At 42.4% G+C, this 70,105-nt stretch overlaps 7 protein-coding genes and 1 long non-coding RNA gene across 18 annotated transcripts; 5 read left to right on the top strand and 3 right to left on the bottom strand.

The window, feature by feature from the left end:
• The first annotated feature begins 1,628 nt into the window (after positions 1-1,628).
• On the top strand, positions 1,629-4,845 carry LOC115746400 (cytochrome P450 81Q32-like). Its single transcript, XM_030682147.2, has 2 exons — positions 1,629-2,566; positions 4,105-4,845. Exons 1-2 carry the CDS (start codon positions 1,658-1,660, stop codon positions 4,723-4,725), a joined length of 1,530 nt encoding a protein of 509 aa, XP_030538007.1. The 5' UTR covers positions 1,629-1,657; the 3' UTR covers positions 4,726-4,845.
• A 4,816-nt stretch (positions 4,846-9,661) lies between these two features.
• Positions 9,662-14,182, top strand: LOC115746367 (WPP domain-containing protein 1-like). Of its 10 annotated transcripts, XM_048274883.1 has the most exons (3): positions 10,236-10,977; positions 11,475-11,702; positions 12,756-13,136. In XM_048274883.1, the coding sequence occupies exons 1-3, from the start codon at positions 10,897-10,899 to the stop codon at positions 12,867-12,869; spliced, it is 423 nt and encodes a 140-aa protein (XP_048130840.1). In that variant the 5' UTR covers positions 10,236-10,896; the 3' UTR covers positions 12,870-13,136. The 10 variants fall into 10 exon arrangements, 8 of the variants coding, with proteins under 8 accessions (XP_030537960.1, XP_030537961.1, XP_030537959.1 ...); XR_007197579.1 differs by lacking the exon at positions 11,475-11,702 and having other exon boundaries at positions 9,662-10,287; XR_007197578.1 differs by lacking the exon at positions 11,475-11,702 and having other exon boundaries at positions 9,662-10,977.
• A 4,471-nt stretch (positions 14,183-18,653) lies between these two features.
• Positions 18,654-19,666, top strand: LOC115746385 (F-box protein GID2). Of its 2 annotated transcripts, XM_030682130.2 has the most exons (2): positions 18,654-19,190; positions 19,221-19,666. In XM_030682130.2, the coding sequence occupies exons 1-2, from the start codon at positions 18,830-18,832 to the stop codon at positions 19,364-19,366; spliced, it is 507 nt and encodes a 168-aa protein (XP_030537990.1). In that variant the 5' UTR covers positions 18,654-18,829; the 3' UTR covers positions 19,367-19,666. The 2 variants fall into 2 exon arrangements, with proteins under 2 accessions (XP_030537990.1, XP_030537989.1); XM_030682129.2 differs by having other exon boundaries at positions 18,654-19,666.
• Positions 19,667-26,473: 6,807 nt separating this feature from the next.
• Positions 26,474-27,909, bottom strand: LOC125313864. Its single transcript, XR_007197545.1, has 2 exons — positions 27,776-27,909; positions 26,474-26,985 (listed from the first exon to the last, which is right to left on the bottom strand). It is a non-coding gene; the product is annotated as an uncharacterized LOC125313864 (long non-coding RNA).
• A 6,951-nt stretch (positions 27,910-34,860) lies between these two features.
• On the top strand, positions 34,861-40,042 carry LOC115746341 (protein MRG2-like). The gene is made up of 10 exons (XM_030682062.2): positions 34,861-35,410; positions 36,290-36,343; positions 36,508-36,521; positions 36,924-37,069; positions 37,988-38,028; positions 38,183-38,287; positions 38,463-38,542; positions 39,250-39,419; positions 39,674-39,758; positions 39,891-40,042. The coding sequence occupies exons 1-10, from the start codon at positions 35,225-35,227 to the stop codon at positions 39,979-39,981; spliced, it is 972 nt and encodes a 323-aa protein (XP_030537922.2). The 5' UTR covers positions 34,861-35,224; the 3' UTR covers positions 39,982-40,042.
• Positions 40,043-41,879: 1,837 nt separating this feature from the next.
• Positions 41,880-43,548, bottom strand: LOC115746339 (transcription factor MYB44-like). The gene has a single exon (XM_030682060.2). It carries the CDS (start codon positions 43,411-43,413, stop codon positions 42,388-42,390), a length of 1,026 nt encoding a protein of 341 aa, XP_030537920.2. The 5' UTR covers positions 43,414-43,548; the 3' UTR covers positions 41,880-42,387.
• A 15,483-nt stretch (positions 43,549-59,031) lies between these two features.
• On the top strand, positions 59,032-61,655 carry LOC115746349 (putative receptor protein kinase ZmPK1). The gene has a single exon (XM_030682069.2). The coding sequence runs from the start codon at positions 59,109-59,111 to the stop codon at positions 61,530-61,532; it is 2,424 nt and encodes an 807-aa protein (XP_030537929.1). The 5' UTR covers positions 59,032-59,108; the 3' UTR covers positions 61,533-61,655.
• A 3,733-nt stretch (positions 61,656-65,388) lies between these two features.
• On the bottom strand, positions 65,389-67,355 carry LOC115746389 (cytochrome P450 81Q32-like). Its single transcript, XM_030682135.2, has 2 exons — positions 66,444-67,355; positions 65,389-66,132 (listed from the first exon to the last, which is right to left on the bottom strand). The coding sequence occupies exons 1-2, from the start codon at positions 67,338-67,340 to the stop codon at positions 65,512-65,514; spliced, it is 1,518 nt and encodes a 505-aa protein (XP_030537995.2). The 5' UTR covers positions 67,341-67,355; the 3' UTR covers positions 65,389-65,511.
• Between the last annotated feature and the right edge of the window lie 2,750 nt (positions 67,356-70,105).

Raw genomic sequence — 70,105 nt, 5'->3', positions numbered from 1 at the left:
CTTCGACTTTCAATTACTCCTTTGTCTTAAAATTGGACTGGTGCGATTTGTGGTGCATTTAGGATTGAATCATCTTGAATGTCATTATTGCAACAACAAAAAAAATTACAAATTTCTCGACATCTCAAGGCCTAACCCATGGTTGAAAGTTGCTAATATCTCGTAGGACTTTGGTAGCATAATAGTCTTTGGATGACTGTGAGAATAACAGTATCTTGTGAGTAACAAATTATTAAAAATGTTGACTCCATAGTAATTTTAAATTAATTATTATTTAATTTTTTTTGTGGTCCAAAAGAGACTGTTAGCCTAATTATATGAGCTGGCCAGCCTTAGGCAAGCTCGTCCCTCTCTTGTGGCCGGCCACTGGCCAGGCAGAGGAAGCAAGGAAAAAGAAACACAGGGAAAAAATAAAAAATCATTAAGAAATTCAAAAATATAATAGAAATAAAAATTAATTAAAAAGAAAAGGCATGTGAAGGGGTATAGAGAGGAAAGAAGAGGGAAAATTCTCTACTTTTGAAGGTGTTTTTTTCATTAGTGGAAAATATTTTCATCTACTAGTTTATTTTCTTTGACCGAACGCCGAAAGATATAGAAAACTTTTTCCTAGAGGTTGTGTTCCATAATACAAAAAAACTTAGGGTGTGCTTGTTTCACTAAAAATTGTAATCGACTAGTTTAAACTAGCGGTTCATATTTAATCTCCGACAAAATCATATTATATTGATTTTAATACACAACTTTCCTAAAGACCTAATTAAAAATTTCAGATAGTGCATTAACTTTTTGCTTATTCAAAAGGAAACCAATAATAACACGCGATAGGAACGGATTTTGAGAATAATGGAACAGGTCCGCGACAACATCAACCAACCCAAATTCATGATCATTGCCATCCTTGTTCATCAAGTGCACATGCTCGCGTGAGCTCAAGACATGACAGGCTTTGGTCGTCGTCAAAGAATAACGTCAAGAAAAAAATTTGTGTAGAAATTTATTAAGTCTCCTAGAAGGTACTGATACGTTGGATGGTCAATTATTGAAAAATGACTAAAGATAGGCTCACGTAAATTTATCAAACTTAATGTATCTAATCTATAGGTTTTTATAAATCTGTTGGCACCCTAGAAAAATCAACTTTGATCTCAAAAAGTTGATAAGACTCGATGCCATTCACGGTCAATCGGACATAGCTTTGAATAAGACATGCACTCCGGCAAATGTCGATGAGAAAGTGCTACGGCCATTGTGAGGGAAAATAATTCAATTGGTCCTAAATTTAATGTATAACAATTAATTTAGTAATAAGCTTTTCAATTTAGCGAATTTCGTCCTAAACTTTTGTACGGAGTTCCACGTTTTGCATTTCTTTAGTCACTGTTCATCTCCACGCAAATTTAAAAAGTTTTTCTCTCTCGATTTCTCCAAAATACTTTGCTAGCATAACGATCTTTGGGCTACTGTGAGAGCAATAACATCTTGTGAGTCACAAATTCTTATAAAAATAGACCCCACAATAATTTATAATTATTTTTTATTTAACTTTTTATGGCTCACGGTAGTTCAAAGACAGTCACATAAGCATTCCTCTTCTCCAAATATATAGTGTGATTAGGGCTCTCTCTCTCCAACGCGTGGTATCCATTTCATCTTCATGGATGACGTGTGGGTGTACATCATCTCAGCATCCTCCTGCCTCTTCCTCCTCTGCTTCTTCAAATTGCAGAGGAGCAACCGGAGGAATCTCCCACCGAGCCCACCTTCGCTCCCCATCATCGGCCACCTCCTCCTCATAAAAGAGCCTGTCCACCGGACCCTCCAGTCTCTCTCCCACCGCTACGGCCCGGTCCTCTCCCTCTCCTTCGGCTCCCGCCCCGTGGTCGTCGTATCCTCCCCGTCCGCAGCCGAAGAGTGCTTTACCAGGAATGACGCTGTCCTCGCCAACCGCCCCCACATGCTCTCCAGCGAGATTTTCGGCTACGGTCTCACCACCATCGGCACCGCCCCTTATGGCCCCCTCTGGCGCGACCTCCGCCGCCTCACGGTCCTCCAAATCCTTTCCCCGCACCGCCTCGCTGGCTCCCTCGCCATCCGGCTGGAGGAAGTGAGGCTCCTCGTGAAGAGCTTCTACAAAGAGGCAGCGATGGTGGCGGGTGGCGGTGGCTGCGCGAAGGTGGAGATGAGGTCGAGGCTGCAGGACCTGTCCTTCAATATCATCATGAGGATGATCTCTGGGAAGCGTTACTTTGGTGCCGCCATCGACGCGGATGACGCTGAGGTGGCCAGGCAGTTCAGGGAGGTGATAAAGGAGGCATTCGAGCTGAGTGGGACAGACCCGAGCGATTTCTTGCCGGCGCTGAGGAAGGTGGTGGACTTCAAGGGGAGAAAGCGTAGGATGGTGGACGTGGCGAAGAGGTCCGATGTGATCCTGCAGGGCATGATAGACGAGCTGAGGTCGAGAAGGAAGAGGAGCGACGGGGGCCGAGAGGTGGAGAGCAAGACGATGATCGATACCATGCTGTCGGAGGGCTACTCGGACGACAGCATCAAAGGCCAAATGCTGGTATGTATTAACACATGTTCTGCTTAATTGACTTGTGCATGATTTTGGGAACCCGCTAAGCTGACCGTCCCACCAAGTCCGACGGTGGGACGGTCATTTTTTACCAAAAATATTGTTTGTTGAAATCGGATCATCACTTGTTGATCCAGTGTCACTCCACATTCCTTTTTTTTTTTTTTTACTTTTATGTGTTTTTATTGCAAACTAAAAATTACAAGAGAAAATTATAAGAGAGCCCTACAATCAAGATTCTAATGAAACATCAGCATATTATGTGGATATGTGGTGTGTACATATTAGACGTGTACTTTTACCTATGTGGTGCGTTCATGTCAGACATGGACTTTTGGATGACAAACATATTACACGGATATGTAATGCGTATATGTCATTTGTAGAATTTTGGCCGACAAGCATATCATGCCGATATGTGTTACGTTTTGTTTTTTTACGTGGATTTTTGGATGACAAGCATGTCACGCGAATATGTTGTGCGTACATGTCGGATGTAGATTTTTGATCGACAAACATATCACATGGATATGTGGGTGCGTTCACTCGAATAGAAACATAATTATCTTATATACTTTTTTTTGTAATTTTAACTTACAATAAAAAAACACATAAAAGAAAAAAAAAAAAAAGTGAAGTGAACTGTTCCAGCAAACTATTTACCATAAATAATTGATCGTCCCATCGTCGAACTTGGTGGGACTGTCAGCTAAGCTTTTTCCTTGTTGGAAAGAAGGAAAACGATAGATGAGGGAACAAATGGACAAAAATATGACCTCCTTCACAAACAAAGCATCTTCTATGACCCTTAGGTTTGAATGGTGGTTTACAGACTCCTTCTACATGCACCTATATGGATATCTAGACCGTTAAAAACGACGTCTCTTGTTACGATATTACAAATCTTGACGATCAATATTAATTTAAAATATTTTGCTATGCCCTACAGAGTTCAAACCCGATTTTACGTTGGCTCCTCCTTTTCTATGGTAATATCCCGTAAGAGGTATTATTTTTGTTTTCCACTTCGAGTGCAGGGTTGTTTTCCTAAGTCTTTGTTGCATGATCCCCGTGAATGGGAACTCAATGTATATGCACCGTTGGATCATAGGGTCTCTCATGAGGAGCTCTTTTCATCCACCGGTTCTTGCGAGTTAGGCTCACATCCAAAGACTCCCATGCACAGAGATCATGCAATAACTTTCTTCAGTGGTGGTCGCTATTTTGGATTAAAACAGAGAAAGAAGAGAGAGGACGAAGTATGTCGTCTCAGAAACTGTCACCATGGACAAGCCACCATAGAAAATCACTTCTACATCTACATGATGCATCATTAAGACACTTACACATGAACAAGACCATAAGAGCGGACCAATTATTGATACTGACTTAAGCTGAACCTTTTCCTTTTACGTTTTCCTCTTTACGTCTGAAACTGTTTGTTCTTCGATCTCGAAAACAAGTTTCATCTCTCTTTGACACTAATGAGCATATTTTGCAAATTACTTGACCACAATCTGCTGCAGTCGATGTTAGCTGCGGGCACGGACACGTCCTCGGTGACAATGGAATGGGCCCTGTCCCTCCTACTCAACCATCCGGACGTCATGAAGAAAGCTCAAGCGGAACTAGATGATGTTGTTGGCCCAGACCGTCTACCTGACGAAGCAGACATTCAGAAGCTGCCTTGCCTTCAAAACATCATCAACGAAGCGCTCCGGTTGTTTCCGCCAGCGCCACTCCTAGTGCCTCACGAGTCCTTTGAGGACTGCACGATTGGCGGGTTTGACGTGCCCCAAGGCACGATGATCCTAGTAAATGCGTGGGCAATCCAGAGAGACTCAAAAGTGTGGGACGATCCAACAAGTTTTAAACCAGAAAGACACGAGGGATTGGAAGGGGATCATGCGTACCGGTTGTTGCCGTTTGGCATGGGGAGAAGGGGCTGTCCCGGTGCTGGCCTCGCCAACAGAGTGGTGGGTTTGGCTCTAGCGGCGCTTATTCAATGCTTCGAATGGGAACGAGTCGGCGAAGAGCCGGTGGACATGTCGGAAGGGACAGGACTCGTAATGCCCAAGAGACAGCCATTGGAGGCTATGTGCAAAGCGCGGGAATGCATGGTTGCTAATGTTCTTGGACAGCTTTGAGAAGGTCGTTCGCTAGTGAATTTATTTTGGTCAAGTTCAACCGCCGTAGTGCTTATGACACTAATATGTGGTAACAAAGCAAATTGGTATGAATGAAAGGAGGGGAGATAAAAACTCAAAGTAGAGTGCAATGGAATAAGAATTTTAGTGCTAGTGTCTCCTGATAATGTATTAAACGAAAAGAAAAATAAGACGGGATGTATAATGTATTAAAGAAAGGAAGATTTTTAAATAAGGGCTTGAAGTACCCTTATTTTATCAAATAAGGGTCTTAAGCTAGTGACTTTATTTATTTATTTATTTTTTCATATAAGGGCTTGAAGTTGCCATATAATCTCAAATAAGGATTAGCCCTTGCCCAGGTTTGGGAGAGCCCCTCCCGCCTGTATTTTTTCTTAATTTTTTAATTTTTAAATAAAATATAAAAAACCCAGGTCCAAGGAAGAGGCACGACGCTTGGCCAAGGCAAGGTCGTCGACCATCGCCAACGCCCCATCGGCCGTGGGGCGGCGACCACAGGCGAAGCGACCCTCCCGCTTGTATTTTTTTAATTTTTATCTTTTATAATCTTAAAATTTAGAAAAGGAAAAAAAAATAAAAAAACATATAACGAAAATGCCTTCAAGATTATATGGTCATTTCATACCCTTATTTGAAACCGCTATGCCATTTCGGGTCTTTATTCAAAATAAGGTTCATTTTATTTGAAACTATTATGCCACTTCAGGTCTTTATTCAAAATAAGATTCATTTCATGCCCTTATTTAAGAAAATGAGTGCACTTCGGAGTCGTATGTGAAATTTTCCCTTAAAAAAAATGCCCACTCATATGAACTTTCATTAGGTAGCTGAACGGTCTAAGAATACTGTGGTCTATATTTATTGCAAGATGATATGCATGTTCGAAGAAAGGACCTGCCATTTACTAAAGTTGCAACACGATCGTCATCTCCTTGGTATTCTCTGGATTTAGAGGTTTGATAGGCATCTCCTCTAGCCATTACATGATTCCCTAGACAAATCCACTGTCATAGGTTTAGAGGTTATTTTGTAAGTTCAAGATTTGGTAGTTGTAGAGAAAACACGTTGGTATAAGGGTGTCAATGGTTTGGTTCGATTTTTTTTTTATTCAGAACCATTAGGATGAGCGGTTGAATCGAACCGAATCACGAAGCGAACCGAAAATTTGGTTTTGTTCGATTTTTTTTTTATTTTTTTTTTCCTTTCCTTTTTTGGTTCGAGAGGGCTAGCGAAGGCCAAGTTGTACATATTGAAATCGATTTCGTCTTTGAATTTAATCTTGATAAATCACATTCAAATTCGAGACATTAATTTCAGTAATTTGTTCGAGACATGTATATATTGGTTTATATTTTGTTGACGCTTGCAAAGCTTAATTTTGTCCAAATAGGGCTTTTTTTCAAATTGCATACAAAAAAAATTTTATTTACCATTTTAGGGGAGAGAAAACATAATTGCCGTTTTGGGGTCTGCTCGGCGGTTAAACCGCCGAGCGGGGCCCCCCCCACCACCAGCCCCACCACCCCCCCCGCAGAGTAGAATTCTGCTCTCTCTCTCTCTCTGCACTAAAGCGTGCAGAAAAAAAAAAAAAGCGTGTAGAGAGAGCAAAACTGCTCTCTCTGTGCTTGCTGTCTTGCTCGGCACTGTAAGTGCCGAGCAAGACAGCGCTCGGCACCTATAATGCCAAGCGGGTCTGCCAAACACACAAACCGTCGAGCGGACCCCTAAACGGTAATTAAATTTTTTTTCCCCTTATTTGGTAAATAAAAATCTTTTTTTATGCAATTTGAAAAAAAGCCCGTCCAAATATATAGAGCAACATGGCAATCAAGCATCAAACACCTTTTGCCTACTCAATTCGAGACACCAGATAAAGGTGAAGATTTAGTGAACGAGTGTTTGGCAGGAATTGTTCAGTTGTGAATCATATCTATCAAGCTTAACTTTTCGTTGTGTTTTCTAAAATTTTCTCATTGAAATGTGGAAGCTAAACCTTGGAGGACATATGAAGTAGAGGCCAAAGTCGCCCCAAAGTTTATTTTCACAATTTTTTTCTACATTGGGCTGGTGGGTTAGGTGCACCTCTCACCCTGTGGGAAGTATTTCCATCTTCCACGTCATGCAACAACCGTTTGACGTGTCATGCGCGCGGCCGAAACCGAGAGAGAGAGAGAGGCGGCAGGGAAGCTTTGATACTTAATTTTCAAATAGATTAATACCAAGAAAAATCTCAAACGGGTACATGTGCAATAAATTTATTTCAAATCATTTTTTCAACCACCAAAAACCTCAAATTGGTACATTCTTGATAAATTTACCCCAAACTGGTACACTTATAAAAAATTTACCCTTTGCTAGTTTTCGTTAAATTTTATCGCCAAATTGCTGAGTTGGATGACACGTGGCAATTGCTAGGTGTACACATTTGGGGTTTTTACCCTCTGTTTGTTACAAGGATATTAATTTGGGGGTTTTCGCGGTATAAATTCAATTCAAAGGGAACTAACGGAGGGTAAATTTATCACATGTGTACTAGTTTAGGGTTTTTTGTGGTAAAAAAAAAACCACTCTAGTTGGACTTTATATTTTAAATCCATTTAGGAATCAGCCCCTTGAATGTCTAGCAACTCATTTACAAATGAGTTTGTTTTGACACCTCTTCAAATTTGTGCCTTGAAAATTAAATTATTCCAAATAAGGTTATACCTAATGAGTGCCTAATATGACCCATCTTCTAACATGAAAACTCGCAAGTGAAGTTCATGTGGATCAAATGCATTTCAGCACAACGTGGCAGTCATTGAAGACTTTCCTTGTTGCCGACAAGCTGTTGGTAAGCAACATCATAGTGCATCCCCTGCTTGGGAAATTCTAATATTCTATGGTCCAATTTACGGAACTGATCCGGTTGGTAATGTGCACCGTTGTAGAGAAAAATTTCAAAACTATAAAAAGACAGTAGCTTATGAACATCCAAGTAAATAAATGACTATAAAATTGAGCCTAATATCTTAAAAAATTACCCTAAACTTTTTTTGCCCCATAAAAACCCCCTCCAACTTTAGGTTTAGTTCCAAGTATGCCCAAAACTTTTTGTTGTCTCTCAAAAACCACCAACGTTTACTTGAGTCTCAAATCTAGCCCGGTTCACCCCTCATCCAAAACTCCATAAAAAAAAATTACCGTCAAAAAGGTATGTACATTTAAGTATTAAGTATCTGTAAATGTAATGAACCTTAGGGTCCATTCGTTTGGCAAAAAAAACTTTCAAGAAAATGTTTGTCGGATTTTTTGGTGTTCAATCGAAAATAAACAAGTCAAGGAGATCATTTTTCTCTCATGGAAAAAAATATATTCAAAAGTGAGGAAAATGTTTTCCTCCTAAGAAGAGGAAAACATTTTCTCTTATCTTTCCTCTCTCCACTCCTTCACATTCTTTTTTAATTTTTTTATGATTTTCTTTCTTTTTTATTTTTATTTTTTTCTTTTCAATAATTTTGTTTATTTACTTTTTATAATTCTTTCTTTTCTTTTCTTCCTCTGTAGGTCGTCGACCATGGCGGCGTCCGGCGACCAAAAAGAGTCGAGCTCACTCACCCTCGCCTCGCTAGAATCTGGTTAGCTTGAGCCTCGCCTGCACTCGATAGCCGGCCTCGCCGTGGTCGGCGACTGGCCGAAGAAGAAAGGAAAAAGAAAAAATAATTTTAATTTTAATTTTTTAAAAGAATAAAAAACTAAATACTAATTATAGAAAATTATTTAAAAGAGTGTACGAAGGGAATCAATTTTTTTACTAGACAAGTAAAACATATTTTTAAATTTATTTTTAAATTTTAAATGAATATCGAAAAATATTATAACTTTTCCTGGAAAATGAATTTTCATATTTTTCGCTAACAAAATGGACTTTTAGGATCTACTTTTACTCAGAAGTAGAAGATGATTTCTGATAAGAGAAATTCATTTGATAGCGGTTGAAAATACTTCAGAAACATTATTAACATAAAATCTTCTATGAAAAATTATTGCTAGCGATAAAAAAAATTTTACTTCATTTTTAAATTACTTTAAAAAATAATTTTTATTATTAAAAAGTATTAGCAGAGACAGTGCCTTGGTAGCAGCGACGGTGGCCGGTGGAGGTCGGCGGTAGACGGCAAAGGCAAGCATCGTGGTGGTCTGCGGTTGGCGACGGTCGGTGGTCCGCGGTGTCGGCGGTGGGCAACGATGGCGGCGGCCGACGGTCATAGTCGGCAATCGGTGGAGGTCAACAATGGGTGACAGTAGATATTGGTCGGCAGCAACAGTAGTCGACGGGGCGCAGTGGGTGGCGGTGGTTGAGGGTGACGATGGGCGGTGATCGGGAATAGGCGGTAGCAGAGGTTGGCGGTGTTGGCGGCGGGCAACGATGGTGGCGGCCAACGGTCATGGGGGGGATCGGTGGAGGTCAACGATGGGCGACAGCCGATATTGGTCGGTAGCGGCCGTTGTTGACGGGAGGCGGTGGGTGGCAGTGGTCGCGGGCGACGATGGGCGATGATCGGCGATAGGATGTGGCGGAGGTCGGCAGAATCAGGCGTGGTCGAAAAAAGGATGAGGGCATAATGAAAAAAGAGTGAGAAGAGAAGTACCTCTTGAATTAAGAAGAAATTTCTTTTAATTTATCAAATTAGAGGAAAAACAACTTTAGAAGTAAAAATTCATTTCAGAAATATTTTTTTTTCAGAAATAAAATTTTTTACCAAATAAAATTTTATTTTAAAAGACATGTTATTAAATGAATTTCTATTTTAGGAGTACTTCTAAAACATAAATCTGGTTTGGAGTTTTACCGTGCGATTGCGCACCCAAGGAGGATCGAGAAATTTACAGCTAAAAATCGAGATCCCCGACCAACCAGTCCCCCCCAAAAAACAATTTTGTGCTCAGGTACTGTAAAAGGCAGCCTCCTCTTCTTGCTCTCTGCTCTACTCGTCCGTCTCCCAATTCTCTAATGCCTGGATCGGAAGGAGCTATGGCATCACCACCCCTACCAGTTCTACCACCATCTCCTCCGGAGCAGAACTCGCCGCCGCCTCAACAAACGGAAGCGCCTCCCCAACGGCCCAACCCCGACGTCGCCTTTCGCCTTTGGCCTCCGACGCAGCCCACGCGCGACGCGATCGTCTCGCGCGTCGTGGAGACGCTGTCCGCTCCATCGGCGCTCTCCACTCGCTACGGAAGATTGTCCCTGGAGGAGGCGACGTCCGTCGCCCGCGCCATTGAACAGGAAGAGTACGCCTCCACCGTTGCCGCCGCCTCCGCCTCTGACGACGGCGCGGACGTCCTCCAGGCGTACGCCAGGGCGATCGCCAGGCGCATGCTAGACTCCGTCCATCCGCGCACCGCTCGCGACCGCGGCTATCTCCAGCCGAAGACCCCCGAAGTGTTGGATGTCTCCCCTTCTTTCGATCCCGAGGTCGAAAGGTCGTCGTCTTTTTGAGGTGGGGTGTTCTCTTTTTGGTCGCGCCTTCCTTTAGATGACAAGCTCGGGGTTTTGAGGTGGTACTGTGAAGTAGTTTTGTCTGATAGAATAATATGTGATGTTTGTTGTGGATTTGTGCATAACTTGTTCTACCCTTTACTCGAGAATTATTGTCGATCTCGTATGTGTTGTAATTAAGGTAATGTGGACGTCTGAAAGCCACTCGGTTGTTGATTTGCTATGAGGAAAGGCTCTCTTTTGTGCTAGATTGTACTTTATGTTTGGTTCTTATCGCACTTCCTGTTTACCCGAAATTGTTCGGCCCTCTGTTTTGATCAATTTTCCTACTCGCAATTGGGCGATGGAACTGTTTCTTAGGGATCGTAGGCATCAGATCGCCCTAGATTTTCAAAGTGTGCATTGTAATGTGATACCTTGTAATGCGGATGTGTAGCATGGCTACGTACCACAGGGTACAAGAACTGTCTCTTGAGGGACAGGGACATAGAAGAACCCTTATGAAGTTCAATGTGATCTGTCTTCTCCATGCAAGATTTTTTGTTGAAAATGGGGCCTGTGGATCACTAGTTCTACATACGGTGAAGATTACAAGCATTATCTTATATGTAAATGTGTGTGTCCAAATGAGGAAATTAACTTGATCAAATTTGGGGGAAGTTTGAACAATGGTTATCACTAACAAAGGTCAAATGGCAAAATCAAATGAAAACCCTTTTCAACAGCTTTCTGGTGCAGCTTGGCTCATGGTTTTACGCCTCTATCCCCTTTACTTCATATTGCCTTTCTTCCTATTTTTGGGCTTGAGGTTGCTTGCTTTGGCTGTTTCCTATTAGGTTATGGTGACTGTTAAAACTTGAAAGTAATAACTACTGGTCAAATTTTAGTTCACAGGTGAAATTGGCTTGGCATTTATCAATTTAGTGATGCTCCTCTCTGCTATCCCTCCTGCTTCTGAAAGATGATATACCAGTTGCTGCTAGGAGCGTTTTGATGCACTGAGTCGGATTATTTTGATTACCTTCATTCTTCTGGAACTAGTTGTCTTTAAGTCAATCGATACAGGCCTCTTGGAATCTTCTATTTACCTCTTTCTTTTTCTTTGATTTGTTATTTGACGGGTTCTATCCCCTGCCGGGATGGACCGAAAGATGGCGGTGTGAATAAATGTCTTGTTGCCTGTCCAAGTGTGAAATAGAAGTAATAAGAATAGAGATCTTAAGCTTGTTTCCCTTCTTTCATATAGATAGATATCATAGGGCTCAACCCTAGACCGGTGGTGGAAATTATGGAGGAATATTGTAATCCTTACCAACTTGATCTTGTAGCCCCTAGATCTGACGTTACCAAGTGGAAAGGCCATCGCTCAGCGCATTTTGGTCCTTGGTTCGTTCCTCCAGGTTTACCTAATGAACCTAATTGTCTGATTCAAACATCAAACCCTCTGTTAAGTGCAGTAATTCATGCAGTTGAGGTATCCTATCTATTAAACTTATCAAATGAACTTCTCATTTTTGTATTGTTTCGGAAGGAATATATCCTGTTGGGGAAACCTGTTGGGGAAACGTAGCTCAGTTGGTTGAGTGGTGCAAACGATTCATACTACCATGTGACTCTATTTCTTTTCTTTCTTTTGCCAATGCCTGCTCAACCAATTGGGCTCGTCCATACAAGGTAGGATGAACCGTTATGTTCCTCCAGATAATTTTTGGGGTGCCTCAGGAATAGAGTTTTTTTCCACGAAGAACCCTCCTCTCCATTGTATCGCAAAAATGGAAGCTAGCCTTGGTTCACTGACCTCAAAGTCCAGTCCATCAATGATTCCCTGAATATCCCTAAACAAACAGTTTTGTAGATGACCAAAAGACAGGATGATTAACTACTATCTATTTGCGATTGTCTTCATCTTAAATCTGCTCTCAGGCTTATTAAAAGTATCTAAACTGCAGAATCAGAACATTGTAACAGCATCCGTGTCTGATTGTGAAGCCCATGTTGCAGCTTAGCAGATGCCTATCATCTCTAAACATTTGCGTCAGAGAATTGCTTCTCGTGACACGACTATATTGAATTATGAATCTGAGTACACGGTGGAAAGATAACTGGAAATAAGCTTCTTTCAGTATGTCAGTCACTTATTTTAGCAGTGTAGTCTTCTATTTGCAGGGTTCTTAGGAGGTTATTTTCTGTGCTTTGGGTGCATTAGCTGATATTATGGACTAACTTTTATGTTTGTTGTGTTCAATTTTTCAAGCATGGGAATGTTTATTCTTTTTACGTCTGAAATTAAGATCAAACCAAGTTGAGTTATGCCTTTATGTGGTGCAATATGAAGCCAAGAGGATCCTTCTTTTTTACTTGAGATTTGGCGCGTGGATACTTGATCTTTATTATTTGGTCAGATTAGTTTCCTTTTGCCCCTTTCCATTGCCGCTGGTGATAACCAGTTAGATCATCTTAAGTTTGACGTAGCAGCATCGGCACTAGAGGATCTCTGCAGCATGATGGACGGGCAAAGGATTTTTAGGATCTGCAACAAGTTTTGGTGTCGAGTCTCGGAGCATTGTTGAATGGAAACAAACCACGTGACCTACAGGACACCGGACACCACCATTTCACGATTCCTTATGCTTTAAATTGAAAAACTGGTGGCAACTTTTTAGCTAAGCGAACAGCCTATTTTCAAGCTGCTGGTCATCTTTCATTACCCGTCTCTATTGCTCTTTTTACCAGATGATGTCTAGGCATCAGATGGTGATATCTTTTGGTTCTACAGCTAGTTACAAGAACTTGTTCGATGTGTATAGATTCGGTTCAATGTTCAATAATTTAAGCCTTTTTGCATCCATCATACATACTTCCCACAAGGTTGGCCAGGAGTGCATTTTTTTTTTTTTCGATCTTCTAAGATTTGAATGCCTATATGTCCCGCATGACTATATTAAATTGCACTTCAATTTATTGTCAACGAATCAGCTGGTTTTGCCGATTTTTACAAGGATTCCCTTCAAAGTTCCTTGGCCATATTAATTGCAAATGCATCTCTCTACCCAACCTGGCAGGACTTGCGGACAATTTTCATTAGCAGATCTTTGTCATACCCAAGAGCAAGAAGCAAGCAATTTAAGCTGCCTCATGAGTGGCAACCGAAACTCAGCACATACTTGAACCACAACAGGTTCAGGTTAAGGTCTCAACCGAGATGAAGGAGAACTGTCCCCAAAGTATCACGGCCGTGTCATCAATCTGCCGATCGCAACCCAATCTACCAGGTATGCACTGAATTAATATCCCGACTGATTATCCTATGATGTACTCTTCTAACTCAATGCCTGCGGGAACTGCTAATTGCAATGTCACTAAAAATTGTCCATCCAACGAGCAAAAATGAAGAGACGGGCTACAGTTGTTTGGTTCTCGTCCCTAGACTTGCAATTTTTCGCTGATATGATCTTTGAGTTTGTGATTTATGCTATCAAGTTCTAGGTTTGGGCAAACTCTATGCTTATCGATTGAAAAGAGAGAGAGATCACCCGAGCCTGTGACAAAAATTCACGGGCTTAAAGAAAAAATGATACGCAATCTTTCAACAATCGATTGAATCCCCGTTTCGTCAACCTTGGAGTACTTCCGCCATCTCCCTCCCCCATATCTTTAGTCCCTCCAACAGCTAGCACTCGGTTTTAGCATGTCAATCGGGTCTATAAATATCAAACCGTGGAGGACACTAATTGCCAAAGAAGCTGCAACCATGAACCATCGACGGCTTCTTTTCATGTCCTGCACGGTATTGCTCGGCATGGCCCTGCTTCTTCTCTCGTGCCCAGACATGGTGGTGTCGAGGCATCTTGGTGCCGACGAGATGTCCCCGACCCGGTCCTCGCTTCCCATGTTCAAGGCAGCTCGAGCGTATTCTGGCCCCAGCAATAGAGGAGTTGGCCACTAGAAGAGTAACAGGTCGGGTCCACTGGAGACCCGCCTGTGCGAAATCGTGTTTCGTTTGACAATATGATCCAATAATGGCATCTGATCCTTTCCAAAATTGCAAAATTTTTGTTCTTCCGCTGTCTCATTTAGATAAATAATGGCAGGGTTCAATCTTGGCGAGTGCAAAAACCCTTCTATTAATCAACTGAAAATGAAATAGACAAACAAGTCAGAATGCTTGTGTGAGAAAAATAAATCCTCAATTAATGCTAAGCGGAGAGCAATTTGCGGGGCCCAACAAGCAATTTATGTTATGTCAAATTCGTGTTCTCTTAATCTTTTTACGGCGTAAATATCGTGCTTGGATCGGACCATATCACGTGTAAATCGCCGCACGCCTTCATCTTTATCGTTTTCGTTTCTTTCTTTAGTGGCCAAGAGGCGAAATCAAACGTGAAATTAAACTATACAAGGAGAACAAAAAGGTCAGGAGGTATTGAACCGGAGGAAAGATCCGGTTCAACATTAAAGCGAAGTAAGGTAAATGCCAAAGACGTCCTTGTCGCAATTGATCCTCGAAAAGTTTGCTTGTAATCTTCCTATCAAAACAAAGCACTTCATTTTGGATAACTATGAGGAGACAGGAACGTGGATTTAGTCCCGACCGCTTAATTTGCGCTCTCATCTTTTCTCAAAATTTTCACCCTTTTGTACTCTCTTGACCTTTTGAGCACTTCTCTTTTCTTGTCTTCCCTTCTCAACGCATGTCCCCAAAATTCCGTGATGGGCTATATCGATTAGGGTTCTTGGGCTCTAGTGCTATGTTTGAAGACATTTTTGGATGGGGCCAAAATATTTAAGATAGAAAAATAAAAATAAGTATAGTAACTTTCATACGATACTCATTTAAGCGCGATAATTTTTATCGTCCGTGAACGTTGAAAAGTAGAGGTGAAAAGAGTAGGGGTCGGGTAAATAACTTGTTTGGAAAGAGCAGAGAAACGAAGAAAATGGAAGAATTTTCAAATGTGATTATTCTTCTGCTCCCAAATGGACAAATTTAAGCGGACTCGGGGAGACAAAAGTAATTTCGTGGAAAAAAGAAGGAAAGAAAAAAACACAAGGGTGGTTTTCGAAATTTAATATTTCTTTTTGTCAGATTCTACGAGTTTTCTGCACCTAACCCAAAGTGATAAAAAAAAAAATTTGTGGGCCCACTTAGGCAATTCTTGATTCCCCGTCCATTATTTCTCTTTTTGGCTTCCTCCCAGACGATAAAAACTCAGGACAGTGATTTGACTTCTCCCCACGCACTTAGGCCCCCAAGTCTTTGGCCAAATGCAAATGGCATTTGATAATTTTCTTTTAGTCAATTTTGCGAAAATCCAATTGCATTTTCAAGAGCTCGGGACAGGTCTAAAGGTGCTTTGAAATGCTGTAATTTTTGAAATGTAAATAGATTTTTTTTTCCTTCCAATTTTTACCTTCGCTACACTTGCATGAATAAAACCTTAACCATTTCGGCAAAAGCCTCGGCATTGGCGGCTAGTCGGCGAGTAGCCTCCCGCCTCGCCCGAGGTCACACAAAGTCGGACGAGGCCTAGGTCACACGAAACTAGTGATCGCTGGGCTTGGGTCGCATACCCCAGGCGGTCATCGCCTCAATTCGAGCGACCCAGGCAACGGCCACTTGGGGTCGCGCGACCTTAGGCAAGGCGGGCGATGGTAGATTTGACGTTGCCGGGGTCTCGCCGACCGTAGATTCTTAGCTGGTTTTGAGTTTTTTTTTTTTTTAAATAAAGGCAAAATGATTTTGCAAAGTGTGATTTTTCCAAACACCATTTTGACTAAAGAGTTGTATCCCAATATGTTTTTAAAATGCACTTTACCAAACACAACTTATATTTCAAAAAATCCATTTAGCCCAAAAGCTTTTGCATTTTTCCAAGTGAACCAAAAGGGCCCAAAGTGCAAAGTTCAAGAGGCCTAGTTTTAAAAAAAAAAATATATTGGCCACACCATTATTTAAATTGATTTAAAATGAAAAATGTCGTACATAAGAAGAAATTGAGAAACACATGCTTGAAAAAACTTACGCATATCAAATAGGAAACTTTATGGTAGGTCATTCGTGGCCATAAACTTTATGGCAACGAATCAACAAAAGAGAGCGTGTGCCACTAAGCCATCATCTTTGGATGGGCTTGGTCAATTCGACACGCAAGTGTTTATCAAGTGATCAGAACAAAAATTAGGAATCAAATTCGCCATAAGCAACTCTTAGTACACGAGGCATGTGTACTTTTTACGTTGTTTAGTAATTAGGATAACAAGAATCGATATCCAAATCCGATTCAACTTGCTCAATAATTATCTCCGAGATCAACTATATCTTGGAATAGACGCACGCCATGCGGGTCATATGTATTTTACATGGGAAAATGAGCACTCTTTTATTTAATTTTTGGTAGTTTTCCTTGAGTTAGAATTTGAAGAAAAAGAGATTGTTGAATGAAAAATTAGACATATATAGATGTAAATGGATAAGATAAGTAATGTCCTGGCAAAAAAAAAAAAAAACACAAACGTTCCATGCGATTATTTCTAGTACGGGAAATCAGCTACGTCCCTGGCGCAAATTAGGCATATTCGTGTCAAAATCAGAGCTTTATGCCTCCGACAAGAACAGTGAAAAAGGAAATTCACTTTATGCTCGTGAGAATCTTACGAATTTCAATCATTTTCCAATTAGCAATGACAATTCCTTCATTTTTGCTTACTTTAGGCATGATCGAGTGGCGAGAATTATCAATAACATGGATATGTCGATGATGTGGTATGCCACGTTAGTGGAGAATAGTTGAGAGAGAGAGAAAACGAAGGGAGGGGGTATATGCGAATGTTGCAAAGAGCTTCAATGATGTGTAACGGTAGGAGACTATTACTATATTGTTAGATCACCGAAAGTGTTCGGCCGACAATATGGAGGACTCAATTGGCAAAATGTGAAAATATTTATGATAAAATTGATAAAAGTGTAATAGATTTAAGATTTTATAAATAACTCCCCCTCTAATCATACCTTCAAACGGATAATGTGCTCTTTTGATACTGTCCTTAGGACCGCCAGCGAGAAAAAAATAAATGCAATAATCAAATGAGGATACGCAATTTCAGTCAACCAGCAGGGGTATTTTTGCCAATAGACAAAGGTGAGGAGGAGCAACCGGAATGGCTACTCTCTTTGACATTGAGAAGAGGTCATCAATGAAATTGAGAAGAGGTCATCGATGAATGAACACCACCGTCAATCCATTTGTCCGATGGGGACATGTCACGTTACGATAGTCCTTCTAAGGTTGATCGACGTCCGGACCCCATTTGCTAAAAGCGGAGCCTATGTACTAGTTACTGAAAATCGGTTCGACCTCGCCATCTCGTTTTAGATATTATTGGCCCATCGCCGCCGGTGCTATCTCTTTCTATTAGTTTAAATTCGTGTCTTGCTTACTTGTCAATAGGGGGGAAATGGTAAATATGTAATTAGCAACGTGCACTCGATTTGGATTTTAATTGCATTTTTTAAAAATTTTAGAACTCGATTATATTTTCGTGACAAATTTTAAGATCTACTTACACCTTTCGAAAATTTTAAAACTCGATTGCACTTTCGTGACATGATTCGGACCTGATTGTACTTTTTGAAAATAGAAACATGTCGTCCATAAAATTACCCCAAATTTCATCACTTTAATCTGGTAACCCATTTGTGCTAATCGTCGGTAAAAGAATAGCGATTGCTCGACCAGGGTGATTTCATAAATTACCCCAATTTTCATAAATATGGTTTCTTGTCTCGTACGTTCTATCTTCAATATGCGGAATTTGGATGTTTTGAGGGTTTTTGATGTGGGTGCGAGTGGCGTAAGGGGAATAAGGTGTAAAACGTACTCTTGACAAGCGCATGTTTGTCGGCCGTGGTTATTTATACTGATAATGAGTTTGAGAGGTTACATCGGATCAAAGGGAATCAAGATTAAGAGTATTTCGGAACAAAATTAAGTTCCGATGATTTTGAATAAATAAAAAAAGAGGGCCCCACATAAGACACCTTTGTATAATATATGGTCAAGAAAACACCCTCCCAAATTGAATGATTCCCCCGAGCGAGCACTAAATCAAAAAAGCCTCTGAATCATAAGTTAGGAAACGATGCATAAAACGAAATAAGAGCACCCGCGCAGGCCACTAGTTGCGGGGTTTGGACTCCTTCTGGCCCAAACAAAACGCATCGTTTTTGGAGGAAGTTAAAATTTAAAGTTAAAAAGGGAAGAAAGAAAACGGGAAAGAAATTAAAGGAAAACGATGAGTTTAACAAAAAAGAAAGAAGAGGACAAAATCGTCAATCCGAGAAAGAATCGAAGCGCATTCATTTCTTCGCTTGTCGTCTTCCACAGCACTCCCACATCAAATCATGTGCTTCCCCACAATCCCCTCGTCCTTAACCACCCCCTCCTCCTCCTCCTCCATCACCACCACCATTCCCATCATCCCCTTCTCCTTCTCCTCCTTCTCCTTCTTCTTCTTGACCTCTGCGATATCGAGTTTAGCCGGTTAGCTGAATCATAAAAGCTTTCTGGGTCTTCGATTTCAGAGGCGGGGAGTGAGGCCAAGATGAAGCGCCCTCTTGCCGGCGAAGACGCCAAGATGAAGAAGAAGGTCAGGCCCGACCAAGAGCCCGGGGAAGACGGCGCGATCCCTCCGACCGGGTTCGCTCACCTCGACGAGAATTTGCTCTTCGAGGTGCTCAAGCACGTGGACGCGCGCACGCTCGCGATGTCGGCTTGCGTGAGCAAGCTCTGGCACAGGACCGCACAGGACGAGCGGCTCTGGGAGCTGATCTGCACCCGCCACTGGCCCAACATCGGCTGCGGCAACCAGCAGCTCAGATCCGTCGTCCTCGCGCTCGGCGGCTTCAAGCGGCTCCACTCGCTCTACCTGCCCCTCTCCAAGCAGCAACAGCCCGGCTCGGCCTCCAACTCCGCCTCGGCCTCGGCCTCGGCTCCGGCTTCGGCTTGGGCGCCGCCGTTGCCGCCGATGATGGGGGTGAAGCAGCCGATCAGGTGGGGTAAGGACGAGGTGCATCTGTTCCTCTCCCTGCTCTCGATTCGCTGCTATGAGAAGATGAATTTCACCAACAGGGGAAGATGATGAAACATTTCGGCAATCATATTATTGTTCTAATGACAATTATAACTCTGTATTTTTCCTATTCTAACTTGGGTTATTGATTTTTCCTCTCTTATGGGGGGCTCTTGGGTTTGTTCTCGTCCCCCCCCTTTTTTTTTTCCGTTTCGTCACTTGGTTACATTAGCCTAGGACCTGGGGATTCTCTTCTGATTTGATGTGAAATAGTATGGGTTGTGATGATTTTTTGTTTTCCCTTTTCCTCTGTAAACCTAACTATGAATGAATTAAAAAGCCCTTCCTGTAAATTGAGGCGAATTTGCTTAATTTGTCCCGTTATTGGCATGTCATTTTGCTTAAGTGGGTGTTTTGTGTGAACGAGAAAAAGAAAAAAAGAGCTGTGTTTGGATGGGAAGCATTTAATTTGGGGGAGAGAGAGAGGGTTTGTAGTGGGATGCAGTTGCGGTTGCAGATGCTTTTTACTCGAATAAGCACAAGGAGACAGAACCAAAGGTTCCAGTTGGGACTTTAATGTCGGGTTCTGCTCATGTTTTCTGGAAAGAGAGAGAGAGAGAGAGAGAGAGACAGCGATATGCTGTTGGATCTGCAAAAGCCAAAATGCTTCAGGCAACGATGTTGTCGTATTGGTGGGCAATTTGTACTGCTTGACTTATGCGCATGGTACAATGTAGCTCCCTCCACTCTTACCACCGAAAAAGAACACGGTATAGCCGCGTGAGTTTATTCTCTTTACCGGATTTTGACTTGCAGGCTCGGAGATTTTCGTTTGGTGTTCTCTTTGAACCGTTCTATGACTTTAACGACGGTGCTTGTCTATACATAGCAATGGCCCAAAAAAAACGATCGTCTCCGATATGTTCCCATTCCAAACCAATTGTAAAACAAGCCTGCAACGGGAACTCGCTGTAAGGGAAGAGATGGAAGGCAACTATTGAGCAGCGATGTCGCGGGTGATACCGGTCGTTTATTCGGTACAGCTATAATCCGGAGATGTTAAAATCAATCACGATCTCAAGCCTAGCGATGAAATCCTGATATCTGATGGCCCAAGACCAGAATGCGTAGCGCCCGGCATCCTAGGGAAGCAAGTGTTGTCCGAAAGAGAACTCTCATCTCCCCTCTTGATCTGTGAGTATATCAATCTAGAGTCGTGTAAGATGATGACGAAGACGGGCTTCCAAAATGCACTCCTTTCCCGCATCCAAGCCCCTGAGCAATTTCTAATTTCCTCGTAGTAAGTGATGTTATGTTCGTGGACTCCTGGAACTGGAAGTCAACTTGGCAAGCTAAGAAGCGACTCCATCTGGTTTCTAGCGACCCAGACATCTTGGTGTTGCCGTGATCTGATCATGCAAACTCTAGTTGCTAAGAAGGAAGATGGCTGTTGCCGACACGGGGCTCTCATGGATAGCGTTGGACTCATGACTGGTTGACCCATTCTCATTTCCATTTAAAATTTCTGAGAAAATTATCAAAAAAAATCATAAACCTATTGCACTTGCGACAATTTAATTCTAAATTTTCAATTATGTTAATTCAATCCTAAATCTTTTGACAATTTGCCAATATAGTTCTTTCGGGCAATTTTGATTGGAAAATGTCGATGTAGCGGTCTAGTCAGCATCGGTCGTTCTATGAGTCGTATCGGTACCGACATGAATAATTTTAAAAATTTCTCCCGATTTATTTTTCTTTTTCTATTTTTCTTTCTTTCTTTTTCACCTGTGGTTGGTCTTAGCCGGTGGCAAGCCAATGACGACGCTTGGACAGTCTTGCTCTCGCCCGCCATAGGCAGAGAGGCGACCTTAGACGACCACGGGCGAGGGTTGTCGAGCCCTCACCAACCGCAACAAAGAAAAAAAAAAAGAAAAGGAAAATAAATAAATAAATAACTTAAAATTAAAAAATTTATATTTTTAAATTGCAAATTTTGTCCATGTCAATGTCGCTAGTGCCATGTAGGATGACCGATCCAAACTTGGCTGGATGGACTAAATTAACAAAATAAAATATTTAGGACTAAATTTTAACACTTTTTTTTTTGTAATTTTTTCAAATTTTTGGGATAGTTTCTTTCACTGCGTGACTTGAGTTTTGCATTTTTGCATTATTTTCTGACTTGAGTTATCCCTTATCTTTAGTTTTTCTCTTCGTTTTTTTATTGAACCATTTGTCCCTTGAAAATATTTTCCACCCACGAAAAAAAATGGTTTCCTCCCTCATCTTTCCTCTCTCCACTCTTCCACATTCATTTTATTTTAATCATTTTTTTATTTTTGTTTTCTTTTATTTCTTTTTATTTTCGAGTTCCTTTTACTTTTTTTTATTTTTTCCTTTTATTCTTTTTTATTCCTCTGCTGGTCTTCGATTACAGGCGAGGCGAGCCTTGCAACCTTGTGACGACATAGATGGCAAGCTAGAAGCTCGCTTTGCCGGCCTTGAGCGAGGCCGAGGTTGGTGAGGCTTGGCCGTCGGGACCGGGCGAGCTCAACCCTCGCCTACTGGTCTTCACCTGAAAAAGAAAGGAAAAAGAAATAACTAAATAAATATAAAAGAGAAAAAAGATCAAATTAAAAAATTAAAAAAATAAATTATTAAAAAGCTTGTATGGTGGAAATTGATTTTTCTTACTAAACGGCGAAAAATATTTTTCAGCTCGTTTTCAGATTTCATCCAAATACAATAAAATTTCGTCATTTTCTTGAAAAACTGCTTTTTGGAAAACGTTTTTCAGAAACGCCGCATTTTTCGCGAAACAAAATGAGTTGTACAAGAAATTTCAATGGCCCGAATTGAACGTTTTGCAAAGGTTTAGAAACGGTCACTTTCTTTGTCTGTAGCGCAATTAGGGAGAGGATTGCATGTGAATTATTATGACCGCTGAAGAAGGTCCAAAATTTTTAAAGAGAAGAACCATAGAGGAGAACACATGCTCAAATTACACCAAAATTCTACCAAACTTTTGTTTGAACAATCTCCTTTTGAAAAATATAATGTTCGTTTCCATTTAAGTTTATGAACGTGTTTGTAACTTTTGATTATTATCTCAATGATATCTACTTTCTAGTAATCGCCTATAAATGATCACTCATATCACTACAATAACTGACCAATGAAAAAATTTTACCGTCGACGACAATTTATGTCTAAATATCTTCGTGATCGATGAAAAAAATTTCGTTCATTCATTTTTCTATGTAACATGAATAATCATTTTCGAAAAATATTTTTTAAATCATCCATTTTTCGCAAAATAAAGAGCCACTTTCGTTTATTTTTCCAATCGTCCGATCGTCAGAATAGAATGGCCGAAGATCGATTTAGCCGCAGCAGACATACAGGAAGGAACTTCAACCTCGTACTCTGCAAATCTCAAGCTCATGGGCCTGGGCCCGTCCGGCCCATTGGCCACCCCTTGTCATGTGTGTTACGTGCGACCGGATCTAGCGGCAAGGACTTGGGAAAAAACAGCCCCGGGTTAGGAAAATATGAGGAACAAAATGAGACCACTGGAATTTCAAGGGACAAATGCTCTGATTGGGCCCCATCACCGACGAAATAGCATTATGAAATTTCTTCCTATTGATAACGATAGTGGATGGCTTGCGGACAAGAAAATGGGAGGTCCGGAAGATTCTATGGCCAATTTTGTTTCGCGAACTAACGAATGATCTTGAAAATATTTTCTCACAAGTGATTATTTGAAATAATTAATCAATGAAAAATATTTTTCATTATTAACAACAATTTATGTCTAAACACTTTCATGAACGGTGAAAATATCTTTCGTTCATTCATATTTTATGCAAGCGATAGGAGCAACTATTTTTAAGGAAGATGTTCTTCGCATCATTCATTTTTCGCGAAACAAACGCATCCCGAAATAATTTCTTTCTTTTTTTTGTTTCATCGAACAAATGGGGAGTATATTTCAAGGAAAGCATTAGATTTGGGCCGCTAAGTATGGTTTGACATACATAATAGGAAGCTGTTAGCCTGACATGATCGATAGTATCGCTTATTTCTGATCACACGATTTCCCAATCAATGAGTGCTTTATGCAAAACACGTGGTGATGACGTGTGGATCTACGGTTGAGATTGTACTATCCTTAATACATTCAAATAAGCATTTTCCTAAATTTTAAGAAACAAACTAACGAGGGAGCTGTCTAGTCCGCCGTATTACTTAATAAACGATTTTTATCGTCGTAAAACCTTAATACATAATGAAAATTTGACTATGAAAAGCCTTATTGAAGGGCTTTGGGCAAGTGGAAGTGGGAACTGGGGAAAAGGGGCTTTCATCAATGTGAACCCGCCATTGCTTCCACGTCCTTCATCCACTGAGAAATTCCACTTTATATGCTTGGAGCATTACCTTCGTCGCATTCACAAATTCAACTTCGCCCTTTTCCTTTTGGATCCCGCTGAGAAATTCTGTTTCCCTGCCAAATTGTTTAGCTTCTACTTTGACCGATCATTCGTCAACTTGGACATATGACTCGCAAATGACACGTCGGCCCACGGATTCGTTCGACCTTTCTCGGATTGTTACGCAGGCGATTACGTCGCAGCAGTGGCAGCTGGAAGAAGACGACGAGGAGCCAAAAGGAGTAACTCTCAAGGCTCGGAAGAATTCGCGAGGCGGTCCGAGTTTGTTCCTTTTTTCCGCGCTCGGTTCTCCGTTGTTCGAAGCCGTGTTTGAATTAAAAAGGATAGAAATAGCTGAGTTGACCAGATGGTTTGTTGGGCTTGTGCTGATATTCAAAGCGATTACGACGTGTCATTTGCGTGTATGGCGGGTTGCATGAAAGTATTTGCGTCCTTAGACAGCGCAGCCGTCTGTTAAAGGTCCGTGGAATTAGGGATGAGCATAGGTCTAGGTAGGTTCTGGATCTAAATTCTGAAACCGACTACATTGTAATCTTATCCTATTTGTCTTGGCCCTGTTTTGGAATCTGCCCTAATTTTTTTGTCCGGTTCCAAGATACACCGGAGAACCTATTTTTTCTTTTTCTTTTTTATTTCATTTTTTCTAGCAAAACAATATAAGTACCAACGAAACGATTCAAAGTAAAAGATGAACAATAAAATATATTATCCACCAAAAGTAATAATTTCTAGCGAGACTAGGTTTTTTTTTTTTTTTTTTTCAACAGTTGTTAAAAACCGGTTCCAAAACCGATCTAGTTCCTAAGTACTTGAAACCAAGAATCAGTCCGATTCCAACCAATTCCCATACCTATTTTTAGGTGATCCGATTCAGGTTCCGGGTAAACCCGATCCGGTTGCATACGCCCGCGTGGAATTGCCCTTTTAGTATCCTTTCTACGTTAAATAAAGCATATGCTACCCAAAGACGTGCTTAGGAAAACGTGGGATCGCGGCCCTCGCGACATCATGCAAAGATAAACTTTTGTAACAACTCTACAGCTATGTTAAACGGTCTTTTTCTTTTCATCATTTCGATAACCACGACAATCTCGCAAAAGTTTCTGCCAAACGCCTCATAATTATGCTTACCCACATCACAATATCTTTAAAGGAAGAGTTGCCGAAGGGAAAATTGTCAAAAAAAGTCCTCAACCTATTGCACTTTTGTTGATTCAGTTCTAAACCTTTCAATTTTGCCAATTGAATCCTAAACTTTTTCATATTTTGCCGATTCAGTCTTAAACCTTTTCGCTTTTTGCAAATTCAGTCTTCCGGCCAATTTAGCTCCCGGAAAATGCTTACGCTGCTAGTCGGCGCCGGCCGTCCTACGTGGCTAGTCCGGCACCGACGTGGACGTCGGCAAATAAAAAAATGACTTTTTTTTTTTTTGGGTCTTGTGTTTCATTTTTGGGCAAATTGCCCTAAAACCGGAACACGCAAAATCAGAAACCCGCGCTCCCAAAATCAAAACAAAACCCTAATTTGCTAACCACTGAAGATCATCACTCCTTAATGACGGATGGCAGCTATCAACGGCCATCGGATGCTCGACGACCCTCGCTCCTCCCTTTCGTGGCGACTCTCGTCAACCATTGGATGCTCATCACCAAAGCTCTTGACTCCTCAATGATGGACGACGGTCGACGACTCTGACGATGTACCTGGATATTTTCGCACTCGCTGATGATGGACGACGGCCGACAACTTTGAGGACGTAGCTTGGGATTTTCGCACCACAACCATTCAATGAGTCCCCTAGTTGACTTGAGTTGGTGTTGCCGGTTCTGTTTTAGCTTCCAAAGTGTCAATTTTTGCCTCAACAACTCTCGGTGTTGAGATGAGTTTGCATAATCTTGAATCTCCTTCTTGATTAGGTGGATTGTGTCCTGTGGATGCATGTCCCACTGTTGAGTGCCCTTACTTACGTGGATGGCTATCTATTGACGAAAAAGTAAATACACGGACCGATTAAAATAGATTACAAAGTCGACTAATCGAACATGAAACGTTGTTAGATACATAACGATTTAAATCAAAATAGACATCGGTCACCCCCCATTGCAAAATAATGACTAAAAAAATTAATTCGGCGAAAATGCAAATGAAATGATTATTTGGTTTTTCCATTTTTTTTTTGCTTTTCTTGTTTATGTCCCTTTCGATAATGCAAATGAAAAAAACTAATTCGGCGAAAATGCAAATGAAACTAGATAGCATATAGTTTCTAATGCATCGATCGGTTTAGGGGATGATTATGCGCACACGTAGGTAAAGTATCGCAAAGCAGGCTACACGAAAACCCCCTACTGATCGGTTACATAACTTCTGATCTGCATACTTGCAGCAGCAAAACCATGTGCAACAACCAAAAACAGAACATTACCAAGAGAAAACGATGCAATGCACAAACATAACATAGCATGAACTGATTCCACCTTACATGAACTACATTATCAGCTTTGGGTCAAAGTTCTCCGGACTGAGGAAAACAGGAGTCTCGGCCCGGCGAAACCGAACAATTGAACGTGAAGTATAAAAACTCCGCGAAATATAACCAGTTAAATGCTAAGTTCCATATAGCCACAAAGCTCTACTTCCTCTTCCTTCTAATTGACGACTACTCAAAATTATGCATCTAAAAGGACATCATGAGAGGGAAACTTTTGGCAAATGCCAAGATAAAACAACATTCACTTCATTCAGCCCACTAACAGAGAGCACATACATACAAAATATGTTCATGATCCTTTACTCTAAAATCATAAATTGTGTTATTACTATAAATAACAACAATACAACCACAATTATCTTCAATCTACAATTTTCTTTCTTCAGGTATGCCGATTCTTGTTTCATTTGTTTCAATTGTACCTTGAGAGCTTTGACCTCAACGACTATTGAATAACCCTCATCCTCATCATGGGTCGATATTGGTTCTTGTTTGGCATTGCTCTGCTGAAAACTTCTGGACACACTACTTAACAATTGATTGATTTCCCCATCAATCCAAATAAAAAAACTACAACTTTCCCCTTTATTATTGTGATTGTATCTTGGGTAGCCATGGTACCATCTTCCCCGGTTGTCCTTCGTCCTTGCTGTTCGCAAAGGAGCTTTCAGGCCACAATAGCAAATCACAGATGTATCGTTGTCCACTGGAGGAACCAACGTCTTCGATTGTGCCATCTGCAAGGGAAAAGTGAGGATAGCATGAAATTCCTTAAGAAAAAAACAGGGGTTATTCTGAAGGACGTATTCTTTAGGGGACAAGTGCATAGAGTGGCTGCTTTAGTCTCAAAACTTTTTTGGACTATAAATTCCAATAACTCTAGGATTTGACTATAGTATTTAAAATGTGCACGGGACTTTCATCTTGTACAAACTGATTGTTTGTTTTTTCCTCAATTTGGAAGCTTCAGGTGAAGTTCATAAAAGAGAACAATGTTGGTCTAACTGGTGGCTTTTGTGTCAAATGTAGAAAAATCTGACTAGCAGCAGTACCAAATTCCATTGTGGGGAAAATATAGCCATGTATTTGAAACATCATCATACTTTTTGCTATTGTTATGTTCTTGATTCCAGGGCTTTGACTGCTATTTTAGCAGATTTTAAGTTGCAAACAGAAGAACATATCTTAAGGTGTTCTTTCGGTGACTTTGTTTTTAATTCATGTGAGATCATTTTTGCTATTAGCCTTCTCTAACATTCTGGCAATAGCCAGGCGAGAATTTTGATATTCCTACCAATATTACTACCAAGCCACAATCAAATGGTTGACCACTTCTTTTCTATCTTCATCTATCAAACCTATAAAGAGGTTTCACCCAACACTCAGCATACGAGCTTCACGTCCCGAGAAATTGTGAAATCGATCAACGCAGCAATTGTAAGTAAGGGCACTCAACAGCGGGACATGCATATCCACCAGACACAATCCGCATAATCAAGAAGGAGATTCAAGATTATGCAAACTCACCTCGGCACCAAGAGCTATTGAGGCAAAAATTGACACTTTGGAAGCTAAAATAGAATCGGCAACACCAGCTCGAGTCAACTAGGGAACTCACCGAATCGTCGTGGTGCGAAAATCCCCAGCTATGTCCTCGTAGTCGTCGGTCGTCGTCCATCATTGACGAGTGCGAAAATCCCTAGGTACATTGTCAGAGTTGTCGGCCGTCATCCATCATTGAGGAGTCAAGGGCTTTGGCTGTGACCATCCGACGGTTGACGAGAGTCGCCATGAAGGGGAGGAGCGAAGGGTCATCGAGCATCCGATGGCTGTCGTCCGTCTTCGTGGAGTGACGATCTTCGGTGGTTAGCAAATTAGGGTTCTGTTCTAATTTTGGGAGTGTGGGTTTCTAATTTTGCGTGTTATGGTTTTAGGGCAATTTACCCAGAAATGGAACGCAAGACCTAAAAAAAAAAAATTGTCGTTTTTATTTGCCGGCGTCTAGACTAGATCGCCATGTAGGTTTTCATAAATTGGTTGGAAGACTGAATTTGCAAAAAGTGAAAAGGTTTTTGACTGAATCGACCAAATTAAAAGGGTTAGGATTGAATCGGCAAATTGAAATGTTTAAGACTAAATTAACAAAAGTATAATAGATTTAAACTATATTTTCCCGTGGTAATGCGCACTGGACACAAAGACGTCGCAAACTAGATCGGCTAATCATTTAAAACAAGGGTTAATACCATGGAAAACCCCAAACTGGTACACTTGGAGAAATTCCACGTAATTATTTTTTGGGAGCTAAATTGGTTGGAAGACTGAATTTGCAAAAAGTGAAAAGGTTTATGACTGAATCGGCAAAATTAAATTTAACAAAGGATTTAGGACTTGAATCGCTATACAATAGGAAATTTAAAAGGTTTATCAATTGAAAGACTAAATTGACAAAAGTTATCCAGGTCTCCATGGTTGTACAATAGATTTAAGATTTTTTTGACAATTTTCCTGTGGCCGAATGCGTGCGCCTGGACACGACCATGGCACGGACACATTACTGCTATGGCTGTGTAACTAAACGGAGTGGTGGTAAAAAAAATAGTGGGAAACACGCTTGAATTCTTTCTTAAAAAAAAGTTGGGGAATTTTTTTTTTTTTTTTTTTTTTTTTTTTTTTTTTTTTTTTTAACCCTTAAAACAAATACAGGCAATGTCTTTTCTCTTTTAATTAGTGCCCTCGGGACTATCATACTTGACGGAGATTATTCGTATGTTAAAAGGAACCACTGTTCGGAGACAAGGAAGTTTCAGGGTGAAAGCCGACCTACGTCAAAGTATCTTTTGAATTCCTCGGACAATGAATGAAATCTAACTCGTCATGGCTTACCGCTTCAATTCAAAGTTCAGCAGAAGGAAACATTGCCACCGCACGTTGCGAAGAGAATCTGCCCCCATTATTTCCACCACTTCACTTTCAGGACGGTTGAAAAGTAGAGGAGATCGCTGTTCAACTTGGACTCAAGTTAGTACAGTCACCTTCTAAAATGGACTATTGCATTAGTTTCTGTTAACGAGCTTGGTTCATGCCGACAGTGAACTTCCATGATGGTTCCGAGCATCAAGTACTACTTTTCCATGCAAGAAGATCGCACCAAGTCGTGGAGGGGGCGGCAACATCTCCCCACCACGTGCTTGAAAACGCAGAAAGAATCAAATTCTACCTTAAATTCAACTACGATTCGCATGAGGACTAACCAGTCCCGGAATCTCTATATATGCCAATCCAAATCTTCGCTCCTCCGCACCAACTCGTCCCGAAAAACATCATTCCTGTTACTTATTGCCAATAACAAGATCGCTTTGCTTTCGTCTTTCCATACCAATGGCGAGAAACACCAAGAGTTGCTCCACAGTCGCATGCGTTCTCTCGCTTCTGGTGCTGTTCGTGAGCTCGTCACTTCTTGTGTCAGAAGCTCGGCCTCTGAGTAATGTCGCTGCAGATTCTGTTTCCAGCGACGCTGTGAAGAAGGGGATCAAGGTGTTGATCGAGGGGCTGTACGTCCAGGCGATCAAGGCCGGAGGCGGGCCAAGCCCCGGAGGGAAGGGCCACGGTTCCCCGGGCGTTGCCTACAAGAACTCCGGTCCCAGCCCAGGCGAGGGCCATTGAAAGGAAGCGGACGCGACCGCACGGGAGAACATTCTTTACATTATCGTTCTCAAAGCCCTCCAGCTAGAGAGGGTGTTCAGTTGATTTATTTAATTCGATTGGTGGAATATGATAGTAACTTGTTATTTCTTAATTGGTCAGAGTATTTAGTTGATTGTAATCATTCTTGTGGGAGTACTATGTATGTTACGAGCGATATAGTCATGATTTCTTCATTTAAATCGGGTCTCGCCAGTTTCTTTCTTTGTGATCATAATGCTTATGTGGTGAAAATATGACTTCGATCGGGTAGGTCGAGCAAGACATGGCAGAGGTTAAATATACTAATTATTGAAGGCCCTTAATCGGTAAGTACAGATAGCCGACAAGATGATTATTTCTAGCCGACGGGAAACATAAAGGGAAATGACCAACTCCTGGAACATAGGCTTCAGTAAACGAGGTTCGACCTCATCGAGAAAGGGCCACGACTTACGCGAGTTAGTTCAACCATCGAGTTGTGGAACAAGGGATTTCGAAAGTAACTAATGACGGTACACGTGGAAACTGGAGAAGAAATAACCGTTGAGCGATGGAGTCGTTTTGACTATTTGTAAATACATTTTTGCTGAATTTTAAGATTCACGAGGGATGCATTCGATTCATTTTGTGACGGTTATTAACTGTTGGTAGTATGTATAAATTCTGGAGTTGTAATTTGTGCAAAGAACCATCAATCAAGAACTGAACACCAGTTGTTTATTTTGTAACAGTTATTAACTGGTGTTCAAGAGGTGTCGGGACACGATTCCGCATGTGCTAATAGAAATATCGTTTCATATTTTGGAAATCACAACTGAAATAACTACCGACATTACAATCAAACACCCTATCCTAGTAAAGAAATCAAAGAATTACACCATACCCCTCCAATCAAATTAATTGAAAATCAACTGCATATATCCTCTTTATCTAGCTAGAGGGCTGACAGAGTACTGATGTGAAAAAAATCTTTCCGGTGCTATCGCGACCGCTTCCCGGCCACTTCAGTGGCCCGCACCGGGGCTAGGACCAGAGTTCTTGCAGGCGACTGTGGGGTCGCTGTGGCCCTTCCCTCCGGGGCTCGGACCTCCTTTCTCCTTGATCGCCCCGACGTACACCCCCTCAATCAACACTCGGATCCCCTTCTTCATGGTGTCGCCTGAAACAGAAGCCATGGCGACATTGCTCAGGGGCCGAGCTTCCGACACAAGGAGCAATGAGCTCCCGAACAGCACCAGAAGCAAGAGAATGCATGCGACAGCGAAGCAACTCTCCATGTTTCTCGCCATTTTGAAGGGGGAAGACCAAAGAACGACTGCCTATACTTATCGGCGAAATGTGAAAGGCAAAGTCCAGCGATGTGCTTTTTTTTTTTTTTCTCTGGGATTGTTTTTAAGCTGAGCTGAAGAGGGCGAGTGGATGGAGTATATATAAGGATTTCAGAAGGTGGCAAGGGCTCATGGACGAATTACAATTGAATTTGACGGTTCAAATTGCCGTGCGGGGTGGTGTTGCCGCCACCTCCACTTGTTGGGATCCGTCGCATGGAAAGATGGAGTTTTCATTTGGAAACGTCATGGAAACCCGTGCTATTCAACGGCAACTTTCCTTCGACCAAAAACAAAAAAGCAACTTTCCGACCACCAAAAAAATACCAAAAAAAAAAAAATAAACAGCAACTTAGCTTTATATCCGCCGTGCTGAACGGAGAAGTGGGCCCCATATGAGGTTTTCGGTTGAGTACTGATAGACCTATGGGTGGCTCAGGAATAAGGGATTACCTTGAAGAGTTCGAAACGAATATATATACAAATACTTATATACCCATGCCTATGGGTAGGGGTGATCGATTCTCGATCCGGTCCTATCCCGAAATTGAGAACCGACACCTCGAGTCCGGTCCACGCAATCACATTCTGTTCGGAGATCGCGCTTTCTTTGGGCCCGCACTTTTGAAGCATCTGGAGAGGGTTATCCGGGACAGAGCCCTCACTTTTGATCATGTAGAGGACACGCCACGTAATAGGCGGATACAACTTAAATGGGGGATCTCGGTTTCTATCTTTGATTAGGGAGTTGCTGCACTTGTTTGTGGCGGTCCTTACTTGTTGGGCCATATGTTTTGCCCTTTTGTTCCTAGTTGCCATGTATATGTGATTCGGCCTCACTTTGCTTTTGCTTAGCCGTAGTACCTTTGCACCCGCTATGACACTTCCAAGTGTTGTAATAGGTACGAGGTTTTTGTGTTCGGCTACCTCACTGTAAGTTGCGATGTGGAAAGTTAATATACTTCTTACCTTACCCAAAAATATATATATATTAAAAAATCCAGAAAACATGAAAAAAAATCAAAAAAATTGTTCCGGCGATGCCACGTCAAATTTTTCGGTGTCCACGTGAGCGCCGCGTCACGTAGGATAGTCGGCGTCCGGGTTAGCAATTTTTAGCCAAACTTGACGGGATGGACTCAATTGACAAAATATAAAATATTTAGAATTAAATTGGTACAAGTATAATAGATTTAACAGAGAAATGAAGTTTATAATTTCTGAAATTGGCCAATTGCCGCTGAAATGGGACAAAATTCAGTAGCAACTTTTAAGTGTTTTTTTTTTTGTTCTTCCATAGCCCATTGTTCCAGAAATGCTAATGAGGCCGCTGGTTGGGCAGCTAGGGCCATAAGCACAGACTTTCTCAGCCCTAATTGGTTCTTTAAGGGCTCGCATGGCAACGATTCCGATTCTAAAAAGTGATTTTGATTAGAATTTTTTTTTATTTTGTTCTATGGATGAGTTTTAGAAAATTAGAACGTGTTTGGTAACTGCACAAAATTTCTGTTTCACTTACACTCTTCAGCTCAAACGCATCCCAGAAACGACATCATCCGATTTCACTTATCCTGTCACATTTTGCCTAGAGTTTTAGACCATCTGTTGTTTTCCGTTTCCCATCTCATAAAATGGCGAGAAACACCAAGAGTTGCTTCACCGTCGCCTGCCTTCTCCGGCTTCTGGTGCTATTCATGGGTTCGTCACTTCTAGTGCCCGAAGCTTGGCCTCCGAGCAATGTCGCCGCAGATTCTGTTTCCGGCGACCCCTTGGGGAACGGCATCGAAGCATTGATCGAGGGGCTGTATGTCGAGGCTATCAAGGCCGGAGGAGGGCCCAGCCCGGAGGGAAGGGCCATGGTTACCCCAGTGTCGCCTTCAAGAACTCCGGTCCCAGCCCCGGCGCGGGCCACTAATGGAAAGCGGTTTCGGAGCTGGAGAGAGATTTTGACATTATTATTCTTTTAGCCTTCCGGCTAGATATATATATATATATATAGTAATTTTAATGTGTGGAATATAGTATAACGTGTGACTTTGTGCTTGCTGAAAATTGCGTTGATTTTCAGTCATGACTTGCAGTAGATCCCGGGATCGTATCTTACTTATGGGGGTACTTCTCTTTTTTAGACAGAGATCTTCTTTCTTTTTTAGTATTCCCTCTTTCGTACCTTAATCATCTCAACGGTCGTGAAAAAAAGGTTGGTATCGAAACATATCACTCATATATAGGGAGATAGAGGATTTTCATCCCCAAAAAAAAGTCATATTTGCGGCGAATTCATCTTGCGATTGAACATCCGTGTCGGTAAATATGTTGTACCTAGCAAGAACGTTGTCGCCATTTCGGATCAGCCAATACGGGCTACTTTGCAATGCAATGATCACCTTAAAGATCGCGGGTGGTACGAGAGGATCACGGCCATGACTACTTGCATACATCAATAGTCTCATACACTCGGCCATCTAGCAAGTCAATTCGATTAAACAATAGCAGGACAACGAATACTATCGTCACAAACAAAGTCGCACAGGGGAAATGATGGGTGGTCGGCCCTCTCACTTTCTATGAAATCCTATAAAGATATCGACAGCCCAATGTACTGTGGTCAAAGTCAAAGTCAAACTCGACAGGCTTTCGGCGCTTGTTCCTGAATTTTGATGATTTTACAGATGCCCCACAAGAAAGAACATCATCAGGAGCGTCAAGAGTTCCAATGGGACCATATGCTGCACAGATGTTTCTATTGGAGGAAAACGAGCTATGGCATGATGGTCCAAAATATTGATCGACATAGGGCCTCAATGAAAGGCGAAACAGTCGGTCGATAGGGACCAAAAGCTAACATCAGCACCTAGAACATATGACAGCATGCGACCTTCCAAAGCAGCCGTTATCCAGATTTTTTCTTTTTTCCAGGCAATTGTTCTGATGGAGTTGAGTGCCACGTAAAATCAAGGGTTGTCTTTTAATAAATTCTTCACCAACCATCGATTCATCAGTCTGATTTCGATTTGTCAATAAACTAACCGATGATTTTATTCAACGTATGCTGCAAAAAGATTATGTACTATCGAGTCATTACAAGAAACGAGTAATTTTGATGAATGAATACCGTGAAAAGTCTCTATTGATTCTACATGCCAATGTATCTATAAACTTTGAAAGGTTGTAGATGTCTTACATTTAACAGAAAACGATTCACGCGACTTATATAATGCCCACATGTCGTTACATCACCCGACATAACCACGTGCAAGTTTTTTTTACCTATTAAGTTTTTTCGTTATTTAGTGGAATCTATTTCTATTAGCGAATTTACATATCTGTCCATTTCATTAGCAAATTTATGGAATTCAGAATAATATATAGATCATCAGATCACGTCGTTGTGGTAATCTAGATGAGTTTAATGTCGAGGTGAGTCGGATAAAATATTAAGCTACGTGCATTGAAAAGCATACGCATAGTTAATATTATCGGTTTTTAATTACATTACTAATTATGCAAATGCAATCACATAACAAAGTTGCCATTTCCATACATGAGCTATTCTGATTATTCTTAAGCAAAAACAGAGCATCATGCTTGATATTCACGGACGGAAAAAGATGGGGGTGAAGAGTGGAGATGCGTATCGCTGGGCTTTTGCTTCTCTTGAAGCTGCACAGTGATGGCTTCATGTATCTGGGCCTGAACTTCGATTCTTCCACCACAAGTCATGGTTCGAGAGTCATCGTCGTCAACTTTCTTTTGCGCGATCTCTGAGTCACCAATATCCCCCTCATTGATCTCTCGAAGATTTTCCATCGAGACCCATCCTGAACTTTGACAGAATTTGCCCCCCAATTTCAGTTGCTGCATCCCTCGACCTAACGGCCGCCATAGAAGGAACAACAAAATCCTCTCTTTCTATCGCCTCGCACTCTCAGCTTCAGCGACCTAGGCTAGGTGGCACATCATGGGTAGCTCCAAAAGCGGCTTCAACGACGATTCCGCCAGCGAATCCTACGGTGGCGCCGCCGCCACGGAGAGCGACACGGAAGCCGACCGGGACGACGAGTGCCCGCCTTCCCTCGAATCGAGCCCTTACGCTGAAGAGGAAAAGGTCCTCGCTTTCCATAGCCTTCACATTTACGAGGCCAAGGTGCTTGCTTTTTCTCTATTTCATCTTTTGCTCTCCTGGGCTTTCTCAACTTATTCCCCTCTTGGTTTTGATTGTAATTTTTATTCTGTAATTTGACGATGAAATAAAGGACATTTTATGTTGTGTAGTGATGAAGCTCATTTGTAGTAAGTTGTCGAGGTCTCAATGGACTATGATGGGCATTTTCTTATTGTGTGGACAGAGCCCGTCGCAGTATTGGAACTGCATAGGAAGTTATATTTTTTCGCTAACCCGGTGTGGCATCACTATTCATTGATGCGCGATGCTTGGTTGACTTGGACCAGTAAAATGAGTCTTAATCAATAATAACTCGTGTGCCTGCCTTATGCATTGGTGCTTCAGCTTCAGTAATGATCAGCAGAGAGCTTTACTTATAATTTGATCAAAGATATTTCATCACCTTGTAAGCTAGAGACAGTTAACTTCAAGGCAAGTGCTATTATGGAGGAGTCATCTTTCTTTCTAACCTGCTATTCGACAGAATCGACTGATGTTGTGGTATGAGTGTATCTGGATTAGACAAATTTTCCTTAACAAAGTCGAACACCAGTTATGGACTTTAAGTTTTCGTTTGCTTCTTTTTCATGGTTTTCTCCACTCTTTTTCACGAAACTTTCATGTCATTTTAATTAAACTTCTGCGGATGTAGTGCATGGTTTCTATCAGGAACTCTTATGGTTGATGCTAATAAAATGCAGGCTACTGCTTCCTTTTAGTTATGCAATGAATTTAAGGGCATATCTCTATTTCCTTAAGCATTTTGGGCTCATACTTCATTGCTCTTTACATTGTCTGCAAGCCAGCTTAACTGCTTTCCTATACAATATATTTCCACTCACTGTACGCTTTATGTGCAAGGTCAAAAAAATTGAATATCGACTCAAGGAATGGAGATACTATGTTCATTACCTAGTAAGTAGTATCCTTTACCAATATCCATAACCGATTTTTTTTTCCATTAAAACTGTCTCCAAGACTTATCTTATATCATCGTGAAGATATTTGATCAAGGGGCTAAGTTGCTTTGAACATCTTAAAAGCGGCATATGTTGATTTTAGATGCATCTCTTTTGCAGGGTTGGAGCAAAAAGTGAGTGCATTGTCCTTCTTAAGCTGAGCTTGCTGGCTGCTTGGGTGGCTAAGTTGCTGAATCTTATGTTCAGTCCTGCTCTAAGATGTTCATTGGCTTCTTATATTCTTCTGATAGTATAGTTCTTCAGCATGTCATTTCTTACTCTCTATGTCATCAGTCAAAATTATGACTGCTTTTGCTATAAATGGTCGCATGGCTTTCAACATAAACTTTCTATATGTTAATTATCCAGGCAGAATGTTTGATATGTCTATGAATCTAATGTCTTCTTCATCATATCTTCTCTTCTTGTTATCTTTGTTAATGTTGCCATATTCATTTTCTTTTTCTAATTACCAAAGCTTTCTTGTTAATTCATCTTATTTCATGATTATTGTTTTCTACCTTCCCTTTAAATAGTTGGGATGAGTGGGTCGGCGTGGATCGACTGATGAAATACACCGATGAGAACCTTCAGAAACAGCGGGAGCTCAATAATAAACAAGATGCGGAGAAAACTACAAAACCCAGCCGTGCATATTATGCTAAACCGAAGGGCTCGAATGGTTAGTTTGTTCCCCCTCAGAATGTGCATATATATAACAATACAGGTTCTTTCTTCCACTATATAAGTGGATTTGTCATACCATAATATTGGTCCCTAATACTCCCCCTGATCATACCATAGTGCTATCCGCATCATGAAGATTAAATCCATGTGATCTCCTTGAATGTTTCCTTCTATGGAAGGTGGTTTGCACCAATCAGCTTGTTAATTCTCCTTGGAAACTCTGTTTAAAAATTCTTGAGCGACCAGCATGTTTTAGTGCACAAAACGTTATGGTGAAAGAATATTAAATGACTATGCATAACATGATCAAACTACTAGGAATGATTTTGCTAAAGCTTTCATACCAATAGAAGTTCAGGGATAAAAAGTTTAAAAGTCAGAATTGAGAGACTCAAGTCTAATGCCTGACAGACTTCAAGGACTGATAAAGGAATCGCTAATTCTCCATATTGCTTTGTTCATTTCCATTCTAATTGAGAGATTCGAGTTTAAATATAGTATGATGTTCTTTCAACTAGTATATTAGTTTATACTCAGATAAAATCCCGAATTCATTTATTTTTCTTCTTTTCTTGTGAATGGACATATTAGTCATGTTCTAACAGGGTATATACAAAGTCATGCCAGAGACCTAATCAGTTAAAGGATATTGATGCTTTTCATTTACGACGTTTTGCTTGCTATACAGCCTTTGTCTTTACAAACTTATGCTTCTGCTTCACTTCTCCTCTCAATAATGTCGTAGTCTGACATGCCTCTGAAGCTTGACATCCTATCTCTCCATTGTAATTGAGGAAACTTGAAGAGTGATGATTCTTGTTGAAAGATGGTGCTTGTAGAGGCTTCGATTCTTCTCTCTTCTCCATTTATGTGCTGATTTTTATGCAACTAATTACGTCCCGGTGCTATGCAGTGCCAAGAGGCAAGAAGCGAAAGAATGATTCTATTCTGAAGGTATAAACCTGTATCGAAATTCAAACATTGTCTGCACATGCTAAAGAAACCTCTCCAAAAGGATGTTTACTCCGGTGAACATAGCAGTTTCAGACTTTTACTTTAGTTTGGGTTTTCAGAAAGGTAATCTCTGGTAATAATCTTTGCTCCTCAGGAGAAGGGTGCTCTACCCTTGGAGAAGCTTGTGAATATACAGATTCCACCAACACTGAAGAAGCAACTCATCGATGATTGCGAATTTGTCACTCATCTGGGCAAGGTAGCAAAGTTTGAATTCTTACATGTCTTGTGTTGGCCTTGATTACGTATACAAGCATAGTTGTGACAGAGCCAGAGCCAAAGCACCATTATAATGCAGCTAGGTGTATCTTGCTTGAGAAGTCAGATTGACCACCATTAGCAACATCCTGCTCTAATCAAAGCCTTATTTACAGCTGGTCAGACTTCCACGTACGCCAAGTGTTGATGACATTTTGAAGAAGTATCTTGATTATAGATTAAAGAAAGATGGAATGTAAGTCCACAACGTACATCAAGCTCTTTCCTTTGCTTTTTGTTATAGGCTTGATATCTGATTCTTATGTTAAACTCGGTTATGGTAAGTTGATTTCAGTTGTGAAATTGTATCATGCGCTTGGTGCTCCCAACTCAATTTTGGAATCTTTTTATACTCAATTGTTTGATGAAGTAACTCTTCTGACTGAACTTAATTATCTTTGCAAATAAACACCGAACTTGGTAAACCATGAATTTTTATGAACGGAAGTGGTACTTAATGTGCGACTAAGAACAAATTCGAGATTCAATGAGAGGGGTGTCAGATATAGTCAGTTGTTAAAAACTGATATAGGAAGAGAAGCGCCACAAGCATGACTGTGTCCCACGAATGAGAAGTGGCTGTCAAATGAAAGTTTGTTCTTGTTCAGAAATGGTACTTTTTGGAACAAAATTCCAACTCCATTCAACCTTTGACGTTGTGGTCAGACTCTTTCATTAGTACTTTGTTCTCTTCATTCTCTCATGAGGAAGAAGAAAAGCATCAGTGCTCTTGAACATGAATAACCGAGGCAACTGATGGGTTACCTTGAGATATGTTATTATTGCATGGGAAATAATTCAGGCCGATTTTCTTGGCATGTGAATCCCTTTATTAGAAAAAAGTCTTACTTGTTTTTTTCCGTTGCCGTGATTGTATTCTCTTGGTTTTCTTTACCAATGTAGGATGGCGGATTCTGTGGGAGAAATAATGAAAGGCCTGCGCTGTTACTTTGATAAAGCCCTGCCGGTGATGCTCTTGTACAAAAGCGAGCGTCAACAGTACGAGGAAACAGTTGCTGATGACATCGATCCTTCAACTATTTATGGTGCAGAACATCTTCTACGCCTCTTCGGTATGCATCAAGTTACTATCATGGATGCGGAAAAAAGTTTATTGTGCACTTCAAAGAGTTCATGCCACATTTCCAGATCTCCCTCTGTAGTAGGCTTCTTATCTTTCAGACTAGCACTAATTCCTCGACCATGCTTCATCAAACTGTTAATGTTTGTGATCTTCAAAGTATCTGCATTCCCTGATAGTGTACTAAGAATATTGCTAGCACATCTTCTCTCTATGTGGCTATATCCTAATTCATGGCTTCTGCAGTCAAGTTGCCCGAGCTGTTGGTCTATGCAAATATCGAAGAGGAGACGCTCAGAGAGTTGCAGCAGAAATTAAATGACTTTCTAAAGTATGGACTCCTTATGGTGGTTTTTTTTTTTTCTTTCTGTTTTCGACATTTAATTGGGTCACCAACCGATTTCATATTGTATGGTTAAGCACACCTGCCATCTACTTACAATGGAATGCCATCCTCATGCAGGTTCCTGCAGAAAAACCAGAGTTTGTTTTTCCTATCAGCGTACCATGCTCGAGAAGAGATCGAAACCAGCACAAACAATTTAGTGGGCTGATTGGATCAGTTGCGGCAATTGCATGTACATACTAACATATATATATGTATGTGTATAGATAAGAAATCCATAGTGTCTTTGTGAACTTTATGCAATCCGTATTCTTGTTTTGAGGTTTTTGTGCTCGTGCAAAGCGAGAGATGCGGTTTGGAAAACAAGATGTGTTTGTGCTTGAGGACGCTTTTTGTTTCAATACTTTCTCTAGGATGATGACTCCCCCCAGTCCCAGCTAGTATTGTCTTTTATAATATCCAAGGAAAGATTGTATACCGAGTCAATCCTGAAAACAGAAATTCTGTCTCTCTCTCTCTCTCTCCCTCTCTCTTCAAACGAGATCGATGGCGATCTGCTGCGAGACGTTTACTGATAAATAAAAAAAAAAAAGCATGTTCAGCTGATATCTGGTGGAGATGCATGTAGGTGTTGAAATGGAACGAACCTTTTGTAGGTAAAAGACAATGGCTTGGATCACACGGGGGGCCATCGTGGGCTGAGATTTTAGAGGAAAGATTTTCTGTGGGTAAAGACAGGCAGGGTATGGCGATTGTCTTGCGACCCGTGTGAAGAGAAAGGGCATCATCAATGCGAATCATGTCGGTATTATTTTTGATTCGGATTAAGTTTGGATATGACACAAATTACCAAGAGACTTGAGATGGAATTTCCCTGTGCACCAGAGTCGTGGATGACTGACTTAGCCTACGAAATGGACACATATCGTACGTATACCAGAAAATCTGACATAGCATTGAGATTTAAGACAAACTCCAAATGAAGAAATGAAGAATCGCGGTATTAGTGATGCCGCTGGCCGCTGCCACCGAATTAGTAAAAAAAAATAGTAAGAGCGACGCGACCTTTTCACCGCCTTTCGCTCTCTCTGTGTTTTTTTAAAAAAAAAAATATCTAATTTCACTATAATTGGGGGTTTGGGGGGGTGACTTGGGAGTCAAAATCGGTCACTGTTGATGATATAAAACGAAAATCGACCACCAACTTGACCGGGTCCAAAGATTTGGAAGTGGATGACAGGATGGTGGAATTTCTTGGACTTTGGGTTTTGGAAGGATACTCTCTCTCTGTCTCTCTCTCTTCGCTTTGTTTGTAGGAGGACCATCCGTCCATCCCCCCATAATATATATTTAACCAACTCAACTCAACTCCACATTTATCATTGGAAAAATTTCAAAAGAGAGCTCCGTGAAGTAAATATCATTTTAAATAAAAGCCTAAAATATCCTTATAATATTAAAAAATATATATAAAATACATATTATTTTAAATAAAGATCAGAAACAACTATATTAATCTTAAAAAAAAATCTAAATCACTTTTTTTTTTTTGTCAAAAACCTGAGTCACTTTAGTTTGAGACATTTTGGTCATTTATTATTTTAACTTTTTTAACTTATTCTTTTTCTGTTTTTTTAGAGAGATTTTAAAAAAAAAGGGTAAAAACAAAGAAATACTCAAAGAGCGGAAGGACTCCTCCCACTTGCGATCGTCGGCGAGTGCCGGCAACTCCGACGACCACAACCCCTCCCACCAGAGGTGAGGGCTTGCTGGCCCTCTCCTCTCCTCGCAGGCCCTCACCTCAGCCGAGAAAGGGTCGCGACCCTCGGCCCTCTCCCAAATGAGGTGAGGGCCAGCAAGCCCTCCGCCGAGCCGTCGGCGACCCCAATGACCATATAGCAGCCGCCCATTGATTGGAAAATTTTAAAACCTCGGATCATCATCACATCTCCTCTCGTTCGCCTGTCTGTTCACCCAAAACAAAACAAGGAAAAGTCTTCTCCCTTAAAGAACTTCTCTCTCTCTCTCTCTCTTGTTTTTAAACTCCAATTTTGGGATTTTGGGTTTGTTATATGGAGAGGGGAAACAGAGCACGTCACGAAAGCAGAAAGGAAAAGGAAAATTTCCATGGAAATATTTCTCGTCTCTTCTTTTTTTTTTTTCCCCTCTGTTTTTGTTCTTGGGTTCCTCACATCCAGAAATTACGTTTTGCTTGGTGGTTTGCTGCTGCTTCTTCCTTCTTCTTCATGGGCTTCGTTCGCCCCCCCGACCATTCCATCTCTCCCCGACAAAGCCCCTCTCTCTCTCCCCTCCATTCTCCTCGTCCTTTATATATACAAAACCTCCTCCCCACCCACCCAACCCCCCCAAGTTATTATCATCTGTATAAAAGATGACATGAAACTACGAAAGATTAAAGACAAAGAAGCTGGACTAAAATTAAAAAAAAAAAAAAAAAAGAACGGCTGATCTCCCTTCTCTCTCTCTCTCGCTCTCGCTCTCTAGAGCCGATGATTCTTGTTGTGCTTCTTCGATCATTAGGGAAGATGATCGTCAGCATAAAAGTTGAGATGGCCCCCTCCTACTCTTTTTCTCTGCTAAATTTTCCTTTTTTTCAGTCGATCTTGGTAACGCCGATGCGCTTAACAGCTGCATTCCGAACCGCCTCGCTCTGCAGACGCAGGCCGTTTTGCTCGATCCCGGACATGTAGCTCCTCACCTCCTTCCTTATCATCTCCTGCATCACCGCCATGAAGTCCTCGTTGAAGAACTGCTTCTCGTACCCGGCCCCTTCAATCCCCACTTCGCTGCACTGGTGACCCTGATGATGATGAATCGGTATCATCGGCATCGGCATCGGCGGCGGCGGCGGCGGCGGCATCGCCTGGTTCCTAGCTGAGAACAGGCTCGGGCTGGGTCTTCTTGAGTCGGACGCCTGCACGGAACCGGAAGCCAATCCCTGGTTCGAGACCTCAGCCGAATCGGACCCCGGTAGAGACAGGCTGAGCAAAGTAGGGGGATCCGTGGTGGTCGAAGATGACGCGTCGGCGTGCTGGCCCGACAGCGCGGGCATGATCGGCCCCGTCCTCGCCACGGGGCGGAACACGCGCGGCGAGGGCATCCCCACCGGCAAGCCCGAGTCGCTCAGGTCGGATCCCGAGGGGCTGCTCGGGCTGAGGAACAGATCGGAGACGGCGTTGTTGGTCGCGGGCGCCCCGAGGCTGGCCGACCGCTTGAGCGGCTGCTGCTCAGCGAGGGCGTCGGCGTCGTCGCCGGCCGAGCTGGAGGAGGAGCACTTCCTCTTGAGGGTGGAGTTCCAGTGGTTCTTAACGGCGTTGTCGGTACGGCCGTTGAGGAGGCGGGCGATGGTGGCCCACTTGTTGCCGAACTGGGCGTGGGCGCGGACGATGGTTTCGTCCTCCTCCGGGGTGAAGGGGCGGTGCTCCACCTGCGGGGAGAGCTGGTTGCACCAGCGGAGGCGGCAGGACTTGCCGGACCGGCCGGGGATGGACTTGCTGATGAGGGACCAGTTCCTGGGGCCGTAGCTCTGGACCAGCCTCTGCAACGCCTCGTCCTCCTCGGGGCTCCAGGGGCCCTTGATCCGATCCGCGTCTTTCCTCGCAGAAGCAGAAGAAGCCATGGCCGACCCTCGATGCTCGATTGACAAAATATACCGAATAAAACCTAGAGGCGAAGAAAACTACGACTACCAACAAAAAGACAAAAGCTGATTTGGATTAAGAGAAGCTACAACGGCCGCGAGATTTTTTGTACAGTGGGTGGTGGTGGTGGGGGTGGGGGTGGGGGTGGTGGTGGAGGCAGCGCCTCGCCTCTCAGTGAATTGAGAGAGAACAAGAAGAGGAAGATGAAGAGGGCGTATTTATATGTGGGAGAGAGAGATGGGGATAGGGATGACTGGGCTTTGCCGGTTGCGGTGACCGGTCCATATGAGCCGTTGGGAGGTGGGATTCTTCCAGGCAAGAGGGGGGCAGTTACTCCCGATACAGCTGTCATCGGGACACGCGTCGCCTTTCCGCCCCCTTGGGACTTACACGTATTATCGCTCCCATTTACTTTTGCTACGCTCCATGTACACGTCCTCCCCCGCCCATCCCCATATACCCTTTTATCCTTTTTTTTTTTTTTAAAGGAAAAAATACCCCTAAAATTCTTCAAATTAATGTTTAACCGTGATATTATTAAACATTTCAAACATTTCCAAGGTCGGTCTATGCCCCCCAACATCATGCGACCCCGTAGAGTTTTCGTCTTAACGCCATACTAATTATTAACCTGAGATGTTGGGTTTGGTTACTAAAGAAACGAGTGAATCAGCGAAAGACCCTCGATTTGAAACTTTTCAATTTCTTTGATCTTTGCGAAAGGATCGCGATCATGTACGGGGATCGAGATTTATTTCGCCTCTCTCTCTCTCTCTCTGCTTTTACAAGCCACAGGCGTTGGGGGGCAAAGCCAGGACCGGACCGAACGAGAAAGAACCGACCGTTTTGGAAGTTAATTGGGAGAGGGGGGGGGGTGGGGGTGGGAGGTTAAATAGAGATAAGGACGGATAAAATAAAATAAATGTTGTTTTCGAAATTGAACGAGTTTTGGTTGGGGCTCGCGTAACGATCACAAAAGGGGGTGGGGGGAGGAGGAGGAGAGAAGTAGGATCACGGATGGATGACAGTTTGACCGAGCCTCCCAGCCAGCCTGTACACCATTTTGTAGCGCAGAGAGAGAGCGAGGGTTTGATGATATGATATTTTCTCTCTCCTTCCTTCCTGACTGATTGAGTTTCTTTCAAAGAAAATTATTATAAAAGAAAGGAGAGGAAATAATGAAAATCGAGAAAAGGACGCACGGAAGTTGCTCGCTACACGACAAAAGTGAGTAGCAGAATCGGAGGACGATCGAATCGATCGAGCACTCTCTCTGCCCTCTCTGCCCTCTCTGCCTATGCTGTGCCCGTCCAGCGGCTCCAGCCTGTCACCCCGGCCCACACTCCTCCCCTAACTGCCATCTGTGGACCGACACGTGTCGGTCCGCCCAGATCTGAACCGCCTTACCTGTCCGTCTGTCCGTCTGTCATCTGTATTCTCGCAAAGCTGCGCCCCCTCCCATCCCCCCACCCTTCCGTCGTTTGATTCTTTCCCCCACCGAAAAGATTTCTTCGCTTGGCCCAACTCAAAACAATTTCCTATCTTTAGTTTTTACACATTCCCTTGTTTTATATGCTCATTTGATTTTAAGATATGAAATAATATATCATCGATTTTCAAAATCATACTTCGATTATAATTTCATAGAAATATCACAACATAATTTTCATTAGATTTTACTTATCGCCTAATTACGTATCAATTATATTTCAAAAGGACGACGATATGAGATATATAGATGATGGAGGTGGTGGCGGTGGCGGTGCTATTCTGATCCACTCACGCGACATGTCAAGCTCGTTCGGTAGCGAGCGGTCGAGATCCCCCACGTCGATTGTCATGGCTTACCCACCACAAACCGTTGCGAAAGCGCCTCTCTTTTCTACTTCCAAATCTTTGAGATCTTCGAGATCATTTGTCCCCGAAATAAGACGCAGAAATTGAGGGCGACCATGGGGTGTGATCAAGCCGTGGGCCTAATCATAATGGCAAATGACACAGAAACTCATCCCCATCAATGCTTAGTGCGATCACCGACCATTAACGAGCGAATTAATTACGTTTTCATGCCCCTGTTCGGGTCGAGATTAGGACTAGTTAATGGGCGGGGCGGGGCGGGGGAGAAATGGTGGGTAATCAAGCACGGAGTTTACAAAATAAAGCGAAGAAAGCAACCTCCCCCAAAAAAAAGGGAGAGGAAAGCAGACAAAAGGATGGAGATGGAGGTGACCAGAGAGTACCACTATTTACGCGGGAAACAGCTGGCCGGAGGCGGGAGGGGCTCATCTGAGCCATACAAAAATATAAACATATCAGTCGTGCCCACTCTCACGTGCCGTCCTCGCCACCTAACACTCCGTCCTCTTGCCCGTACTCGCACGTTTCGTAATTTGGCTCTCACGTGACTCCCTCCCATGGCTGCACGTGCACTCTCCTCCGTTCCCAAAGCCTCCCCCTCCCCGCCCCCCAAATTTTCTTGTTCATCTTGACAAACTATGCATTTTCCTCGAATTTTCACTTTCAATTTCAATTTCTGTGAATAGGGTCATGATTTTTGTGGTCTGATTGTCACGCCGAATACCCAAAACGTTTTGAAATGAGAAGCATCAATACGTATGAGCCTAGTTTTTCAAAACTCACAAAGACGAGAGAAATTCGAGTTTCGAATCGCCTTTAATCAGGGACATCTTCAGTCATCCTTACCAGAAATTTCACTTAAGCAAACGCAAATCGGAGTCATATGGCAATTAGCCAAATCCAAACCTTGCAAGCATGCCCTGGCCTTTAATTCGCAATTGGGGTTTAGGCACTCTCTTTTAACTTTTTCGAGCGGCTTCTTGCTAGAGAAAAACTTGCATAATCACCTAAAGAGAATAAAACCGGCTCCAAGAGGGGGACCTGCCAGTGGCCTCGCATGGCTTTTTGCAGCATTTTAGTATGCTTCGGATTCTCACGGAAATGCTCTGGTTTCTGCCATTATTTTTATGGCCTTTCGTCAGTCTTTTTCTTCGCAAAGTAAAAGTTTGCATCTTTTTGATACGCACACCACGGAACAGCCTCGATATTAATTAAATCGAATCATTGACGTTAAAGCATGTCCAAGGAAGGGAGAATCGGGATGGTTGTGATTCTACACATGGGTGTGGAAAGTTGTAGGATGTTTCCTCGCGCACAAGACCCTCATTATAAAAGATATAAAAAAAAAAAAAAAAAGAGGCAATGAGATCATATGTGTTAAAGATTTTTGAAAGTTGTCCAGTTTAATTTAGTCAAATGCTCCAGGATTCAAAGTCCCCACGAGCTTTTTGCGTTAAGCGAGACACATCATGGCCATGGGGGAGCAAAGAAGAACGTAGAGAGTCGTGAGTTGGCGGAAGGTGACGCCATCGTGCATATAATACAAAAGGACACCGATTCATCTCGACGAGGCAAAAGGCATCGGTAGGAGCAGCACTCCTTGTCTGCTGCGTTGCCTATGGGCCATCCATCGGAATGTCTTCTTAGGGTTATTTTCCCCTACAATACGTGAAGTAAAGAAAACAGAAGCGTCCTGCTCAAAAGGAACAGCCGTCTCTCTGGTGCCTATGCGCTTTGTTGCCCTTTATTTCGACTCAGACTTTAGGTTGATCGTGCTAGGTTTCCGGCGAAGTAACTCGGCCTTCGAATCGTCTTCCGCCTTCTCATTGCGGCCAATTGCCCCTTCCTTGCGGGATTAGTACTGGAATAACGAATAGCATTCAAATGGGTCTCTGCACAATTTGAGGGAGTACGGTCTAAGTCTGATTCCAATTTGTGGAGGACGGAAGCGCGCGGCAATAACCGGTGCAGAACCTTTGAAAGAGAATTAAATCAGGTTGCGAGCACGCAGGAAGGAAATAGAGATATAGAGGAAAAGAGAAGTGCATCTGATCCAAAAGCCTCCTCAGACTTAGGACATGAAAGCTGCGATTACACATGAAAAAGAAGCATCCCCGTAGTATATGTATGTTTCACGAAAATGTAAAGGTCGACATTGCTCGACGGGAATGCCAAGAAAGGAATTGATTCCGATGAATGTCGTGGAAATAGGTTCTTTGTTGATTACGGACATGTACGTGAATGACAGTATAAATAAAGATATTAAAGGCCAGGGTGTGGCGATTTAACGGTTACGCGAAGGGTAATTGATACGGGAATCTAAAAGTATTCGAGAGGGTAAATTTGCAGGAAGAGTAGGTGAAAGTGAAAGTAAATGTGCATGAGAACAGATGTTCTGTTGTTGATTGGTAGCGTCTCACAAAGTTGCAATTGAGCTTTCATGCTCCCGCCATTAGCAGTTATATATACAAACAGTCGTGGATTTTGAATCCACAAATTGCTTCCGAACACCTTTGTACAATTATTGATGAACAATTATGCCTTTTGAGATTCTTGACACGATCCTCTACCATCCAACCGTTCTTTTCATTGCAATCCGTGGTCATCATTAATCATCTTCTTCGATATCTTACATTCGATATAATTCAAAATTCAACTCCTCCACGTTTTTTTGTTGCTGTAGCTTTATAAATTCACTGCTAAATAGTAACTTTCTCTTATTATTCATTGTGAATCAATACAAAAATCGAAAATTCTATTCAATGTTGAAAGCGAATTCTTTAGCATCTTCTAGTCGAGATAGCGATTTTATCTAAATAACATTTACACGTGAAGAGTTTAAAGTGGGTTAATTAGGTAAATATGGATTTCCATAGGTTGGATTAAATGTGGAAGTATTTTAGTAAATGGATTGTATTAGATATATGTTCGGTACGAGCCGGATCGGATATGGTCACTAAATTTGTATTGTGTACGAACGGATTAAAATGGATTAAATAAATCTATTTGGGTTGGACCGTACCGACTCACCCATTAGATGGCCTTGCTCCCTGTTGAGATAAACGACATGATCTTGTTACTTGTAGTTTAGTTTATAACTAAGAGCTACACAAAGATAAGATGCCATTGAAAGCCAAAGGAAACTAACATAACTACTCACTCACAATTATCACTAAACAGTAAGGCAAGGTTCTAGTCATGATCCCAACTTTAGAAGCCAATTCAGGTCCTTTTTCACCATTTTTCAATACAGTCAGCTAAGCCCCGGTGACGGGGACACCAAAGCGGATTAGTTGCATTCACTGAACACCGTGAGCTACCGTCCTATGTCGACGCAGGTCTCGTGACTTCACCTAGCTTTCACATTCTGCACCATCAATGAGCGCCCATAGTCAGTCGTCACAGTTCGATCCCAAGTCTCTGCTTTAAAGATGGCCAGCCAGGCCGGTGATGAGCGAGAGAAAAGTTGCACGTGAAGAGAAGAATGTTTTGCGCTAGTTTGCTGGCGCAGGACTTTCTTTTCGTCGGACCAGAGCTCGTAGCCTCGTCTGTAGACTTCATCGTCAGGGGTGTGTAGGGATCGAGTGACACGGTTGTCAGCCTCTCGTGCCTGGAATTATACGACGCAGCGGACATCACGCGTTGGACTTTCGCAACTGAAGCACTGAGCCATTCAATGTAGGGTGTGGAAATAATCGCTGGCGCGCGTACCACAGACAACAGTGGCCCCAGCAATTAGAGCAACGGATACACGCCACCAGCTAACGTTGCCCAGACGGGGTGGGACTCTCGAGTGGTTTGACAATGCAGAACGTTTGCTATCACAGCAAATTCTTAACGGGTGTTGTTAAGGCATGTTATTTTATGACCTTTAAGATCGTTAGTCTTAACTCCGGTGACGAAGCGAAGACCAACAATGAAGAAAACCCGCACCGGCATTTTTGAACACGATGACCTTTTTCTCATTTGGGGATAATTGTCTAAAAAGTCCTATATCTATTATACGTTCGGTCTTAAAACATTTCAATTGTGCCAATATAGTTCTAATATTTTGAAAATTTTCCAATCAATCTTAAATATTTCAATTATGTCAATTTAGTCTAAAACATTTTGACGATATGTCAATTTAGTCATAATTTGTTAAGGTAGTCCTTCATGCCAATATAAATTTAGGATTCAATAGGCAAAACTTCCAAAAATTTAGAATTAAATTGACAAAACTTCAGAAGATTCAGAACCAAATCGACACAATTAAAATGTTTAGGACTAAATTGGTAAATCCTAAAAAAATTTAGGGCTAAATTGACACAAATAAAAGGTATATGGCTGAATTGATCAGCTTATATTATGTTTTAAAAAAAATTTGACAATTTTCCCTTCTCATTTGTATTCCACCAGGGATGGAGTAAAATTTGGTTTAACGGCTTTTTCCACGAGACGTCATCTTGATAATTGTAATCCGAATCACCCTTCGCGAATACGGCTTGGATGGATAGTGTCAAAGAAGATCCTCCCCGTTGCAAAGGAAAAAAAGTAAGGAGATTCGCTTGAAGAGACTTCAAATCCTTACCTGATCAAACGCGGCATTAGCTATCGCATTTTTGTGGGGCCCGCATAATCAACGGCCGTATCTAACCTCGTCCATCGCGAAACGGGGTCTGATTCCCCAATGCGTCGTCACCCACGAGATTAAAGGATGATTCTCATCCAAATCACCCAACGATGACACACCCTTTCACTCACCCGAAAATGTTCTAAAGATCTGCAGGGAACAACTTCTACCTTTTTGCATGTGATTTCTTGAGATGTAATTGCCATTTGATAAACTTATATTTAAAGCCAATCGCAAATCAACACGTCGTCGCATAACTCCTCAAAGCGAAAACAGTTTTATTTAGTTTTGGACCAGAAACGTCGCAATGACTTGCTGATTCGCTCAAAATATACTGAGCGACTTAGCTTTATCTCTCTGATCATAAAAGGAAAAAAAACTTGACTTTCATCTCTTTTAGTTAACGCCGGATCATCCAATCGGGCGCCACATCGTACCTTCTCTATTGCAAAGATCGTGTTGGCTTTTTTCTCCCATGAATTATTAGGCCACTGAGGACTTCTCTGTCGTCCTCCACCGCACACATAAACGTCGGACAAAACGCCAAAAAACAAAAAGAAAAGAAACGGGACCCGCAGCGACACGTAGGCAAACACACGGCAAGAAGCAGCGGGAAAAAGAAAATTGCGAAGCATTGTTCGGCCACGTAGGCAGGTCAGTGGCCGCGCGTTGGGCGGGTCGGGGAGTGAGGGGCCCTCACGCTCGAGCGTTTCTTTCAAATCCTTTTGTCCGTTACGGGATGGGGGTGCTTTTAACGGGCCTAACTGACGGTAACGGTAAGAGCGGCTCTTTTTACGAAAGTTCAAAAGCGCCAGCTGGATGCCAGCTATAACCCACTGCGACTGTTACGCACGCGCTCGAGTTCCGAGAGAATAATTCCCCCGCACCCACCTACTTCATGGGGATTCGCGACTAGGAATCCGGGACCCACACCAACGGTCCCCACGCGATTCGGCTCCCATTTGCATGTTTTTAACGTACGACGCGATCCTTTGACGTTGTCGGGTGAGGCCGTGCCCCGCGGTGGTTTTGTATATCGCTCGACAAACGCTCTCCGCAATTGCGCCGGTCCCGCGATCGCAATTATCAAATTATTCCAAAAAGTATTTTTTTTTAAGTGTGTTTCCCTAAAATTTCTCCAGCAACGAAATACGAAAAAAAGATTCTGTAGTTATTTCGAACAGAAAATATCACAGCTTATAAATCAATAATTTGAATGAAAATGGAACTGTACAAATGTAGATCGTGCCGGAATTTAATTGAGGACAGTACTTGAAAAATACATACAATATAACAAAACTGAACGTGAACAAATTGTGCCGAAATTTAATCAATCGCAAAAATGTTACATCGAAAACTAATTGACGACATGATACCGTGATAAAGATACATGCCATAATTTTACCGACGGGCAAATTTGGAAACTACAACTAAAAAATACGTTGAAATTCAATCGACGACATGAGTTTGACAACTAAAATTATAGTGCAGGAAAGCAAAGATAACCAAAAGATAGTACGTTTGTTTGATTTGTGTGGGGATCTCCATTAGTTGATTGATGGTATTTATAGTGATTGCGGCATAACCGCTTACGAGCAGTTGTCCAATATCCATACTTCTCTTTCTCGGAAAGTTTTGTACTCATACTCTCACCATGCCGTGATTTTGTCTTGAACGATTATTTCTTAAAAAACGTGATTTTGGTGCTGCCCGACCTCGGTCACTTTGTTCTCCAACAATTTGAATCTCGGTGCTCCTTGTGCGTCCAAACTTCTTTCTTGATGCCCCGACAGTTCACCAAATCTCATTGATCGATATCTTTGTTGACTACATCGATCGAGTCAACGATAATATCGATCATTGTAGTCGTCCACAATGAATCCAGTGCTTGGTGGTATTCACACTTTAGTCACATGTGTGCTCATATCAACGATTTGGTCACTTTTTTGGTGCAAACAGAGTATTTGTTAACAAAGTACTCATTTTTTTTTTTTGTGTAAATGCTCGGGTATTGACTTATTACATAAGTTTCTACAAAAATTACGAAGAAAAAATCGAAGTTCCTAACCATTATGTTGCTATTATGATCCTTGCAACGTGGTTTCACGAGCCTCGAAGCCGTTGGCGTGCCCCTCTGTCTCCCTCACCCGCCGGAAGGATTAGACGACCCTCGTCCTCCGTCACCTCACCATCCTCGCTGCTATGGTCAAACCCATCACCCACCGCCCCCCTCCGTGTACCGCACCGCCCATCCTCTTTCTCTCTCCCCGTGCGCACCCGCCCTTCGCAATACCCTAATTCAAGGCTGGATGCGCAAGTGGATGGAGCAACTTCCCAAGCCCTATTCAAACGCTATAACCGAGAAATACTGGCCAAAAATCTTTTCTAAGAATATCACTCGTTTTGACAACTGTCATTACTATGGAAAGAAAAAAAAAATTACATCAAACATGTAAGTTATAGCACTTAACAGAGGAGCATCGCCGTCGTCACTAACCAGCTTTTCAGATGTATTCGGGTCCCCACCAATATGCCCTATTACCTAATTCGACAGGCACAATCAATGAATGTTGTAGGATAAACGTAAACATATGGAAGGAGCCAATGTCGTGAACCTCGTGTTCAATCTCATGCGCTGGTTAAAAAGGAAGGAGGGAGGGGGGGGAGTCCCCACTCCCGAATTGACTAAACAGATAAAAAGTCAGCCCCATTCCCGACTCGTTGATGTCTCTTGTCCCCACTTTCGCTACTTTGCTCCGAAATTAACATCAATCACCTAACTCCACATTTGTCTTTTTATTATTCCCTAAGTGGATTACAACTAATAAAAGTTCCCCCGATTTAACTCGTCACATTAAATAATTAGTTCAGTAAGTGAATGATTTGCTTGAAGCAAGCCCATGGTCGACGTCTCATCTTTCATTTATCCTTCTGGGTTTCATTTTCGTTTTTTTTTTTTTTCAATTTGGGTTTGGGACATGATTAGACTCGGGTCACGTCAGGAGAGTTTGCAATGTTCCAAGTCCGGCTTGATGGTTAGGAGTTAGTGCCAACTACCAATCGGGTGACGATACGGATGACCCTGTAACGAACCATAGTCCTTTGAAATTTGAAAGAGCCATTGGTTTTGTTTGACAGAAATTCTGTACTTCGATTCTACACTAGCCATTGCCCGCTGTGTAGATGTGTATACTGATATTTTTAGAAATTAAGGGCTTGTTTGGCAATAATTCTAATTCTCTAATTCCGTTTCTCGGAACAAAAAATGATGAAAAATATGTTTGATAAAATAAATTATTGCAATTTTGATTTTCCGGAAACAATTTTGATGTAAAGCAAAGTTGATTCTAAAAAAAAAAATCACTTTTGAGAATTACAAAAAAGAACAAAATCTTAGTTCTTTTAAACAGATTAAGTCCACGTGGGCTTCCGAATTAAAAAAAAATTAAAATTAGATTTGAAAATTTACTAACAACTAATTTTTTTAAAATTAACTTTAAAAATAATCTTTAAAATTTACCAAAAAAAATTAAAAATTTAAAAGGGGGGAAATTAAAAAATTTTAAAAATGAAAAAAAAAGCTTAAAATTTAAAAAAAAACTCAAGAAATTAGCAAATTAAAAATCAAAAAATCAAAAAATTTTAAAAATTTTAAAAAAGAATTCTCGCCACTTGGTCTAGCACAGAAATTTTGTGTAATTACCAAACGCGTTTCTATTTCGAGAACATAAATTTTGTGCGATTACCAAAAGCATTTTGATTCTCTAAAAATCATCTAGAGAACATAATAAAAAAATACGATTATAATCATAATCACTTTTTTGGATAAGAATCATTACCAAACAAACTCTAATTGAATATCGAAATCAATAATGATTAAGGTGGCTCGTTGAAACAAGATTACATGGCTTGGGTATATTATCTAGATGATGCGCATGTTACGTGCATTGGATGGAGAAATTTTTTTGTTGATAATTGACGAGATTAACTTCATTTCGACTTTAATAACAAATTGAGCTTTTTTTTTTAAAAAAAAAAAAATTGATCCTTTGACTTGAGTGTTTTTGTTGACACCCAAATGACCAACTTTCGGTTGTTATCAGCAAATATTTGACTTAGTCGATAAAAACAGAGTTTGGTTAACAATCAACCGACAACTTGAAGGGAATCAACAACTTCCTAATGAAGTTATGACAACACGACATAAAGGTACCAACGAGAGTTTAAATTGAGCCTTTTAGTTGAGTAATATCAATAATCAATACTAGGTGTGAAATTTGCAAGAGTGGACACTAAATTGACCGTCCTTCCTTTAGATACAGACGATATAGATTCCTTAAAAGAGGAGTTTTATTGAGCTTCGATTTGTCATCAAACTTAATCCCCTTGAAGAGTGGAGGGATCAGCGAAGAAACGAGAGATGGAGTTGGACTTGGAAAAACTGTCAAACCCAAATCAAGCGGGCTAAGAAAATCCGATCCATAAGTCGGTGGGTCCAATGTCGATTCGGCCTAAATTTTAAGTCGGTCCAATTGAATGTATCGTGCCATGCCAATTATCGATAGAATTTAAAAGGAATGGGGCCAAAATGTGTTGGTATATAACGTTCGAACCAATGTAGGTCCAGATTCAGGCTTGCACGCATAAATGGAGTCACGCACTGCACATGGAAAAACGGTTTCGCCGATCGATAACGTCACCGAATATAGATTGTCTTTGACCAATTCCTTGCTCGTGCAATTAGTTAGCATGATTTTCCCCTACACTACTTGAGATCCAATGATTCCAATCCATCTAGGTTTACCTCTACCGATTGGCGGTGACTCTAGTCTGGTATTTAAGTTTATAGGCATCTTGAATTTCGTAAATTACTCGAAACTTAAGATTTTGGAAGATCTAGGATCCGAGGCGCCTTAACCGGCAGCAACTCCTGGTTTGCACAATTTACGGTGCTACTAGTAATTGGAAGAGAGCAGAGGGGTATTTCGTGATGGCTTATCGGCCACTACATTTATCTTTGCCGAAGCGCCATCTTGTAAATGAGATAAAGACTAGTATTTAGATTGACTTGCAGTTTTTATCTCAGTGAAAAGACTGTGGAATAAGCGCTTTGATTAAGATTCGAGACACTTGAAACTTTCGCGATATACAAAGTTTAGTGCGTAGACTCACCTATATATTTTCATGGCTGCACCCGTGAGTTTTATAGTATTTCACTATTATATTAGAAATTTGGGCTTATTTCATCTTATCAGTGTCTACAAATATCATATGTTAAAGTAGAATCATTAACGATTATTCATTATCTCCTTTAATTAATAATGGTCGGGCCGGGTCACAAGGCCCAGCCTGCCCACTGATTGGGCATCGAACTTTTGTCCAGGCCCACCTCATGGTCCTAGAAAGTCAACACCTCTATGTTAATATTTCCTTCACATTTTGAAGCATTTAATAAAATACAATCCAACGGCGAAGCGCGACAATTAGAAAGAAACTCAAGAACAATGTGAAGTTCAATGCTCTAGGGTAGGGACCTTAATTTTAACTAAGAAAAGATAGCAGGGTATGATATATGTCCTTCGGTACATAAAAGCTCCCCAAGGGTTTGGGGAGGGGACAAGATCCGATTCAGAGGTGAAGATTTTCTCCCGTGGATTTTGGGAACTCAATCCCAAGGCATTAACCAAGGCTAAGCTGCTGTCGGACTCGAGAACCAGGGCTTCGTGTCTTTTTGAGGATGATGATAAGTGAATTAGGGCTTTTAAAAGGGCAAAGGGCTCCTGCCACCGTCACGAACGACGACGCCACTGATTGCACCAACTCCGTTCGTCAACCTCCCAGCGGAATCGCGACGGACGCAAGCGATTGAGCCATCAGTAGTTCCAAGTCCGTAAGGTTCGTCTATATTTATCTTAAGGGCACCACTGCGGTGAGCTTCAAATCCATGAAGAATGGGAAATTTCTTAAAAAAGTCTTAAACTTTTCACACTTTTATCAATTCAATCCTAAACCTTGTAAATTTGTCAATTAAATCTTAAACCTTTTCATCTTTTGCCGATTCAATCCTATTGATTGAAAGTCGCCGATGTGGCACCGCCAATGCTGAAGTGGATAAAATTTAATAATCTATATAAAAAAAAATCGATTATTTTTTTTATTTTTTTTCTATTTTTGGCTTCAAGGCCCGCAGCCTCGCCGGATCAGATTCGGTAGGGGTCGCCAACCCCCTTTGGCCCTTACGCAGGCCCACGGGCAAGGCCGTCGACCCTTGCCAACCGGGGTCGCCGACCTTGAACCCTAGAAGCCCTAAATAAGGGTCGCCAGCCACAATGCAAGGGCCGCGAACCTCTCGGTCTTCAAAGGAAAATAATAATAAAAATAATAGATAAAAGATATAAAAAAATAAAAATAATAGATAAAAGATAAAAAAATAAAAATTGTCCAATATTTTAGTAATATATATTTTTAAAAAAAATTCTTATGAAGTGTTTTAACAATATGGGTCGAATCGGGGTATGTGTCAAAAAATTTGTACTGTATATACATAGGTCATAAACGGGTTAGTGAATTAATTTGGGTCGAACCATATATGGCCCGTTTCAAACTCGATTGACCCATCCGTTTGACAGATCTAGTCTCAACCAACATGCTCTACATAAACTGTAACCTAAAATCTGAAAAGTCAAAATTACTTCAAAATTAGCAATATTATCACTATAATCAAATTTAATGACCGAAAAGAACTGTAGGAAAATTCGAAAATGAAATGGGCAAATTTATATATTTTCCTGAATAGTCAATCGCACCGTTTAATGATGCTTTTTTAATTTTGTCCGTCCACTCTTTGACGAGTTAAAAAACGAGGTCTGAGTAAATCTATTTTGACATTTCTCGATCGGGCAAGCAGTGATTTGGACATTTCTAATTTCTAAGGTGTCACTTTATTTCTATATGCTTTATAACCTCTTGGGGGAGCGATTGAGTGGACACGTGGCACCTATTTTTCTGTAGCAGGTCGTTGTCCGGCTGGCAAATTGGACCCTGATGATTTTCGCGTTACGACAAGCAGCCACTCGTTAAAACGAAGATCTTATAATGCGCAGACTGTCCACGTCAGATAATTGCCGAATTGTTTGACGCTGACGTGATTTTGGCAGTCTATATGGCCGTGCATGGTTTTTTTTTTTTTCCAAAAATCAACTTCTACCCAGAAATTAATTTTTTTATTTAGAAACAGAAGTTGATTTTTTTTTATTTCTGTTCCATAAGTTGATTTCTGATAAGAGAAATTTATTTGGCAACGATTGCAAATTTCTACTTCTAAAACATTATTAACACAAGATCTTTTATGAAAAATTATTATCGATGAGCCAAAAATTTCTGCTTTATTTTTAAAAAATTTGAAATTTATTTTTAAAAAATAATTTTTATTTACTTGTTAAAAATGAAAATTTATTATTTATATTTTACTCGGGAAAACGGCGACTCAACGATAGATTGCGGCAACGGGTGACACGGTCGTTGATAGTTGGCAACCGGGCGTGGGGTGGTCCGAGGTTGGTGGCGGCTAGTGATGGTTCGCAGGTGGCTGCAGTGGTCGATGGTTGCGGGCGGCGATGGGAGGTGGTTTTTGGCGGTAGGGGGCGATCGCGGGTGGCGGTGTGCGACGGTTGGCAAAGGTTTGCGGTGGGTAATAGTTTATGGTGATCGCGCGCGACGGTCGGCAACCGATGCGGCCGGGCGGTGGGTGACGGTGGTCGCGGGCGATGATGAGCAGTGGTGGTTGGCGGAGGCGAGCACGGTCTAAATGAGGGTGATGGCGTAATAAAAAGAGGGTAAGACAATAAATACTTCTTGAGTTGATAAGTAACTTCTTTTTAACTTCTCAATCTGGGGAAAAAAATAACTTCATGAGTGAAAATTCACTTCAAAAGTAGAAATTTTTTTCAAAAATAAAATTTTTTACCAAACGGATTTACGCTTCAAAAGTTACATTACCAAATGGATTTCTGCTCTAGAAGCACTTTTGGAGCATAAATTCACTTCTAAAAGTGTTATTATGCGCACTCTTAAATATTGCAGTTGCTACCCAACTTTGTACCTTTGCGACAAGCATATTAGCCTAACTTTGACTTACAAATTTCTCGAACATTAATTCCGGTTCCGATCAAATAAATCTAAGATGGAAAACCCATTTGAAACTTGATGTGACAATCCAAGTGATTGATTTAACATTTCTCGGAACACTTAATAAGCATATTTAGTTTCGAATAATCTATTTTTTAGAATCATGATTTTGCATAACACGTGATTCATTTACCGTGAACTGTAAATTTCTTTAAGAGAGAATAAAAAAAAAAACATATCCAAATTTTCATTCGGTACTTGAATTTTCATTCCATAACAAAGAAAAGAAATCTCTATTTTTGAAATATATCTTTCGAATCCGAAGGCAAAAAGCCCATTAGAGTACCATCATCTCTTAGGAAAATCCTCATGCCCCCAAATCCTCCACAAACCCTAATCCCTTCAACAGCCGGTAATCTTGCAGCCGTTGGCATCCGCCGCGCCTAATAACTTTCCACCGATGTCCCACGTCAGCACCTTTGTATCCATCCCCGTCCGCCATCAATTGCAAGGGGAGATAAATCAAATTACAGAGCCTAGTAATTTGTTGGGCTATACTGTGCAAGTTCACTATCTATCATTATGTCGTGCTAGTGGTCCAATTAAATTTTTTGTGACACTCAGAGTCAGACCCGCTAGTTATTAAAGCGAGCTAGCTAAACATAAAATCAAAACCGAACTATCCATTGATAAAGTTTAGTCGCCGATTTAATAGCGGAGCAAACGCAACCAAAAAGCGGGTTCAAATTGGGAGTGGCCTCCCTCGTAGTTCTTCCTTTTTCCGGACATGGTGGTCCATGTTTCACGATTATCAAAATCTACAGTTCACATCCAACTCACAACACGTGTGGGTCTTCACACTTTGACAATTCACCATGTGGACAAATACGATCACAAGCCACTAATTGGGTAGGCTTTAGATGTCGTGCGCGGATGGACGATGGACCAACATGGTCAACGTTTACCGTAACAGTGGCAAACCTTTCAAAGATACGGAGCCGTCAATCCATTTACGCTATATATATCAACTCGCCCTCGCTGAGATCCACTGCACTTGTCCTTCGCCGCCGGGTCCTTATGGCTCCATCATCCTCGCTCCTCCTCCCCCTCTTCCTCTTCCTCTTCCTCCGATCTTGTCAGCTCTCCACCTCGGCGCTGCCCAGTCTCACCAAAGGCGCGTCCCTCTCCGTCGAGAACCCCGACGACGTCCTCGTCTCCCCCTCTGGCGCCTTCTCCGCTGGCTTCTTCCCCGTTGGCGACAACGCCTACAGCTTCGCCGTCTGGTTCAGCGACCCCCCCTGCTCCGGTGCCGCCTGCACCCCCGTCTGGATGGCCAACCGTCAGTTCCCCGTCAACGGCCGACGCTCCTCCGTCTCCCTCCTCCACTCGGGCAACCTTGTCCTCACCGACGCCGGCGACGTTGCCGCCGGCGTCTGGTCTTCGGAAACCAGCTCCCCCTCCGCCGCCGAGCTCCACCTCAACGACACCGGGAACCTCGTCCTCGCCGACGACAGGGGCGGCGTCCTGTGGCAGAGCTTCGACTCGCCGACCGACACCCTCCTCCCCCAGCAGCCTCTCACCAGAGACACGTTCCTGATCTCCGCTCGGAGCCGGTCCAATTACTCGACCGGGTTCTACAAGCTCTACTTCGACAACGACAATGTCCTCCGCCTCCTCTTCGACGGCCCGTCGATCTCGAGCGTGTACTGGCCCTACCCGTGGGCCCCGAGCGCTCAGCTCGGCCGATTCCTCTACAACAGCAGCCGCATCGCTGTGCTCGACCCGCTCGGCCGCTTCCAGTCCTCCGACAACTACTCGTTCTCCACCTCCGACTATGGCGTCGCCGCTGTGCAGAGAAGGGTGACCCTCGACTTCGACGGCAACTTGCGGGTCTACAGCCGCGAGCCGGGCCCGACTGGCTGGGCCGTGACGTGGGAGGCGATCAGCGGCATCCCCTGCTTCATCCACGGCGTGTGCGGCAACAACAGCCTCTGCAGCTACGACCCGGCCAAGGGCCGGAGCTGCTCCTGCGTGCCTGGGTACGTCCCCAAGGTCCCGGGCGACTGGTCGGCTGGCTGCGTGCCCGATTTCAAGTTCTCCGACGGGTGCGTCGCCGACGAGATGGGGTTCGTGAAGCTCCTGTACATCGATTTCTATGGGTACGACTACAACAGCATCGAAAACACCACTCTCGAGAACTGCCGGCGGACTTGCCTGCGCCTGTGCAATTGCCGAGGATTCCAATACACCGGGCAGACTTCCGGCACGTTCAATTGCTACCCGAAGATCGAGCTCCTAAATGGCCACAACCTGCCCAGCTTCACCGGCGAGTTCTTCATCAAGGTCCCCAAGAACAAGACCTTCACCGAGGACCAGCTGGTGAAGAGGACTCATTACAGTTGCTCTCCCGCCCCGGAGGTGGTCTTGGACAGGACTTATGCCAAGAAAGGCAAAAACGGGGCGCTGAGCTTCATGCTCTGGTTCGCCTGCGTGACCGGAGGGATTGAGATCGTGGTGGTGTTCTTGGTGTGGTTCTTCCTGATTAGGAACCAGCAGGACGTCGCTTCTGCGCACCAGAGCTACCTCCTCGCCGCGACCGGGTTCAAGCGGTTCACCTATGACGAGCTCAAGAAGGCAACGAGGAATTTCAGCAAGGAGATCGGGAGAGGCGCGGGCGGGATCGTGTACAAGGCCCTATTGCCGGATGATCGGGTCGCGGCGGTGAAGGTGCTCAGCAATGCCACAACAGGAGAGGCCGATTTTCTTGCCGAGGCCAGCACGATCGGGAGGGTGAACCACATGAATCTGATCGAGATGTGGGGTTACTGTGCAGAGGGAAAGCACAGGCTTCTGGTGTACGAGTTCATGGAACACGGGTCGCTGGCACAGAACTTGTCGTCACCGGAGCTCCATTGGAAGAGGCGGTTCGACATCGCGGTGGGTACTGCAAAAGGTCTAGCTTATCTCCACGAGGAATGCTTGGAGTGGGTTCTGCACTGCGACGTGAAGCCTCAGAACATACTCTTAGACTCCGATTACCAACCAAAAGTTGCTGACTTTGGGCTCTCCAAGCTAATGGACCGAGGGAAGGTGACGAATTCCGATTTCTCGAGAATCAGAGGAACCCGAGGATACATGGCTCCCGAATGGGTCTCGAATCTGCCCATCACATCTAAGGTGGACGTCTATAGCTACGGCATTGTCATGTTGGAGATGGCGACGGGAATCAGCCCGACGGCGAGCGTGCACTCGCTGGAAAGCGGAGGGGACGCGAAGCAAATCCGGCCCGTCCCGTGGGCGAGGGATAAGATGAAGGAACCGGGGAGGACGGGGTCCCGCGTGGAAGAGATGGTGGATCCGGCGCTCAGGGGCGATTACGACCCGAAGAAGATGGAGATGTTGATCAAGGTGGCGCTCAAGTGCGTGGAGGAAGATAAAGACGCGAGACCCACCATGAGCCAAGTGGTGGAAATGCTTCTGAGGCATGAGAATGATGGCTAGATTTAGCGTGCGAGTGGAAGCGGGATTGAGTCCGATGTTAATAACTTCGCCAAGGTTTGCATTCTTGAGGATAACACGGATTCTGTCCCCGTTTGTTGGGCTTGGTCACGCGGATCTCCAAGCAGGAGCGTTTCAGTTTTGTCCTCCCAAAGCGATTCGTCCCTCACAATTTGTATTTATTTCCTAGATTTGAGTTCTTATGGATCCGATCCATTGAACATGAATTTAATAAGTCATCGACGAAGTTGAGTCGAATGGGGACAAGTGTTTGCTAGTGGTGCCACGTGTACATACAGTTTTGTGAACTCGCTCAATGATAGGCTAAGAAAACTATGCTCTTTAGGAAGTTGTCTGTGGTCAATCCTGTCATCTGTTCAAGAGCACATGCATGGACATACAAGGAGGGCTTAAATGAGTTTGGACTTTACCCCGAGAAAAGTCGTAGATCGCTAGATCCAGTCGATGCTGTTGGCTCTTTCTATCTCCCTCTCTCTATCAAAGTTGACATGGTAGGATATGATGACCTGGTCATCGCTAACAACCGAATAATTACTGCATTTAAAGAGAAAGAAGAGAGGGCAATGGGTAGATCTCGAAGAAAGTGACGGGAATGTACGGAGTGGGGTTCCCTTTAGGATAAAAGTAGAATATATGCAGGGGTGACAGACGATCGAGACCAACATTATCCGCAAACAAATCGGCATACGCATTTCTTTTTTGTCGAGACAAGTTGACGTAGAGTTGTCCAAAATGGGCGCGCACCTCTATCATCAATTGTTCTAAGCTCACGCTTTTCTTTCCCTTCGAATTTTATGTTAAAAAATACCGCTGGAGCCGTCCCGCACATGTTCACAGTCAGCTAAGACGGGGTAATCACAAGAAAATGCATGATTTCAATAAGATGCTTCCGCTCTTTTGGGTCTATTTCAGCAACATTGTTTCTCCTTTCTCATTTGCACTATGTCTTTGAATCAAGGATACATCGCCGACAAGTCGATCCCTTTTCCACATTCTTTACACAGGCAAGTTTCGTTTTTAACAATATAAGCTATCTATTGTTGATTTTAACTGGACCTTTTATAACCATATGTAGAGCATAGTATTGTTAATGGTACAAAATCACGGTGTAGATACTAAGTTAACTACAAGTGCAAGGATGAGCCCAATAATTAGATTGAAGTAAACAAAAGTTGAGTTATGATCAACCTCGACCCGAAGCTCACAAATGTACGGCTTCGACTCGGAGCGAAGAAATGAGTGTCAAAATCTCATCTGCTTTTTTATCTTTAGAGTCGAGCCGGTAATTCTTCAAGTGTCCATTCAAAACCAGTGTGGCGTTCGTTTCAACGTTTCTTATTTGAGTGTCAAATGTTTGTAACTTCCCTTCGATGTCAATACCTCGGTGATGATTGCTTTCTAGTGATTTCCCTTCCAGTATTTGTGCTTTGATTTCCCTTTAATTTTGTGTTTCTTCGGCCAAATTTCCTTTCATTCCTCCGTTGTTCCTTTCATTTCCGGTCCTTCCACTTCATTTATCAAGCAGTTTATTTGTTCTATCGTTTAGATCAAATTAGATTGATCTTTTTCATCTTTGCTTTAGGGAGTTGGCACGCATTAGTCGTGCACTTACAACTTGAACGATATTCGAAAAACTTGCTTTACGGAGAGCTGAAGACTTTGTGGTCGAGCTAGAACCATAACCTTATTGTATGAAAAACCAAACCTTTGATTATTTCTTAATCGCCTATTTGTCAAATTTACTTTAGGTCCGATCGGCACCAACCGGTACTAAATGTAAGATCATTTCTCGCTGGCAAAATTTTTCGGTGGACATAAATGATTCGATCTATTTGACCAGTTGTGACATATTTATATCAAATGAAAATTTAGTACTCATACCCGACCCAATCCAGAATTCATTTTGTGGCAACTTTTCTCCTTAAATTCTTGCCTTTAAAGAGTGGACTGCTTGATAGACCGACTTATCAAGTTAGTGAGGGAGCTTAAGAATTAGGTTATATCTGGGGGGTGTGAAGGTGGTGGTGAAAGTTTCGATTTCATCAGAAGTGCAATTTCTCATAATAGTGTGAAGTTGCGTGCTAGAGATTGAAGAAAACCTAACGATTGCGGAGGAAGGGAGAAGGTCGTGAGTCATGGAATCTAAGAGGGAGAGAGAAGAGACTGGAGAGGGTTGAGTCCGACCTATTTATTAAATAGGTTGAAAGTGACTTGATAACAAACCCACTAAAACCCATCTCCCCCACCCCCGGTCTCCTTAGGGTTTCCTCTCCTTTCCCTTGTAGACGCTACCACTTGCGGTGCATCCCAGAGGGAGAGCCTCCCTCCCTCACTGCTCTCCCTCTTCTCTCTTTTAAAGTCATCTTTCTCTTCTCTCTCAATTTGTACTGAGAGTTTGACTGTGTGAATAAATTCCTATAGCTGATCTTAGGTATACGTGAAGACCAGTTCAATCATTCGTCCAATCGACAGCCACCGAAGGTGATTTTCATGACGAGACTCTACAACTCTTTTGAAATTAAGTCACTCTCCTCTTTTGATTTAGATTTGGTCAAGTTTGGGGGTTTTACTCTCCCGAACTCGACCTAGATAAAGATTTGAGAGTTCTTTACATGTATTTGATATGTGTTTTGTCTATATTTTGATGTTGGTGTTTCTGCATGGTGATGGTGATGAGGACGTTGAGTTTAGACGCACACCGCAAGTCGTTGCAAATAAAGTAGGAGATTTCGACTTGTGTTCATCACTGAATTTAGAAATCTCCGCATGTGCTCATGATTGTTACATTGGTAGACAAACCGTGTGTTGTAATTATGGGTGTTAATGGCACAACATTAGTGAGACGTTACTTCATTCACGTCTCTTCAGTTCCTACAGCAGAACGAGCAGTCATTGTTGCAGTTATGGGTGTTAATGGCCCCACAATGTACCTTCAGTTTCTGCTGAAGCTATTTCTCTTTGATTTACGTGAAGCAGCTTTAATGGAGCAGTTTAATGGACGCATTATGGATTAGTAAATGGATGCGTTGATTGACGCATTTCTTCAGCCTTCATGCAGCAGTTACTTCTCTTCAGCTAAGCACTAAAAATCCAATAATAATTCTTCAGTTCACGGATACGTCTCTTCTTCAGTTCATGTGCAGCAACATTAATGGAAGCATTGATGGATGCCCTTAAGTTCACGAGAAGAAGTGTTATTGGCATTAAGAGATGGACGTGTCTATTCAATTCTCTGGGATTGTTTCTTAGAGAAAATATCGAAAAGTAGTTCTTGGCAGATCAAGTCATACTGAATGACAATTCTTCTTTAGAAGTCACTCCTCTAAGTATGCCAGTATCGAGAAGTGTTCCATTGAGTCCTGTTTGTATAATGCTAATACGAACGGGTTTGAGGTGTTGTATCTTGGGAGGCATAGTTCGCGAAACTACTCAGCACCGTTGGCATGAACTAATTGTCTTAAGGAGATTCGGTTAGCCACACCTCACCTCCTGTTTAATTTGATATAATTTTTTGGCTATCTTTATTAGTCTATTTTGATTGTAACATTGGTGTATTCTTCACTTGTATTGAAGAATCATTCGAAAGGTTTATTCATTTACATGATCTTTGTTATTATTGTTACTTTAGTACAACAAACAATGTCACTTATATTTCCAATACGTTTACGTGTGTTTGTATTCCAAATAATGTTGCACGTTTATACATTACTTTTTCCCAACACCATGCCAGAAACAAGATAAAAACAGCTAGTGGACTTTCCACTAAGGTGCAAAGCCTTGGCTACTCCTCCACCTGAATAAGCTTCCGGGGAATCATGTTTGAAAAACGTTACCTGTGATTGGCTTCAATCGACCACAATAGGCTCCATTAGGGCGTTAAATTGGACGGAACAAACAGAAAGAAAGAGAAAAAAAAATGGGAGATACATGACCAAAAAAAATTCACTAGAGAACGACCTTCTCAAAGCTGTGCAAGAACATTAGCGATCATGCATTCACGCGCTTTGCACATAGCCTCCAATGGCTCTCTCTTGGGCATTGTGAGTCCCGTCCCCTCCGACAAGTCCACCGGCTCTTCGCCGACTCGTTCCCACTCGAAGCACTGAAGAAGTGCAGCTAGGCCCAAACTCACCACTCTGTTGGCAAGGCCGGCACCTGGACAACTCCTCCTCCCCATCCCAAACGGCAACAACCGGCCAGAATGATCACCTTCCAATCCCTCGCACCTCTCTGGTTTAAAACTCGTGGGGTCATCCCACACTTTTGGGTCTCTCTGAATTGCCCACGCATTTACCAGGATCATGGTGCCTCGGGGCACGTCGAACCCGCCGACCGTGCAATCCTCAGCAGACTCATGAGGAACAAGGAGTGGCGCGGGCGGAAACAATCGCAGCGCCTCGTTGATGATGCTTTGAAGGCGAGGCAGCTTGTGGATGTCTGCTTCGTCAGCTAGACGGTCTCGGCCAATAACGTGGTCTAGTTCTGCCAGAGCTCTTTTCATGACGTCCGGATGGTTGAGCAGGAGGGACATGGCCCATTCTATTGTCGCGGCGGATGTGTCTGTGCCCGCACTTATCATTGTCTGCGGCCATTTGTGTTTGAGAAATTAACTAAGTATATGCTCAGTTGTTTCAAGAAAATATTTGAACTTGTTTTCGAAATTGAAGAACAACCTGGTTCAGTCGTAAAGAGGCAAATGCAAAGGAAAAGATTCAGTTGCCTATGATCGTCTTGTCTTGTTCATGGAAGGTCCAAATGTTTTTTTTCTTTAATTACATATAAATTTTTTAGATTTTTATTTATTTAAAAGAAGGGTACGAGTCAGATTCAACCCAATCCAATCCAGTAATAAATATTACAGCGTTTAAGTCAAGTGAATAGAAGACGTCTCACCAGGACATGGCCTTTGATGATGTCGTCCGAGTAGCCCTCCGACAGCATGGCATCGATCATCGTCTTGCTCTCCACCTCTTGGCCGCCGTCCCTTCTCGACCTCAACTCGTCTATCATGCCCTGCAACATCCCATCGGACCTCTTCGCCACGTCCACCATCCTCCGTTCTCTCCCCTTGAAGTCCACCACCTTCCTCAGCGCCGGCAAGAAATCTCCCGGGTCCGTCCCGCTCAGCTCGAATGTCTCCTTTATCACCTCCCTGAACTGCCCGGCCATCTCGGCATCGCCCGCGTTGACGGCCGCGCCAAAGTAGCGCTTCCCAGAGACCATCCTCATGATGATGTTGAAGGACAGCTCCTGCAACCTCGACCTCATCTCCACCCTCGCGTAACCACCGCCCCCGGCGGAACCGGCCGCCTCGTAGAGGCTCCTCAGTAGGAGCCTGACTTCTTCCTGCCGGACAGCGAGGGAGCCGGCGAGGCGATGTGGAGAGAGGATCTCGAGGGCAGTGAGGCGGCGCAGGTTGCGCCAGTGGGGGCCGTAGTGGGCGGTGCCCATGGTGGTGTTGCCGTAGCCCATGATGTGGCCGGCGAGCATGCGGGGGCGGTTGGCGAGGACAAGGTCGTTGGTGGTGAAGCACTCCTCGGCCGCGGACGGGGAGGATATGACCACCACGGGCCGAGAGCCGAAGGAGAGGGAAAGGACGGGGCCATAGCGATGGGAGAGGGACTGGAGGGTTCGGTGGACAGGCTCTTTTATGAGGAGGAGGTGGCCGATGATAGGGAGTGAAGGCGGGCTCGGCGGGAGATTTCTCTTGTCGCTTCTCTGCAATATGAACAGGAAGAGAAGGAAGAGGACGGAGGTCGCGGAGAGGATGTACACCCACGCGTCTTCCATATCGCCACGTTGTAGATGTAGAAAGAGACAGAAGAGAATGGGGGAGAGAGCGCTAACAGGGAAGATGTTTTATAGGGGACGTCGGGTCTAAGCTTTTCACACTTTAGATCATATTTAAATATTGAGTAATGCTACGTCTCATCATCTCCAGGATCACCGTCTTCACGGGGTCGACTCGGCAGTAGTCATCGTTCTGGGTCGGTCGATTGATGAATTACGAATCGATGAACAATTATGTATCGAGAAAAAGGAAGATACACTTGATGATTGGGTTCTAAAATTGATGAAATTAATCCCTTAACGACAACCCAATTATTTCCGAACTATAAGAAGAGCAAGTGTTAGATTGACAAAATAAAATAAACAACCGGGAATAGATTTTCAATTAAATTGCATTGGCAAGAGTAAATCGGTGTAGGCCGATCTTACCGTCAACGACATATTCCAGAAAGTGATCGATATCACCTACGAAGTGATCTCCCTATTCCTCCGTCTTTTATATTTGTCTATTCATTTCATGGATGAAATGGTCGATATCATTTACGAAAGTGAGCTCTGAAGATCGGAACGCAAAAACCTCGAAAATGTTTGCTTTTTCATATCTGCTCGGTCATTGCGGCTCTAGGTGCTTGCTCCGTATTATCGAGCACTCCGCAAGTTTTTGAAACTTATTTTCCTATCTTCAGCAATTGGATTACCGAAAAGTGAATTGATGATCAATTAGTATCTTTTTGCAGCTATTCTCTTACAATCTAGAATTAGAATTAGATTTGAGTGCTATTCTATTCCAATTTAGATATAAATCCGGGATCTATAAGGTGTTTTCTGTACTTTTTCGTATTACGCACCCCCTTTTGAAAAAGCCGTAGCTACTGGAAAGGGTTTGATCGGCGTATGCTCATCATTGATGATGATGCAAGAATTATTTATCGGCTGCCGGTGTGCTTGATGCTATGACAAATTCGTCTTTGAGCAATGAACAAGTTTTTGCAAGTCGTACTAAGTTTATTTACTTTTTAGATTTAGAGAATTTCATTTTCATTTTGAAATGACTATCTCTCTTTCATATGAAATGCGCCACATGACTTTTTTTTTTGTCGGAATATGAAAAGTTTCATTTTATAACTGCAAAGTAAGTAAACAAATAAATATGGAAAATGAATCAACTTGGTGCAATTGGCAAAGGTTGGCCCATTCTTGCATCATTGAATCTCGTATCATTGTCAGTAATGAGCACATTTTGAGAAATCCCTCCCCAGCAACTACGGTTTTGTCAAAAGACGTGGCATGCCTAGGTTCGGCGTCTACAGCACCATCACCGTATAGAGACCACACAAAAAAAATACTAAATCACATATATATCTCTAGATCGCGATAGAAGAATACTCAAATCTAGATCTAGCTATAAATTGGGAGAGAAGGGGTACAAAAAAGATAATCGCAAAATCACTTTCAAATCAACCGATTGCTGAAGAAAGCAGCAAGATAAACCTTGAAGATTGGTGGAGTGCTTGGCTATCCGGAACGAACACTCGGAGTTGGAGCGAGCGAGCGAGCGGATTCAAATAGAGTAGATTTTTTCGAAGTACACTCGTGCTTCGATCTTCAGAACTTACTTCGATTGGGAATGTCGATCGCATCGTTCACGAAATAGATAAAGAAACCTAAAAGATAGAGAAATAAGAAAAAAAAAAAAACAATGACGGAACCGGAGATGAAAGCCTCTTTGACTGAGCCACGACTGCGAAGTGGGGGAAAAAAAAATAGATGTACGAATCATTCGAGTTGTTTCCCAGGCCACGCATGATGGAGATAAAGAAACTGAAATTGAAGGGTGGTTGCGGTCAAAGATAATGACCTGCAACCTTTACATTCTCTCTCGCTGCAGTCGATTGTGGAAAGAACTAGAAGAGGGTCTTCGATCAAGGAGGACCCTCCTCCTGTCTGACCACGCCACACGGTCAAATCCACCGATTTGGGCACACCGCCTTCACACGGCGCCCCTAATTTGCACTTTCTTCATATTTCTTGCACAATATATATATTGGTTGAGATATGTCATGACATTTTTTTTCATCAGAAAAAAAGAAAAAGAAAATGAAAGTCAAAGTTTGATTAAGTCATTTGGTCATAAAGAAAAAATGCTAACGGAAATTTTATGGGCGCCTAAGAGATTGACATTTTCTATCATATTTAGGGAAATTTTCAAATAAGGATTTGAATTGCTCTCATTCTCTCAAATAAGGCCATAAAATGAATCTTATTTCAAATAATGAACTAAAGTATCATCATTTTCTCAAATACACACTTGAACTAGATTTTCTTTCGAATAAGAGTTTTTTCTTTTTTTTGGTTAGAAAAATAAGGGCTTAAAGTGATTATGTTAGCCTCAAAGAAGGGCTTGACCTTTCAACTGGTCAAGGCATTTTTGTCTTTTAGCTTTTCGAATTTTTTTCTTTTTTTTTTTTCCTTTTTCCGTATTCTTTTTGTTGGTGGCCAATAGATTGACCATCGGGGATGCCTTGAGAGGGCTGGGCGAGGGTTGCCCTCGTTGGCCACAGGTAGGGCCTGCACGACTCCTTGCCCGGTTGTTGGGCCCTCACCGACTGGAGCAAAGGAAAAAAAAAAGAAACAAGAAAAAAGAACAGGAAAAAATAAACAAAATGATCTAGAATTATAGTTGTCTTTCGTCGAAAATGTCCTTGATCGACCGAAATATTTAGTCGATAGGCGAGGTCAAGCCTTTATTTAACACCGTCATGGTC

The sequence above is a fragment of the Rhodamnia argentea genome, chromosome 2 (genome assembly GCF_020921035.1).
Source record: "Rhodamnia argentea isolate NSW1041297 chromosome 2, ASM2092103v1, whole genome shotgun sequence".
Classification (NCBI taxonomy): domain Eukaryota; kingdom Viridiplantae; phylum Streptophyta; class Magnoliopsida; order Myrtales; family Myrtaceae; genus Rhodamnia; species Rhodamnia argentea.
Note: the sequence above shows the minus strand (reverse complement) of the source record. Positions and strands in the feature narration are given on the sequence as shown.

Bases quoted from the DNA above. Each gene is read 5' to 3' on its own strand.
- LOC115746400 (XM_030682147.2), top strand. From the start codon at position 1,658: ATGGATGACGTGTGGGTGTACATCATCTCAGCATCCTCCTGCCTCTTC. The intron at 2,567-4,104 runs GTATGTATTAAC...AATCTGCTGCAG, and splicing joins GCATCAAAGGCCAAATGCTG to TCGATGTTAGCTGCGGGCAC.
- LOC115746367 (XM_030682100.2), top strand. From the start codon at position 9,740: ATGCCTGGATCGGAAGGAGCTATGGCATCACCACCCCTACCAGTTCTA.
- LOC115746385 (XM_030682129.2), top strand. From the start codon at position 18,830: ATGAAGCGCCCTCTTGCCGGCGAAGACGCCAAGATGAAGAAGAAGGTC.
- LOC115746341 (XM_030682062.2), top strand. From the start codon at position 35,225: ATGGGTAGCTCCAAAAGCGGCTTCAACGACGATTCCGCCAGCGAATCC. The intron at 38,543-39,249 runs GTAAGTCCACAA...TTACCAATGTAG, and splicing joins AGATTAAAGAAAGATGGAAT to GATGGCGGATTCTGTGGGAG. The intron at 39,759-39,890 runs GTATGGACTCCT...ATCCTCATGCAG, and splicing joins AAATTAAATGACTTTCTAAA to GTTCCTGCAGAAAAACCAGA.
- LOC115746339 (XM_030682060.2), bottom strand. From the start codon at position 43,413: ATGGCTTCTTCTGCTTCTGCGAGGAAAGACGCGGATCGGATCAAGGGC.
- LOC115746349 (XM_030682069.2), top strand. From the start codon at position 59,109: ATGGCTCCATCATCCTCGCTCCTCCTCCCCCTCTTCCTCTTCCTCTTC.
- LOC115746389 (XM_030682135.2), bottom strand. From the start codon at position 67,340: ATGGAAGACGCGTGGGTGTACATCCTCTCCGCGACCTCCGTCCTCTTC. The intron at 66,133-66,443 runs GTGAGACGTCTT...AAATGGCCGCAG, and splicing joins TCATCAAAGGCCATGTCCTG to ACAATGATAAGTGCGGGCAC.